We start from the raw sequence: 72,089 nt of genomic DNA, 5'->3' as shown, positions 1-72,089 counted from the left end.
AGACAACAATATATGCTATATAAGTAAATATTCGGTGAAATTTGAAGCTTCTAGCTGTTAAAATGGGGCTAAAATTTGCGAAAATATATATATATATACTATATATATATACTATATATACCACCATATATATACTATATATACCACCGATCTTTATGATTTTTTCAGACAACAATATATGCTATATACGTAAGCATTCGCTGAAATTTGAAGCCTCTAGCTCTTAAAATAGGGCAGTAATTACGAAAAGTTCCTTATCTGAACAATCGGTTGTGGGGGATATATACTATATATACGACCGATCTCATAAATTTTTTCAGGCAACAATATGTTCAATATACGAAAGTATATGGTGAAGTTTGAAGCTTCAATCTGTTAAATTGGGTAAGATATTACAAAAATCCTCTTTTTCTGAAAAATCGGTTGTATGGAGGATATATGCTATAGTGGTCCGATCCGGTCGGTTCCGACAAATGTCTAATCGGACACCCAAATACACCTGCTCACCAAATTTTATCAAGATATCTCAAAAATTGAGGGACTAGTTTGCATACAAACAGACAGACGGACAGACGGACATGGCTAAAACAACTCAGCTCTTCAACCTGATTATTTCGGTATACTTAATGGTGGGTCTATCTATTTTCCTTTAAGGACTTACAATTTTCGGTTTCGTGACGAAATTAATATACCATTTCATTTTCATGAAAGGTATAAAAATAGGTAGGTAATCTGTGTGAGGATGCAAAGCTTCACGTTTTTTGTGGTCTGCATGTAAAAACTATGACTACGAATCACGTATTTCAAAAATATATGACGTAAACGTAACTATTTGATGAAATTTGATGAATTTTGAAGCTTCTAGCCGTAAAAAAGGGGCAAAAATGACAGTTTATATGAAGTATATAATATATATACCACCGATCTCTATGATTTTTTCAGACAACAATATATGCTATATACGTAAACATATGGTGAAATTTGAAGCATCTAGCTGTTAAAAAGGGGCAGAAATTTCGCAAAGTTTCTTATCTGAACAATCGGTTGTATGAGATATATACTATATATACAACCGATCTCTATGATTTTTTCAGACAACAATATATGCTATACACGTAAGCATTTGGTGAAAGTTGAAGCTTCTAGCTGTTAAAATGGGGAAGAAATTGCGCAAAGTTTCTTATCTGAACAATCGGTTGTATGGGATATATACTATATATACCACCGGTATCTATGATTTTCTCAGACAACAATATATGCTATACACGTAAGCATTTAGTGAAATTTGAACATATCTAAACGATTTTTAAGATAAATATAAAATAAAAAATAGGTAGGTAATCTGTGTGAGGATGCAAAGCTTCACGTTTTTTGTGGTCTGCATGTAAAAACTATGACTATGAATCACGTATTTCAAAAATATATGACGTATACGTAACTATTTGATGAAATTTGATGAATTTTGAAGCTTCTAGCCGTAAAAAAGGGGCAAAAATGAGAGTTTATATGAAGTATATAATATATATACCACCGATCTCTATGATTTTTTCAGACAACAATATATGCTATATACGTAAGCATTTTGTGAAATTTGAAGATTCTAGCTGTTAAAACGGGGCAGAAATTGCGCAAAGTTTCTTATCTGAACAATCGGTTGTATGAGATATATACTATATATACAACCGATCTCTATGATTTTTTCAGACAACAATATATGCTATATACTTAAGCATTTGGTGAAAGTTGAAGCTTCTAGCTGTTAAAATGGGGTAGAAATCGGTAGGTAATAGGTAATCTGTGTGAGGATGCAAAGCTTCACGTTTTTTGTGGTCTGCATGTAAAACCTATGACTACGAATCACGTATTTCAAAAATATATGACGTAAACGTAACTATTTGATGAAATTTGATAAATTTTGAAGCTTCTAGCCGTAAAAAAGGGGCAAAAATGAGAGTTTATATGAAGTATATAATATATATACCACCGATCTCTATGATTTTTTCAGACAACAATATATGCTATATACGTAAGCATTTTGTGAAATTTGAAGATTCTAGCTGTTAAAACGGGGCAGAAATTGCGCAAAGTTTCTTATCTGAACAATCGGTTGTATGAGATATATACTATATATACAACCGATCTCTATGATTTTTTCAGACAACAATATATGCTATACACGTAAGCATTTAGTGAAATTTGAACATATCTAAACGATTTTTAAGATAAATATAAAATAAAAAATAGGTAGGTAATCTGTGTGAGGATGCAAAGCTTCACGTTTTTTGTGGTCTGCATGTAAAAACTATGGCTACGAATCACGTATTTCAAAAATATATGACGTAAACGTAACTATTTGATGAAATTTGATGAATCTTGAAGCTTCTAGCCGTAAAAAAGGGGTCAATATGACAGTTTGTATGAAGTATATAATATATATACCACCGATCTCTATGATTTTTTCAGACAACAATATATGCTATATACGAAAGCATTTTGTGAAATTTGAAGCTTCTAACTGTTAAAACGGGGCAGAAATTGCGCAAAGTTTCTTATCTGAACAATCGGTTGTATGAGATATATACTATGTATATCACCGATCTCAATGATTTTTTCAGACATCAATATATGCTATACACGTAAGCAGTTGGTGAAATTTGAAGCTTCTAGCTGTTAAAATGGGGTAGAAATTGCGAAAAGTTTCTTATCTGAACAATCGGTTGTATGAGATATATACTATATATAGAACCGATCTCTATGATTTTTTCAGACAACAATATATGCTATATACGTAAGCAATCAGTGAAATTTGAAGCTTATAGCTGTTAAAATGGGGTAGAAATTGCGAAAAGTTTCTTATCTGAACAATCGGTTGTATGAGATATATACTATATATACAACCGATCTCTATGATTTTTTCAGACAACAATATATGCTATATACGTAAGCAATCGGTGAAATTTGGAGCTTATAGCTGTTAAAATGGGGTAGAAATTGCGAAAAGTTTCTTATCTGAACAATCGGTTGTATGAGATATATACTATATATACAACCGATCTCTATGATTTTTTCAGACAACAATATATGCTATATAAGTAAATATTCGGTGAAATTTGAAGCTTCTAGCTGTTAAAATGGGGATAAAATTTGCGAAAATATATATATATATACTATATATATATACTATATATACCACCATATATATACTATATATACCACCGATCTTTATGATTTTTTCAGACAACAATATATGCTATATATATAGGTAGGTAATCTGTGTGAGGATGCAAAGCTTCACGTTTTTTGTGGTCTGCATGTAAAAACTATGGCTACGAATCACGTATTTCAAAAATATATGACGTAAACGTAACTATTTGATGAAATTTGATGAATCTTGAAGCTTCTAGCCGTAAAAAAGGGGTCAATATGACAGTTTGTATGAAGTATATAATATATATACCACCGATCTCTATGATTTTTTCAGACAACAATATATGCTATATACGAAAGCATTTTGTGAAATTTGAAGCTTCTAACTGTTAAAACGGGGCAGAAATTGCGCAAAGTTTCTTATCTGAACAATCGGTTGTATGAGATATATACTATGTATATCACCGATCTCAATGATTTTTTCAGACATCAATATATGCTATACACGTAAGCAGTTGGTGAAATTTGAAGCTTCTAGCTGTTAAAATGGGGTAGAAATTGCGAAAAGTTTCTTATCTGAACAATCGGTTGTATGAGATATATACTATATATAGAACCGATCTCTATGATTTTTTCAGACAACAATATATGCTATATACGTAAGCAATCAGTGAAATTTGAAGCTTATAGCTGTTAAAATGGGGTAGAAATTGCGAAAAGTTTCTTATCTGAACAATCGGTTGTATGAGATATATACTATATATACAACCGATCTCTATGATTTTTTCAGACAACAATATATGCTATATACGTAAGCAATCGGTGAAATTTGGAGCTTATAGCTGTTAAAATGGGGTAGAAATTGCGAAAAGTTTCTTATCTGAACAATCGGTTGTATGAGATATATACTATATATACAACCGATCTCTATGATTTTTTCAGACAACAATATATGCTATATAAGTAAATATTCGGTGAAATTTGAAGCTTCTAGCTGTTAAAATGGGGATAAAATTTGCGAAAATATATATATATATACTATATATACCACCATATATATACTATATATACCACCGATCTTTATGATTTTTTCAGACAACAATATATGCTATATACGTAAGCATTCGCTGAAATTTGAAGCCTCTAGCTCTTAAAATAGGGCAGTAATTACGAAAAGTTCCTTATCTGAACAATCGGTTGTGGGGGATATATACTATATATACGACCGATCTCATAAATTTTTTCAGGCAACAATATGTTCAATATACGAAAGTATATGGTGAAGTTTGAAGCTTCAATCTGTTAAATTGGGTAAGATATTACAAAAATCCCCTTTTTCTGAAAAATCGGTTGTATGGAGGATATATGCTATAGTGGTCCGATCCGGTCGGTTCCGACAAATGTCTAATCGGACACCCAAGTACACCTGCTCACCAAATTTATCAAGATATCTCAAAAATTGAGGGACTAGTTTGCATACAAACAGACAGACGGACAGACGGACAGACGGACAGACGGACATGGCTAAAACAACTCAGCTCTTCAACCTGATTATTTCGGTATACTTAATGGTGGGTCTATCTATTTTCCTTTAAGGACTTACAATTTTCGGTTTCGTGACGAAATTAATATACCATTTCATTTTCATGAAAGGTATAAAAATAGGTAGGTAATCTGTGTGAGGATGCAAAGCTTCACGTTTTTTGTGGTCTGCATGTAAAAACTATGGCTACGAATCACGTATTTCAAAAATATATGACGTAAACGTAACTATTTGATGAAATTTGATGAATCTTGAAGCTTCTAGCCGTAAAAAAGGGGTCAATATGACAGTTTATATGAAGTATATAATATATATACCACCGATCTCTATGATTTTTTCAGACAACAATATATGCTATATACGAAAGCATTTTGTGAAATTTGAAGCTTCTAACTGTTAAAACGGGGCAGAAATTGCGCAAAGTTTCTTATCTGAACAATCGGTTGTATGAGATATATACTATGTATATCACCGATCTCAATGATTTTTTCAGACATCAATATATGCTATACACGTAAGCAGTTGGTGAAATTTGAAGCTTCTAGCTGTTAAAGTGGGGTAGAAATTGCGAAAAGTTTCTTATCTGAACAATCGGTTGTATGAGATATATACTATATATAGAACCGATCTCTATGATTTTTTCAGACAACAATATATGCTATATACGTAAGCAATCAGTGAAATTTGAAGCTTATAGCTGTTAAAATGGGGTAGAAATTGCGAAAAGTTTCTTATCTGAACAATCGGTTGTATGAGATATATACTATATATACAACCGATCTCTATGATTTTTTCAGACAACAATATATGCTATATACGTAAGCAATCGGTGAAATTTGAAGCTTATAGCTGTTAAAATGGGGTAGAAATTGCGAAAAGTTTCTTATCTGAACAATCGGTTGTATGAGATATATACTATATATACAACCGATCTCTATGATTTTTTCAGACAACAATATATGCTATATAAGTAAATATTCGGTGAAATTTGAAGCTTCTAGCTGTTAAAATGGGGCTAAAATTTGCGAAAATATATATATATATACTATATATATATACTATATATACCACCATATATATACTATATATACCACCGATCTTTATGATTTTTTCAGACAACAATATATGCTATATACGTAAGCATTCGCTGAAATTTGAAGCCTCTAGCTCTTAAAATAGGGCAGTAATTACGAAAAGTTCCTTATCTGAACAATCGGTTGTGGGGGATATATACTATATATACGACCGATCTCATAAATTTTTTCAGGCAACAATATGTTCAATATACGAAAGTATATGGTGAAGTTTGAAGCTTCAATCTGTTAAATTGGGTAAGATATTACAAAAATCCTCTTTTTCTGAAAAATCGGTTGTATGGAGGATATATGCTATAGTGGTCCGATCCGGTCGGTTCCGACAAATGTCTAATCGGACACCCAAATACACCTGCTCACCAAATTTTATCAAGATATCTCAAAAATTGAGGGACTAGTTTGCATACAAACAGACAGACGGACAGACGGACAGACGGACATGGCTAAAACAACTCAGCTCTTCAACCTGATTATTTCGGTATACTTAATGGTGGGTCTATCTATTTTCCTTTAAGGACTTACAATTTTCGGTTTCGTGACGAAATTAATATACCATTTCATTTTCATGAAAGGTATAAAAATAGGTAGGTAATCTGTGTGAGGATGCAAAGCTTCACGTTTTTTGTGGTCTGCATGTAAAAACTATGACTACGAATCACGTATTTCAAAAATATATGACGTAAACGTAACTATTTGATGAAATTTGATGAATTTTGAAGCTTCTAGCCGTAAAAAAGAGGCAAAAATGACAGTTTATATGAAGTATATAATATATATACCACCGATCTCTATGATTTTTTCAGACAACAATATATGCTATATACGTAAGCATATGGTGAAATTTGAAGCATCTAGCTGTTAAAAAGGGGCAGAAATTTCGCAAAGTTTCTTATCTGAACAATCGGTTGTATGAGATATATACTATATATACAACCGATCTCTATGATTTTTTCAGACAACAATATATGCTATACACGTAAGCATTTGGTGAAAGTTGAAGCTTCTAGCTGTTAAAATGGGGAAGAAATTGCGCAAAGTTTCTTATCTGAACAATCGGTTGTATGGGATATATACTATATATACCACCGGTATCTATGATTTTCTCAGACAACAATATATGCTATACACGTAAGCATTTAGTGAAATTTGAACATATCTAAACGATTTTTAAGATAAATATAAAATAAAAAATAGGTAGGTAATCTGTGTGAGGATGCAAAGCTTCACGTTTTTTGTGGTCTGCATGTAAAAACTATGACTATGAATCACGTATTTCAAAAATATATGACGTATACGTAACTATTTGATGAAATTTGATGAATTTTGAAGCTTCTAGCCGTAAAAAAGGGGCAAAAATGAGAGTTTATATGAAGTATATAATATATATACCACCGATCTCTATGATTTTTTCAGACAACAATATATGCTATATACGTAAGCATTTTGTGAAATTTGAAGATTCTAGCTGTTAAAACGGGGCAGAAATTGCGCAAAGTTTCTTATCTGAACAATCGGTTGTATGAGATATATACTATATATACAACCGATCTCTATGATTTTTTCAGACAACAATATATGCTATATACTTAAGCATTTGGTGAAAGTTGAAGCTTCTAGCTGTTAAAATGGGGTAGAAATTGAGAAAAGTTTCTTATCTGAACAATCGGTTGTATGAGATATATACTATATATACAACCGATCTCTATGATTTTTTCAGACAACAATATATGCTATATACGTAAGCAATCGGTGAAATTTGAAGCTTGTAGCTGTTAAAATGGGGTAGAAATTGCGAAAAGTTTCTTATCTGAACAATCGGTTGTATGAGATATATACTATATATACAACCGATCTCTATGATTTTTTCAGACAACAATATATCCTATATGCGTAAGTATTCGGTGAAATTTGAAGCTTCTAGCTGTTAAAATGGGGCCAAAATTTGCGAAAATATATATATATATATATATACTATATATATATATACTATATATACCACCATATATATACTATATATACCACCGATCTTTATGATTTTTTCAGACAACAATATATGCTATATACCTAAGCATTCGTTGAAATTTGAAGCCTCTAGCTCTTAAAATGGGGCAGTAATTACGAAAAGTTCCTTATCTGAACAATCGGTTGTGGGTGATATATACTATATATACGACCGATCTCATCAATTTTTTCAGGCAACAATATGTGCAATATACGAAAGTATATGGTGAAGTTTGAAGCTTCAGTCTGTTAAATTGGGTAAGATATTACAAAAATCCTCTTTTTCTGAAAAATCGGTTGTATGGAGGATATATGCTATAGTGGTCCGATCCGGTCGGTTCCGACAAATGTCTAATCGGACACCCAAATACACCCGCTCACCAAATTTTATCAAGATATCTCAAAAATTGAGGGACTAGTTTGCATACAAACAGACAGACGGACAGACGGACAGACGGACATGGCTAAATCAACTCAGCTCTTCAACCTGATTATTTCGGTATACTTAATGGTGGGTCTATCTATTTTCCTTTAAGGACTTACAATTTTCGGTTTCGTGACGAAATTAATATACCATTTCATTTTCATGAAAGGTATAAAAATAGGTAGGTAATCTGTGTGAGGATGCAAAGCTTCACGTTTTTTGTGGTCTGCATGTAAAACCTATGACTACGAATCACGTATTTCAAAAATATATGACGTAAACGTAACTATTTGATGAAATTTGATAAATTTTGAAGCTTCTAGCCGTAAAAAAGGGGCAAAAATGAGAGTTTATATGAAGTATATAATATATATACCACCGATCTCTATGATTTTTTCAGACAACAATATATGCTATATACGTAAGCATTTTGTGAAATTTGAAGATTCTAGCTGTTAAAACGGGGCAGAAATTGCGCAAAGTTTCTTATCTGAACAATCGGTTGTATGAGATATATACTATATATACAACCGATCTCTATGATTTTTTCAGACAACAATATATGCTATATACTTAAGCATTTGGTGAAAGTTGAAGCTTCTAGCTGTTAAAATGGGGTAGAAATTGCGAAAAGTTTCTTATCTGAACAATCGGTTGTATGAGATATATACTATATATACAACCGATCTCTATGAGTTTTTCAGACAACAATATATGCTATATACGTAAGCAATCGGTGAAATTTGAAGCTTATAGCTGTTAAAATGGGGTAGAAATTTCGAAAAGTTTCTTATCTGAACAATCGGTTGTATGATATATATACTATATATACAACCGATCTCTATGATTTTTTCAGACAACAATATATGCTATATACGTAAGCAATCGGTGAAATTTGAAGCTTATAGCTGTTAAAATGGGGTAGAAATTGCGAAAAGTTTCTTATCTGAACAATCGGTTGTATGAGATATATACTATATATACAACCGATCTCTATGATTTTTTCAGACAACAATATATGCTATATGCGTAAGTATTCGGTGAAATTTGAAGCTTCTAGCTGTTAAAATGGGGCCAAAATTTGCGAAAATATATATATATATATATATAGTATATATATATACTATATATACCACCATATATATACTATATATACCACCGATCTTTATGATTTTTTCAGACAACAATATATGCTATATACCTAAGCATTCGTTGAAATTTGAAGCCTCTAGCTCTTAAAATGGGGCAGTAATTACGAAAAGTTCCTTATCTGAACAATCGGTTGTGGGTGATATATACTATATATACGACCGATCTCATCAATTTTTTCAGGCAACAATATGTGCAATATACGAAAGTATATGGTGAAGTTTGAAGCTTCAGTCTGTTAAATTGGGTAAGATATTACAAAAATCCTCTTTTTCTGAAAAATCGGTTGTATGGAGGATATATGCTATAGTGGTCCGATCCGGTCGGTTCCGACAAATGTCTAATCGGACACCCAAATACACCCGCTCACCAAATTTTATCAAGATATCTCAAAAATTGAGGGACTAGTTTGCATACAAACAGACAGACGGACAGACGGACAGACGGACATGGCTAAATCAACTCAGCTCTTCAACCTGATTATTTCGGTATACTTAATGGTGGGTCTATCTATTTTCCTTTAAGGACTTACAATTTTCGGTTTCGTGACGAAATTAATATACCATTTCATTTTCATGAAAGGTATAAAAATAGGTAGGTAATCTGTGTGAGGATGCAAAGCTTCACGTTTTTTGTGGTCTGCATGTAAAAACTATGACTACGAATCACGTATTTCAAAAATATATGACGTAAACGTAACTATTTGATGAAATTTGATGAATTTTGAAGCTTCTAGCCGTAAAAAAGGGGCAAAAATGACAGTTTATATGAAGTATATAATATATATACCACCGATCTCTATGATTTTTTCAGACAACAATATATGCTATATACGTAAGCATTTTGTGAAATTTGAAGATTCTAGCTGTTAAAACGTGGCAGAAATTGCGCAAAGTTTCTTATCTGAACAATCGGTTGTATGAGATATATACTATATATACAACCGATCTCTATGATTTTTTCAGACAACAATATATGCTATATACTTAAGCATTTGGTGAAAGTTGAAGCTTCTAGCTGTTAAAATGGGGTAGAAATTGCGAAAAGTTTCTTATCTGAACAATCGGTTGTATGAGATATATACTATATATACAACCGAACTCTATGATTTTTTCAGACAACATTATATGCTATATACGTAAGCAATCGGTGAAATTAGAAGCTTATAGCTGTTAAAATGGGGTAGAAATTGCGAACAGTTTCTTATCTGAACAATCGGTTGTATGATATATATACTATATATACAACCGATCTCTATGATTTTTTCAGACAACAATATATGCTATATACGTAAGCAATCGGTGAAATTTGAAGCTTATAGCTGCTAAAATGGGGTAGAAATTGCGAAAAGTTTCTTATCTGAACAATCGGTTGTATGAGATATATACTATATATACAACCGATCTCTATGATTTTTTTAGATAACAATATATGCTATATGCGTAAGTATTCGGTGAAATTTGAAGCTTCTATCTGTTAAAATGGGGCCAAAATTTGCGAAAATATATATATATATATATATACTATATATATATACTATATATACCACCATATATATACTATATATACCACCGATCTTTATGATTTTTTCAGACAACAATATATGCTATATACCTAAGCATTCGTTGAAATTTGAAGCCTCTAGCTCTTAAAATGGGGCAGTAATTACGAAAAGTTCCTTATCTGAACAATCGGTTGTGGGTGATATATACTATATATACGACCGATCTCATCAATTTTTTCAGGCAACAATATGTGCAATATACGAAAGTATATGGTGAAGTTTGAAGCTTCAGTCTGTTAAATTGGGTAAGATATTACAAAAATCCTCTTTTTCTGAAAAATCGGTTGTATGGAGGATATATGCTATAGTGGTCCGATCCGGTCGGTTCCGACAAATGTCTAATCGGACACCCAAATACACCCGCTCACCAAATTTTATCAAGATATCTCAAAAATTGAGGGACTAGTTTGCATACAAACAGACAGACGGACAGACGGACAGACGGACATGGCTAAATCAACTCAGCTCTTCAACCTGATTATTTCGGTATACTTAATGGTGGGTCTATCTATTTTCCTTTAAGGACTTACAATTTTCGGTTTCGTGACGAAATTAATATACCATTTCATTTTCATGAAAGGTATAAAAATAGGTAGGTAATCTGTGTGAGGATGCAAAGCTTCACGTTTTTTGTGGTCTGCATGTAAAAACTATGAATACGAATCACGTATTTCAAAAATATATGACGTAAACGTAACTATTTGATGAATTTTGAAGCTTCTAGCCGTAAAAAAGGGGCAAAAATGAGAGTTTATATGAAGTATATAATATATATACCACCGATCTCTATGATTTTTTCAGACAACAATATATGCTATATACGTAAGCATTTTGTGAAATTTGAAGATTCTAGCTGTTAAAACGGGGCAGAAATTGCGCAAAGTTTCTTATCTGAACAATCGGTTGTATGAGATATATACTATATATACAACCGATCTCTATGATTTTTTCAGACAACAATATATGCTATATACGTAAGCAATCGGTGAAATTTGAAGCTTATAGCTGTTAAAATGGGGTAGAAATTGCGAAAAGTTTCTTATCTGAACAATCGGTTGTATGAGATATATACTATATATACAACCGATCTCTATGATTTTTTCAGACAACAATATATGCTATATGCGTAATTATTCGGTGAAATTTGAAGCTTCTAGCTGTTAAAATGGGGCCAAAATTTGCGAAAATATATATATATATATATACTATATATATATACTATATATACCACCATATATATACTATATATACCACCGATCTTTATGATTTTTTCAGACAACAATATATGCTATATACCTAAGCATTCATTGAAATTTGAAGCCTCTAGCTCTTAAAATGGGGCAGTAATTACGAAAAGTTCCTTATCTGAACAATCGGTTGTGGGTGATATATACTATATATACGACCGATCTCATCAATTTTTTCAGGCAACAATATGTGCAATATACGAAAGTATATGGTGAAGTTTGAAGCTTCAGTCTGTTAAATTGGGTAAGATATTACAAAAATCCTCTTTTTCTGAAAAATCGGTTGTATGGAGGATATATGCTATAGTGGTCCGATCCGGTCGGTTCCGACAAATGTCTAATCGGACACCCAAATACACCCGCTCACCAAATTTTATCAAGATATCTCAAAAATTGAGGGACTAGTTTGCATACAAACAGACAGACGGACAGACGGACAGACGGACATGGCTAAATCAACTCAGCTCTTCAACCTGATTATTTCGGTATACTTAATGGTGGGTCTATCAATTTTCCTTTAAGGACTTACAATTTTCGGTTTCGTGACGAAATTAATATACCATTTCATTTTCATGAAAGGTATAAAAATAGGTAGGTAATCTGTGTGAGGATGCAAAGCTTCACGTTTTTTGTGGTCTGCATGTAAAAACTATGACTACGAATCACGTATTTCAAAAATATATGACGTAAACGTAACTATTTGATGAAATTTGATGAATTTTGAAGCTTCTAGCCGTAAAAAAGGGGCAAAAATGAGAGTTTATATGAAGTATATAATATATATACCACCGATCTCTATGATTTTTTCAGACAACAATATATGCTATATACGTAAGCATTTTGTGAAATTTGAAGATTCTAGCTGTTAAAACGGGGCAGAAATTGCGCAAAGTTTCTTATCTGAACAATCGGTTGTATGAGATATATACTATATATACAACCGATCTCTATGATTTTTTCAGACAACAATATATGCTATATACTTAAGCATTTGGTGAAAGTTGAAGCTGCTAGCTGTTAAAATGGGGTAGAAATTGCGAAAAGTTTCTTATCTGAACAATCGGTTGTATGAGATATATACTATATATACAACCGATCTCTATGATTTTTTCCGACAACAATATATGCTATATACGTAAGCAATCGGTGAAATTTGAAGCTTATAGCTGTTAAAATGGGGTAGAAATTGCGAAAAGTTTCTTATCTGAACAATCGGTTGTATGATATATATACTATATATACAACCGATCTCTATGATTTTTTCAGACAACAATATATGCTATATACGTAAGCAATCGGTGAAATTTGAAGCTTATAGCTGTTAAAATGGGGTAGAAATTGCGAAAAGTTTCTTATCTGAACAATCGGTTGTATGAGATATATACTATATATACAACCGATCTCTATGATTTTTTCAGACAACAATATATGCTATATGCGTAAGTATTCCGTGAAATTTGAAGCTTCTAGCTGTTAAAATGGGGCCAAAATTTGCGAAAATATATATATATATACACTATATATATATACTATATATACCACCATATATATACTATATATACCACCGATCTTTATGATTTTTTCAGACAACAATATATGCTATATACCTAAGCATTCGTTGAAATTTGAAGCCTCTAGCTCTTAAAATGGGGCAGTAATTACGAAAAGTTCCTTATCTGAACAATCGGTTGTGGGTGATATATACTATATATACGACCGATCTCATCAATTTTTTCAGGCAACAATATGTGCAATATACGAAAGTATATGGTGAAGTTTGAAGCTTCAGTCTGTTAAATTGGGTAAGATATTACAAAAATCCTCTTTTTCTGAAAAATCGGTTGTATGGAGGATATATGCTATAGTGGTCCGATCCGGTCGGTTCCGACAAATGTCTAATCGGACACCCAAATACACCCGCTCACCAAATTTTATCAAGATATCTCAAAAATTGAGGGACTAGTTTGCATACAAACAGACAGACGGACAGACGGACAGACGGACATGGCTAAATCAACTCAGCTCTTCAACCTGATTATTTCGGTATACTTAATGGTGGGTCTATCTATTTTCCTTTAAGGACTTACAATTTTCGGTTTCGTGACGAAATTAATATACCATTTCATTTTCATGAAAGGTATAAAAATAGGTAGGTAATCTGTGTGAGGATGCAAAGCTTCACGTTTTTTGTGGTCTGCATGTAAAAACTATGACTACGAATCACGTATTTCAAAAATATATGACGTAAACGTAACTATTTGATGAAATTTGATGAATTTTGAAGCTTCTAGCCGTAAAAAAGGGGCAAAAATGAGAGTTTATATGAAGTATATAATATATATACCACCGATCTCTATGATTTTTTCAGACAACAATATATGCTATATACGTAAGCATTTTGTGAAATTTGAAGATTCTAGCTGTTAAAACGGGGCAGAAATTGCGCAAAGTTTCTTATCTGAACAATCGGTTGTATGAGATATATACTATATATACAACCGATCTCTATGATTTTTTCAGACAACAATATATGCTATATACTTAAGCATTTGGTGAAAGTTGAAGCTTCTAGCTGTTAAAATGGGGTAGAAATTGCGAAAAGTTTCTTATCTGAACAATCGGTTGTATGAGATATATACTATATATACAACCGATCTCTATGATTTTTCAGACAACAATATATGCTATATACGTAAGCAATCGGTGAAATTTGAAGCTTATAGCTGTTAAAATGGGGTAGAAATTGCGAAAAGTTTCTTATCTGAACAATCGGTTGTATGATATATATACTATATATACAACCGATCTCTATGATTTTTTCAGACAACAATATATGCTATATACGTAAGCAATCGGTGGAATTTGAAGCTTATAGCTGTTAAAATGGGGTAGAAATTGCGAAAAGTTTCTTATCTGAACAATCGGTTGTATGAGATATATACTATATATACAACCGATCTCTATGATTTTTTCAGACAACAATATATGCTATATGCGTAAGTATTCGGTGAAATTTGAAGCTTCTAGCTGTTAAAATGGGGCCAAAATTTGCGAAAATATATATATATATATATATACTATATATATATACTATATATATATACTATATATACCACCGATCTTTATGATTTTTTCAGACAACAATATATGCTATATACCTAAGCATTCGTTGAAATTTGAAGCCTCTAGCTCTTAAAATGGGGCAGTAATTACGAAAAGTTCCTTATCTGAACAATCGGTTGTGGGTGATATATACTATATATACGACCGATCTCATCAATTTTTTCAGGCAACAATATGTGCAATATACGAAAGTATATGGTGAAGTTTGAAGCTTCAGTCTGTTAAATTGGGTAAGATATTACAAAAATCCTCTTTTTCTGAAAAATCGGTTGTATGGAGGATATATGCTATAGTGGTCCGATCCGGTCGGTTCCGACAAATGTCTAATCGGACACCCAAATACACCCGCTCACCAAATTTTATCAAGATATCTCAAAAATTGAGGGACTAGTTTGCATACAAACAGACAGACGGACAGACGGACAGACGGACATGGCTAAATCAACTCAGCTCTTCAACCTGATTATTTCGGTATACTTAATGGTGGGTCTATCTATTTTCCTTTAAGGACTTACAATTTTCGGTTTCGTGACGAAATTAATATACCATTTCATTTTCATGAAAGGTATAAAAACGTACATTTTACTATGAACTTTGTTAAGCGCCAAATACACGACACGAACATTTCCGCGAACATTTCCGTTATGTCATGTTTCTGCGACCTTTTCTGTCGTGTATGGTGGTGTTTGCCAGTTCGCGCAAATGTTCGCTAAAAATCAAAATATTTTAATTTTTGGCGAACATTTGCGCGAACTGTTCGTGCGTGTATGGCGAAATAGCTCATAATCGTAGTAATTTCTGAACCGAACAGACGTGCGCGGAAAAGTAAAATGGACAATAAAAAATTTCTGAGTGAATTTATTGAAATGTATAAATCTTTGCCATCATTGTGGCAAGTAAAAAGCAAAGATTATTGTAACAGAATTAAAAAGAATAATGATTATGCGACTTTAATCGAAAAATTAAAAGAAGTAGATCCTGATGCCACAAAGGATACAGTTATAAAAAAAATAAGTAGTTTGCGGGCGCAATACCGGCGTGAATAAAAAAAAAGGGAGATAATTTGAAGTCTGGTGCTGGTGCTGAGGATGAATATGTTCCTACTCTTTGGCGCTATGATTTGCTATGCTTTTTGAAAGATCAAGAAGAACCTTTGGCAGGCATTACAACAATGCAGGATGAAAATACAAACACATTTGAGGTAAGAAAAAAAGTCAAGATTTTATTGTTTCTTTTTTTTGTGAACACAAACATTCATTTTGTTTTTATTCCGTAAGTGATTCACTTTATTATATTTAATATATTGTTCTGCCACGGAACTGCTCCCACTGTATTAAAATAATTACAATATTTTTCTCGAGTAGTTTTTGCTAAATTGGATGCATTCTTTGCACTTGAAGCTTGAAGAGCTGTAAGTCCATGGTCATTATGCCAATCCTCATTTTGCCTCCGTAAAAAGTTATGCAAGTAGCAACAGGTTAACACAACTTTCGTGACTTTTTCTGGTGATAAATTTATAGTTTGTAGGAGAATTCTAAATCTTGATGCTAAAATGCCACAACAGTTTTCAACAATTCTTCTCGCCCGAGAAAGCCTGTAGTTAAAAATTATTTCTTCTTCCTTGAGTGTGTTGTGGCTAAACGGCTTTATGATATTTTCTAACAGGGGAAAAGCATCGTCAGCTACGAATACAAATGGTAGTTTTTCTTCGCAGTTTGGAAGCGGCTGAGGGTCAGGAATTTTCAATGTTTTATTTTTTAGAGATGAAAAAAATTTTGTTTCGCTAAAAAGACCGGCATCAGACGCTCTTCCATTTGTGCTAACATCCACCATCAAAAATTCGTAATTAGCATTAACCACTGCCATTAAAATGATGGAAAATTTTTTTTTATAATTATAATAAAAAGATCCAGATCCAGGTGGCTTTGTTATATTGACGTGTTTTCCATCAATTGCGCCTATACAATTTGGGAAGTTCCAGCGTGCGTCAAAATTTTTCGCTTCTACCTTCCAATCTTTTTCTGTTTGTGGAAGCTGAAAAGTAATGAAAAACTTATAAATCTTTCTTTTTAGGAATTCACTTTTCGACCAAGCAAAAGAAAAGTTTCTGAAGAAGATACACTTATTAAAATTGCATGCGAGAGACTTGCCAACAGCCGCGAACCCACAGAAGGTGACTCCTTGGCTCAATAGTGGGCTTCGCAATATAGTGAAATGGAGGCCTCCCAGAAAACGGTTGCGCGAAAAATCATATCAGATGTTTTATTTCAAGGTTGCTTGGGAGCATTCGAATTTAGACACGCGATTCAAATCCAAAATGTTTTTAACCCAAGTCAAATATTAACACCGCAATACCCAATGCGCACGTCTACGCAACTTAACTACGCGGTGCCCCAACACATGCAGCATTATACAATAGCAGTTCCGACTCCTTTAAGTAGCGGCTCGTCCATAAACAGTAGTAGAATGTTACCTCAAGTCACACAAAACGTACGAATCGTTGAAGATACATCATCCAATAATTCGAGCTAGGTAGAAAACTTACAAAATTTCTTTGCATCGCTTGAAACGGACGAATAATTTATTTTTATTTTTACTTCAAAAAAACAATAATTTTCAGACACACATATGTACACATGAAACTTTTCTTGTTTAGTCGTCAACAAATAATTTAATCAATAAATAATTACCTTAATAAAATCTTTCAATTGACTTATTATGGCATCACAAGTCTCTGTAACTATTTTCTCAATCGTTTGGGGCGCAATTGCTGTCAAAAAATTTAAGTCTTCAAAGCTATTGCCACTAGCTAGAAAGCGCAAAGTTAAAGCAAGGCGGTGATGAGGGGGAATCGCTTCTCTCATTATTGTATCCCGTTTCGTTATGAGTGACAAAATTTTTTGTAAAAGTTGGTCAAATGTTGCCTTGCTCATACGAACGTAATTTTTAAAATCATTTTGTGACGTGAATTCCAGTTCTTTAATAAGCTCACATTGTCCAAGAAGTGCTCGTTTTTTAAACCATTCTTTGCACCAAATTCTTTTTTTGCGATCTTCTCTCTTTTTTACGCTTAATTGCCACAGCGAGCAATATTGCTGCAGCACACTTGTTGTCCGTATTCATCGCTGTCTGAAAGAGAACTAATGTTCGGCCAAAAGTTCGTATGGTGTATGGCCAAAGCTGCGAACAAGATTGCGGAATGTTCGCGGAAATTTTCGTGTCGTGTATTTGGCGCTTAAGAATTTTTCAATATTCAGAGCCACCAACTTGTTAGGAATTCATCTAAAATAAACACAAATCTGACATAATATATGTAATTTTATTTATTCAGGTGTTATTTGTGTTACCGCTGGTAATTCTGACGCTAGAAAAAGGAATAAGAAATGGGAATACAGTACTCGATATTTAGAAAAAAAATATCGATAATCGCACCGTGAACCTAGTACCTAGAACCTAGTAAAGTATTTATATCGATAATTTTGGAGCTCTATGAAGCATACCGCATACGGTGAACAGTAGAGCTTGTAAATTGCCTATTTATTTTTACAACGAAGTACAGATAATTATTTAACTTATACAAGTTTTTTGAATCTCAAGTGCACGTTGGCTTATTAGGAACATGTTTATAGTTTTTTTTGGTAACAGACGCTACATAAAGATAAGGGTAGGATCAATTTTTCAAAGTTTCTTATAATTTTTTTCAATGTTAAAGTAAAGTCTATAAAAATTTTATATAAAAGCAAATATGCAGATCTGAGTTGAACAGTGCAACTATTTAAAGAAAGGACGTTTGAGATGCTGAATTATGAATATATATCTGCTCAAACAATAATTTTCGAGAAAGGTTCAACAAAATCTGAGCCATCATGTTAGGTGTACCTTGCATTACTTAGAATTTCGAGTTAACTTGTAAAAAGCTAATATAATATGTACTAAAAACTTATCAATGACACGATAGTGACCGTTGAAGTAAAAGGTTTGGTTGTAATCTACAATTTTGTTTACAGAAACCCAAAATCTATATTAATAATTAATTTTCAAGAAAAAAAGCTTTCAGTTTATCAAATTTATTTCACTAAAAAACTCAAAATCCTTTTTTCAAAAACGTTATTCAGTATTAAACTATGCAACTTGCAATTGACCTTAACCGTTGCTGAGAAATTTGATTTTCTAGCAGCCTTTTCCAATTTACACCATGGTGCGGCAACGGGCTCTTCTTGAACAATGTGCTCTTGCAATTTGCGTGCCTCCTAATAGTTTCTCGGTTCGGATAGAACTGGGTTCGCTGCAGTCGTTCCAATAACGCTTGTGCATTTTGGCAGCATTAAAGATAAAATTTTTCTTTGATTCTCTAACATAGCAAAGAAAATGTTAATTCCAAAATGGCAGTCAATCGAGACACCGTGGAATATGTCGACCATATTGAACATCCACGTCGATGGCACCACGCTACCGACTGTCTTACACCCCAAAATCTTGGGCGTGACGTTCGATCAGGATCTACATTTTGGAGAGCATGCAGACGCAATTGTACCGATAATCCAGAGCCGTAATAAAATCCTCAAATCTCTTGCTGGCAATACTTCGGGCAAAGATAAAGAAACGCTCATTACCACTTACAAAGCAATTGGCCAGCCGATTGCGTGCTACGCGTCCCCGATATGGTCGCCAAACCTAAACACTACTCACTGGAAGAACGGCTGTCTTCTTATGTCCCCAGAATACCATAATAATACCCTAATGACGCGAGAATAGCCCCTCAGGGAGAGAAATGAAATGCTAAATAAACAGTTTCCGTTGAATACCCAGAAACCTGGGCATCCCAACAGACATATGATTGATGAGGTTATACCGCCCAGGGGCTTAAGGGGTCATCTCCGTAAGCATTATGAGGAAATACAGCACCTGAGAACGCAGCCGTATGAAGCTAAAAAGCACAAGCTGGTCCTCAGTGAAATCCACAAATAGGCGTCGGATCTCTATGCCAGGAATTGCCCCGGTGAATCCAGTACTTAAAGAACAATACCCAAAACTAGCAGAGGAGGAACGCAGTCTCCCTAGGGAAACGCCCTTCATACTAGCTTAACTTCGATCTGGATACTGTAATAGGTTAAACTCTTACCTATCCCCGACATACAAAATGTGTCCCACACGACACCAACCATCTTTTCCACTGTATGGTGGAACCAACGCTTCTAACACCCCTCTCATTATGGTCCACCCCTGTTGAAACAGCAAGTTTCCTTGGACTCCCGTTAGAGGACATTGATGACAATTTGTGATTGGTCGCAACTATTGCATGGGGCGAAGCACTGCTAAAACAACAACAACAACATCATTGAAATTTTTAACTTGTCATTAGAAGGCCGTGTTCGGAATGTCGTCCATAAAAATTTATGAGCTCGAGAAAAATCGTTCAATGTATCCTTAAGCCGACGAATTCTTGATTCTTACATATGTATGTCAGTGCGGCTTTTCTCCTAAAATAGAAATTTTAATTTTATTTCGTTAGCGATTCTCTCAGGTACTTCGAAAATTTTATTAATTATTTGTGTTTCTTGCATGAGTGTCAAGAATATTTAAGGTTGCTTCAGACTTTTTATATCTAGATTTAGTAGTTTTGTTTCATGTTTTTCCTGCGAGTTTCAGTACAAAACTTGGAATCTTGCAAGAGATTTTTGAGTAGCTTTCGCTGAAGACAGGGTCGTGAGACTTTGAAGGAAAAAAATTAATCTGGACTTGGAAATCTTTGTGAGCAATTTTTAAGTAGCGTCCCGGTGTACTAGAGGGTTGAAACTTTGACTGAATGAGAGTGAAATGGCAGTCCTTGGTCGGGAAAAATCCCGAGTCGCTCCGACACATAGAACCGGCGGCCTTGGGAAGCGACAATTTCTGATCGGTTGCACCTATTGGATGGGGCGAAGCACTGCTAATGCTTCAAAATCCTTGCCGTGCAAACTTTGCCATATTTGTTACAATACACTAAAGTCTCGTTTTCATTACATATTACATATTACAGCTCACTGTCAAACAAAATTGCATCCAAGTGAAAACGACCAAGTTTCAGTTTGCCAGCGCAGTTGGCAACGTTTGACACACAAAAGAGATTTTCCAACATGCTGGCAAATCACAAGAATCACATTATTATACAAGAATTGAATGGGCTACAAAACTTCATATTCGAAAAAATTCTGAAAATTGTTATGCAAATTTTGAAAAAAGAAATTTAGTTGCATCTAAGTAGACTTTTGTGGAACACTGTATACAGTGAACTGAAGTAAACTGGGACAAAACTTAAAATGGTTTCATTCGTAACATATGTACCTACATTTTTGTATATTTTCATTTAAAATATAGTGAAATTTTTTTTCGTCGAGGGTGTTAAGCAATTTCTTTCATACAACACAAAAAAATAAATAAAGTTTTTACTAAAATTATTAAATACACATAAATTACTATGTTAACATTTTCCATTTTGTCCAAATGAAATGTGTGTTTTTATTTTTATTTATTTCAAGCCAAATGAAATGTATCTTATTTATCTTAATATATACATACCTATTTACCACCCCTGTGAATAGCGTAAATGTAAAAAGCAAAGACTTAAACAGTACAAAATGTTATTTAAAAAAATGTATATTAAACTGACACCTTTATTGATGTTAATGACAAGCAAAGACTGAATTTAAAAAAAATGTTAGTACGCAAGCCATTTTTTGTTTGTTCAAAGACTTAAAAACTACATTAAAAAATGTATATTAAACTGAACAGCTTTATTGAATTTAATAATAAGCAAAGACTGAATCAAAAAAAAAAATTGAATACGCAAGCCACTTTTTATTTGAACATATCGCTCGCTTCATAAAAAATTGATGTAATCCAAAATTTAAATTTTTTGAGATTTTATGATACCCCGAAATAGCCTGCTGGTGCGATTATACTCAGAGATTAGAATACTCCAAAGTTCAAAAATGGCGGTCATAGCTATCTTTGAATCTCATTTTTATAATGGAGCTTTATGAAAAAATAAAACATTGTTTGCGTTTTCCCAAAAAATATAATTACAAATAATTTCTATCCTATTTTTTCAACCGTCAATAACTTTTGACCGATTCTCATGATTTTTCTTTGAAATTTTCGTTATTACCTTTACTTTTATATAAATTTATAAACAATTGCATAGTTTAAAAAAAAAATTTTAGTATTTAGTAAAAAAGTATGACTTTTTTTCAAGAATTAATTTCTCAAAAAGGGTTATTTCTTTTTGTTTAAACTTTTTCTGTATCGAGTGAGTAGTTTATATTTCAACTTGGGTAAATATCCATTGGCCAAAGCTCGTTGTTTTCGAAATATGAATTTTTGAATATTAATCTTTTTTCCCATATATTAATGCATTACATATCAGCATACAAGGCGATCAATGCCAAATGCTTAGAATTAATTAAAATATCATATTTATTATTGAAAACAATCATTTGTTGTTATTTTTCAGAATTAAAGTGATTTTGTAACACGACATGGCAAAAGCTCTTGTGACGGTATTGGAGGTTTAGTGAAATATTTTGTCTCATACATACAATCTCCGTAGTAGAGTCGGGAGCAATGCCGAGCTTCAGCCCCTGCCCCCGTCTTCTTCCCCCTCTTTGCCGCCGGCAATTGTGTAGGCCAGGGAAACAGACTCTTAGTCCCTGCCTCCCTTTGCACCGTTTGCCAGCATAGAATATATACGTTTGCGACATCCGCCCAATGCAGCTGCTGCCATGGACGGTGCCACTTTCCTAGATGTTCGGGTCTCCGCGACGGCAACCCCCCGACGGGTTTCATTGCGCCATGTTGCCAGGTCGCAAACCCCAATCTACCGGGAACCCCAATGCTTGCCCAAGGACCCCAGTCCCAGGGCCACAACAGCAGTTGCGTCCTGGCCTTCCTCAATCCAGGCGTAGTCATCCGTCACTTACTCCCAGAGTGGCGACGTCTCCCCCTATGCACTTTAGAATTCTGCAGTTAAACTATAATGGATTAACTGGGAAGATCACGGAGATAGTCGATTTCATGAAGCGGCACAACATCCGCATTGCTGAGATTCAAGAGACTAAACTCACAGCAAGATCTGCACTGCAAACCTGTTCTGGATATAATGTCCACAGAAAAGATCGCATGAGCGGAAATGGAGGCGGCCTCGCGTTTATCATACATCACTTTGTGCAATATCATATATTTGATCCTGGTATCGACCGCAGGGACAATGTCTTAGAACGTCAAGGCCTATCTGTCCGGTCAGGCGATGCAAAATTAGAAATCACCAACATCTACATCCCTCTCGTCACCTGTTGCCCCAGTGGATACCGCCCTGATATCAGCGCCGTACTCACTGGCAACAATCGCATTATCTTAGGCGATTTCAATGCCCATCACGATCTATAGCACTCAAACTTGCGGGCGGACAGTAGGATATGTTGGCGGATCAAATAGAAGAAACGACGTTCTGCACAATAAACGGAGACGCCCCCACACGTATGGTAGGAAGCTGTCACAGTTCGCCGAATATTTCAATCGTGAGCGGAGAACTCGCAAACTGCGTAAACTGGCAGCCGATGGTAACATTTGCATCCGACCACCTGCCTATACTTATTTCGCTCGAGCGTTCCGCCGACTTCATCGTCGCAGAAAAACGCACTTTCATAAACTTCAAAAAAGGAAAGTGGGAAGAATATAAATCTTTTACAGACAACCGCTCTGCTGCCTTCCCTATCCCGACTGATGCCCGCCAAGGGGAGCGTGCCTTCCGTAAGGTCATTAAATCCGCCTCGGCACGTTTCATTCCCGCCGGGAGAATTCCCGAAATCCGGCCCACTTCCCGGCGGAGGCCGCAAACTTAGCGAGAGGACGTGACCTTATAAGGCAGCTTGATCCAGGCGACCCCCAAATAAGGGATATAAACCAACGCATCAGATTGCTTGTGGATGAACACAAGCGGGCGAAATGGGAGGAGCACCTAAGAGGTTGTAACCTCTCTACCGGTGTGGGTAAACTTTGGTCCACCGTAAAGTCCCTATCGAATCCGTCTAAGCACAATGACAAAATTACCATCGCCTTTGGCGATAAAGTGCTATCGGATGCGAAAAATTGCGCGAGCGCTTTCTGCCGACAATATATAATGCATTCTACGGTCGGCAAAGATAGACGGAGGGCCAACAGATGCGCACATAAACATATATTCAGCGCGTCTCCAATTACCATCACCGCCAGGGAGGTTGAGGACGCCATCGGTCATGCTAAACCATCCAAAGCAGTGGGCCCAGACGGCATAGCCATGCTTAAGGATGCTTAAAAGACTGGGGAAAGAGGATTTCAAATATTTAGCACATGCCTTCAACCTGTCTCTTTCCACCTTTGTCATTCCCGAAAAATGGAAAATGGCCATGGTGTTGCAGCTACTAAAGCCTGGGAGACCAGCTAACATAGGAGAGTAATATCGCCTGATATCTCTCCTATCGCCAGTAGCCAAGACGCTTGAAACCATTTTGCTCCCCTACTTCAAAGCAAATTTGCAGCTAGCCTGTCATCAGCATGGATTCATGAAACTCCATAGCACCACCACCGCGCTAAATGCCATCAGCACCAGACAAATTGCGGTTTAAATCAAAACCCCCACCATAGAACAGTACTCGTTGCGCTAGATCTATCAAAAGCTTTTGATACGGCACGTTACTGCAAGACCTGGAAGGGTCTACCCTTCCTCCATGTCTTAAAAGGTGGGCCGCAAATTATCTGGGTGGTCGGCAGGCATCGGTTCAATTTAGAAATCAAACATCAAAACCAAAAAGAATTAAACAAGGGATGCCACAGGGTGATGTTCTATACGCCGATGACTGCACAATAATGGCCACAGGCCCAGGCCCACAGATCGATGAGCTTTGCAATAGAATAAACGACTACCTCCCTGATCTCTCCAGTTTTTTCGCCTCGCGAAACCTGGCATTATCACCGACTAAATCCTCCGCGACCTTATTTACAACATGGACATCCCAAATGTCGACCATTTCGAACATCAACGTCGATGGCACTACGCTACCGACTGTCCTACATTTTGGTGAGCATGCAGCCGCAATTGTGCCGAAAATCTAGATCCGTAATAAAATCCTCAAATCCCTTGCTTGCAGTACTTGGGGAAAAGACAAAGAAACGCTCATTACCACCTACAAAGCAATTGGCCAGCCGATTGCATGCTACGCGCCCCCTATACGATCGCCAAGCCTAAAAATTACCCACTGGAAGAAGCTACATGCCTGCCAAAATTCTGCTCTCAGAACCGCCAAATTAAAAAAAAAATCACAGTTTCTGTATTGGGTCATGAAGGATATTTTCATAAAAATTAGTTAACATAATAAATAAACTGGAAGCTCGTGTTGAGAGGGTTTCGGAAGATTTACTTGTTTTTTTTATCCTTACAAAAACAAATTGTTTTTTTAGTGTAACTTTTTTATTTGACATCCGATTGATATGGCAAAATGTTTACCTTATGAGCCAATTTCGGTAATAGTCTAGTTGAGGGGCCGACTGCTAATACGCAACCAAAAATATCGAGAGAGGTGTTAATCGACGCGTCTTGATATCAGTATTAATAATCCGAATGGGGAAAATAAAAATATTAACTCGTTCAAAAGATATTAACGAAAAACCGAAAAAAGACCCTCGGGTACCTCCGAAACCGGGGGTCGGATCCATAGTATTTTTGCGCAGAACACCTTTCTGCGTTGGCGGCCTTCGGCCGCGCTTATAATAAATAACCCTGGGCTACGCCATACCAAGTCCGGGTGTGTGGTATAACCGTGGCTACCGCCACGTTGATGCACAATTTTTTTTGGTGGGTACACACAACAACAACCTCATGAAAATCGCCAACTTCAACTGCAAATATCTCCGGACAGAGATAACATTTTGCTTTTCCGTCTTCGGATTATTGTTCCCGAGATTAATACGCGTCTTTTGTCACCTCTTCCGCTATTTTTGGTAGCGTATTAGCAGTCGACCCCTCAACTAGACTATTACCCCAATTTCTTCTAATGTCCGTTTGAGCTCGGAGGTCGTTTTCACATTGTTGTGTCAGCTACCGAGTTGTAGGCCCTTAAAATATTATTTTTCTTTCATCAAACAGAGGTATAAAAATATTCGCCAAACATAAAAAATATTGGAACTACTTTGTTTAAAAACTTTGTCAAATAATTCAAAAATAACATTGCCATGAATTTCACAGCACTTTAATTTGACGAACAAAAAGAATATTTTAAGGAACAACCCGGTCTATTGCACACTTGCTTCTAAACTACCAAAATGAGTCATGTAGTATTGTTCTGTTGTATTGCCAGGCAACTTCACCATGAGGTGTCAAAGTTAGACAGGGATGTTGTTGTTGGTGTATTAACGATAAAGACACTCCCGAAGGCTTTGGAGAGTGTTATCGATGTTGATGGTCATTTGCCGGATATAGATCCGGTAAGTTCCGGTAAAAAAGCACTATTGAGGTACTAGCTCGACCATCTCGTGAACGATTAATTATGGCCACAGTAAACCTTCTAGGCCATCCCGTCCCCATTCCCTAGTTCCATGAGGGGGGTTGCCAGAACTCCGTCTGCTAAATATGTGAATGATACATTCGTACTTATAACAGGATTCCCCTCGCGTAGGTGAGGTTGACATGTATTGCGCTTATCAACCCCTTAAATCCCATTGTACAGGGATCGAGATCTTCAGCGAAGCCATTTCTCTCATATTAGGAAACAATTGGCCTTCCGAGCATTTTTTTTTTTTTTTTGATATTTCTAGCCTTAACAGTTGCAGAGAAATCGAAACCGGGAGAATTCCTTTATTTCTTTCATTTATTCGAATTATTGTCGACGATCTTCATCATTACGACAAGAGCTGAACTTAATAGTGAAAATATTATAATTCCGCATGTTAATATGTCTAGACCAGACTCATCGGCAATTAAATCTCAAAACATAGATAAGAAAACGAACAGAACTGGATAGATGTGGATTGTTAAATAAATCCTACTATCATGCATACCATAATGTGAGATTCATTAACTCGCGATAAAAGTATACATTTTTTTGTTATAAACACCGGCACACAATAATTGGATAGACTTACATATCGAATTTCTAACACCACCAAAGTTTCAACTAATTTTCTAAAAAAATGGCCGAGAAGATTAGTTCTGCATGTCACTCTTGTTGAAAAGTCTAGAAATTTACAAACACTTAACACATATTTTTGGTAAACAGTTATTGGCATTGAATTTCCGGTATTCCTGCATCTAAAATTTTGATTTTGGAATATAATAACCAGCCTAGTGTAGATACATAGATATGTATGTGGTTTATGGGCACACATGTCTGTAAATCTTAACATCTTTTTGTTCGATTTAAGTTCGCCCCTATTATTTTAATCGTTAATTTTTGTCTTTTCGCCGGCGTCATAGCATAACGCCGCCGGAAATGCCGTGTCCATTTTGAGCGTAGCAAATTTTTTATTGAATATAAACAGAGTGCCACATACGGCAGTTGTGTTGGGGGCATTTTAGTTCGATTGTCATTGAACGTAATAGGGGGAAATACAAAAAATATTTGGTAAGTAAAGCAGATGGAGATGACAATATATTTGCTACGATGCACACTTTCATGTATTTATGTATACATAAATGTAGTATGAGTTTTTCCTTTTTCTGATATTGGCTTACATTGGGAGTGAAAAACTGCTCCAAATATCATACTTTGCCTTGCAAACATGAGAGGCATAAAAAAACTCCTAACTGTTTTAGCCAATATTAGAAATCACCATTTGGAGATTAAGGATGGAGATTAAGAGAAATTTATTGCAAAAATATTTATAGACTGAAGTAAGTAATGGGTAATTTGATGCACCACATCCTTTAATGCACATAAAACTTAAACAATCCCAGTTATTGGCAAACATACAATTGAAATAAAGTACTCGTTTCTTCGAAGTTTCAAATATTAAAGCAACCATATGATTTGGTAACCGTATTAGTTATAAATCAAAACTTTATTTTATTGGCAAGGAAAAAAATGTGCGGGACAAAATAATAACGTAAACTCAGCAGTGGGAATATATAAAGAACCAAACGAAAACGTTTCAGATGTTGAAATGGAAGTTTAGCGATGGGACATCACTGGGGGATTAAGCTTTCTGAATTTGTTAAGAATTTTTATATAAGCGTGGACATAATTTTTTTCTTTTTTGCAATCTGGAATCCCGGAGTTTTGGTATTCATCGTCATTTATTCTTCAAAGTGCTTAGTGAAGAAACCCTTGAAATAAATAACAAATAAATTGAATTTTAAAATGAGTTTTTATTAAAAAGGATAATTACTTCATTGCCAATTAAAATCAAAACGGTGCACTAGGAAATCTTATTTAAATATTTCTTCTGTACATGTGTTTGCCACTCCTCCTAAGCGGCTGGATCGATTTTTTTTTTTGTGTGTGTTCAAGGGGGTTTCAGGATGCTTTAGATTCATATTTTGGTCCGGGAAGTGGACCAGGGGCTGACCTATTCCTATAATCTAATTTATGGCGCGATTCCCTTGAAACTCGGTGCTGGGGCACCTCTTTGACAAAGATAATATTTGAGAAACTTTCCATTCCTTGAAGTGGACCCGGGTCCAACCTATTATATATAGAACTATTTATAGCACAATTTGCTCGAAATTTGGCATAGGCGTACTTCCACGACTGGCTTATTATTTGAGAAACTTCTTTCCGGGAAGTGGACCAGAGACCGATCGATTCCAAAAATCTTATTTATGGGGAGAGTCACTTGAAATTCTGTTTGAGAAACTTTTCGTTCTGGGAAGCGGACCACGGGCCGAACTTTTCTAAATAAAAGAGTGTGTTGTGTCATTTGCTTGAAATTCGGTATATTGGTACTTCCGTGACTAGCTTATTATTTGAGAAACTTTTTTTCCGGAAAAATAGACCAGGGCCTGATCTATTGTAACAAATCGTATTTATTGTGCAGTTTTTTGGAAACTTAGTACAAACTTTTCTTTTCGGAAAATGGACGAGAGCTCGACCTATTGTAATAATTCGTATTCATGTTGTGATTTGCTTAAGATTTGGTATAGGTGTACTTCCGTGACTAGCTTTTTCTTTGAAAGACTTTTTTTCCGAGGAGTGGACCAGTGACCGACCAATTTGAAAAAACCTTAATTGTGGGCGACTTAGGTTAGGTTAGGTTGAGGTGGCTGCCCGAGGGCACACTTAGACCAGTGATATTATACTCGTTGTGATACCACGAAAATACACAATTAGCTTTCTTTTTCGAACCATTTTGAGGACCTGATAAAAGCTACGTCATGCTCCACAACCTGGCTCAGATTATCTAGAAACTGAGTACCAAGAAAGTGCTGCATGCTCCGAGCAGTTGCAGATGAGGTGAACCACAGTTTCCTTCTCCTCATCCTCTATACAACTCCTGCAACATCGACGATAAGGCGCCTCTAACCTTTCTGCATGCCTACCTATAAGGCAATGACCAGTTAGTACCCCCAAAGTGTGGAAATTGTATCCCTACTTAGGTTGTACACGTGACGGAATCTTTTAGGATCCCATTTTGGCCAGGTTCCCTTCGATAATGGACACCCCGGTGTTTGTAGCCATCTTTCGTCGGCTTGACGGTGGATGTGTTTTTTAGCATTAGCCTGCATGTGGCCAGAGACATACCTAAGCGCTCTTGGTCGGAAATAATCTGCCTGGTTGTACCCAGCCTGGCGAGTTCATCTGCAATGGAGTCTCCCTCGATGTCCCTATGTCTACGGACACATTCGAGGTGTACACGGTTCTGTTGGGCCATCTCGTGAAGAGATCGGCGACAGCTTAGTGCTAGTTCAGAATTGAATGTGTAGGAGCCAAGAGATGTTATGTCAGCCTGGCTGTCGTTGGAAATAAAGATTTCTTTGCCGACGTTGTATGTCCCAACCTAGCTGCGGCTTCCATGATGGAATGTTTATCTTAAAGTTAGTTTCCGCAACTGTTGTGGTCGCACAGCGATTCGTGCTAGGAGGAAGAAAACTGTATTGTTTAGTATACTAGGGTTGTTCCAACACAACAACTCCCTTAGACGCAGGGCTGAAGCTGCCGCCGCTCGATAACCAGCTAGATCCAATTGAAGGATGTCAAGAATGACCTGAGGAGCTCCGATAGGCGTTGTTCTAAGAGCACTGCTTATGCTGATCATGCTGGATCTATGGACTTTACCTAATAAGTTTAGGTTTTGCCCCTTCCTCAATTCTGGCCACCATACGACTATCCCATACAGCAGTATGGGTCGGATAATTGCGGTATAAATCCATCTTCATATGTTGGGGATGAGGCCCATTTGTGCAAATGGCTCTTTACCACATATATAATGCAATGTAAGCTTTCTTTTGTCGCTGAATAACGTTGCACTTTCAGTTCAGCTTTTTGTCTAAAACTATGCCAAGAAATTGGGCCTTATCTGCCAGGCTTAAGCGAACCCCATTTTGTTCTGGTAGGTTTAACGATGGTATATTTTATCGTTTGGTATATAAGACAAGCTCAACTTTGTCGGAATTGACGCTGAGTCCACATCGGGAGGCTCATAGGGAAACCTTTTGCAATGCTACCTGCGTCAAGTCGCATAAAGTTTGAGGGAACTTGCCTCTGTACCCTGCACCCTGGGGTGTGCCCTTTGCGACAAAGCTGGTTATATCAATCTTCCCCAGTGAAGAAAGTACTTTCCTTCCTTTGAGCATGATCGATCAGTCCCAGTAAGGCGCTATTTACATCCAGACTTGTTAAAGTATTGTTGACGGCGTCTGGAACTACATTGTTGAATACTCCTAAAATGTCTAGGAAGGCCACAAGACAACAATCCTTTTCGAACAAGGATGTTTCGATAGTAGAGATTAGGCTGTGTAGCGCAGTCTCCGCAGATTTTCCTTTGGTGGACGCGTGTTGATAGCCAGAAATGAGGTTCCCATTAATATTGGTAGTGAGGAATCACTAACTATTCTCTTTAGGGCCTCTAGTACGAAGGATTAAAGGCTGATAGGTCTGTAATCCTTCGCCTCGTAGTGAGAGGCTTTGCCTGCCTTAGGAATCAATTTGACCGCGGCGCTCCTCCATGCATACGGAATATAGTTTCGAGCAAAGCAAGCGGTATATATGTGCCGCAGCCAGTTGGCTGATACCACCAAAGAGTAGATAAATTTGAGCAGGGGCAATCCCGTCTCATCCAGCAGCCTTAAAAGGTTTAAAACTTTTAACTGCCCACCTAACCCTTTCGTCATTGATGGGTATATTTACAGCTTGGTTTGCTGCAGGTACTTCAGGTGCGTTGGACATGTTTCTCGGGAAGCGTGTTCCCAAGAACAGCTGTTGTTATAGCGATAAGGTTACTCCCCGAAGGCTTTGGGGAGTGTTATCGATGTGATGGTCCTTTGCTGGATACAGATCCGGTACGCTCCGGTAACACAGCACCATTAAGGTGCTAGCCCGTCGATTTATATGGCCACATTAAACCTTCAGGCCATCCCTCCCTCCCCACCTCCAAGTTCCATGAGGAGCTTGGGGTCGCCAGAGCCTCGTCTGTTAGTGAAACAAGATTCGCCGCGGATAGGTGAGGTTGACAATTGGGTTTGGAGAAGCTATATATTGCGCTGGCAACCTGAAGGGTTGCGCTACACAGCCCCTTGAATCTAGTATTTTAGTCGCCTCTTACGACAGGCATACCTACCGCGGGTATATTCTGACCCCCTAACCCGATGGGGAATCCAAGAACAGCTCTAGGTTTTCCCTTTGTGTGCTGGTCGAGGTAATTTTTGGTCTCCGCAGAAAGTTAATAGCTGTTTGCGTCTTTGAAGGCACGCACCCTAGCCTTGATGTGTGGGAGACACTTTCGACACCAGTGCAGGCATTTCTCCATGAAGTCGTCTTCGCTTGTCTCAGGACTTTTTTAGGTCCTTAGTTTTCCCTTGGTTTCCACCTGGCTTTGTTAAACTGTATTCTACAGGATTTACAAATAATTCCAAATCATGGAACCGCCAGTGAGTTTTACGCTTACCGCGTGGTTTTGGCATTAAACAAGTCTGTTCTAGGGTATTTTTAGGGTATATTACGTGGGTTACGCCTCGCAATGGGCTGGTCAACGAAAAAATATAACATTACTTTAATATACCGGTGGTCTGAGAAGGAATGTTCCTCAAGAACACGCCATTTTTTAACCCACCCATAAACGCTTTCGCTATAAATAGTGAGGTCAATAACCTCTTTACGATTTTTAGTAATAAAAGTTGGTTCATTACCTAGATTGCAAACTGCCAGGTTAGTTGTTGAAAGGTAATAGAAAAGTGACTGACCACGAGTGTTTATATCGTATCTGTCCCACTGGACGTGGTGGGCGTTTGCGTCCGTCCAGATGAGCAAATATCCCCTACTTAGGTCGGCCACCAGATCCTTTACCGTCTTTTGGGGCGCAGGTTCCTCTGCGTCGTAGGGCATATAATTGGAGGCTAGCGTTGGTTGTGTGCCTCCGTTTCCCAAGCTGGCCGCTGGCGCCATTGCAATAGTTAATTAAAAGAAAGATGTTTAGCTCAGACTTTACCAAAGTCCAGGTTCTAACTTTACCTTCATCTGCAGCTCGGATGAGCTTAAACCCACTGGCCTCCAATCCGCAAATCCATGAGTTATTCACTCAGGGTTCTTGGATAAGGACCACGTCGACGTCGCCTTTAGAAAGACGACTGATGAGCGCAGCCGAGATTGACTAACATTTACTCCTCTGCCTCCATCTCCGTGACGTCGTGGTCCTCCCCGTCACTATAGAGCAGAGCATCCTCCATCGACAAGTATCACAGAGCCCCTGCGCAATTTGACGTAGCGGAAACCAGGCTTTCTGCGTCGGAAAGCTCCGCTTCCACTTCGGGTGTTTCGATCTCCATGTCCAAAGAGGCCACCGAGAGGGATGCGCGCAGCACGTCGCAGCGGTATACTTGAATTACGACCTCGCCGATGCGGTAAAACATGCGTCCTTTACACTGATTAAGGGGATCGAGAGCTTCCTTATTCAGAGCAAAAACGACCTGCCTTCTTTCTCCTACAGCGTCCTCGACCTGAATGACAGTGGCGTAGTTAGGTTTTCTTACGCCCGCACAGTGTTTCGTGTAGAACAAGCTAGCTGGACAAAATTATTTTATGAGATTTTCCATTTCATATGCAGTCATTTATTACAACTACGTCATTTTTTCAGCCGTATGTTCTTTTTTTTATTTTTTTCCAAAATTTTACTTCATATGCATACATTTGCTTATTTCATATACAGTAACTCATGTGAATAAGTGACATAGATCCAAAAAAATTTAAAGGACTTAAGAATATTACTTTATTGTACTTAAATTGATTGGACCACAAATCTCAATACTCTAAAAAATTCTAAATATACGAAAAAAAAATTAAAATTTTTTATGAAAATTCGTCGAATTTTTCAAACATTTTTTAAATATAATTTAGTTTTTGTTATAGATCGTGACAAATTTTTTAATGGGAAATTAGTTAAAATATGAAAATTCGCCGAATTTTTCAAACATTTTTTAAATATAATTTAGTTTTTCTTATAGATCGTGACAAATTTTCTTATGGGAAATTAGTTAAAATAAATTTGGGAAAGCGAAAATTGTAAGAATTGTCCAAAAAGGGGTGTCTAGTTATTTATGTGAGTGACTGTACATATGTACATACATATTGTAACAAATTTACTTGCAAATCCTCTTATTTGTCCGTTTGCTAAGTTCGTATCACTAAACTGTTGAATAAATAACTCCAGTATTGAATAATGGGAAAATGGCCTTTATTAAAGTACTTTACAATAACACTTATACTTTGCAACTAGCTAGCTTAATAACCAAAATGATAGCTTAAATGAAACAGACTTTCAAAATAATACTACTATGGCTCGCTAGATAGCGTCTTCATCGAAACTGCTTGATAGCTCAAATCAAACTGAATTCCAGCGCCTCTATATTTGCTGCCTTTTATACTCTTTGATTTCAACGTTCGCATCTTCCAAGCGCTTCCATTTTCAGAATCTACTAGTGGTCCATGAGCTTTCAAATTGCTCAGCTGTAACTACAATTTCACGATTTCATAGCTTCTCTCATTGCATACTTTCAGGAGTATCTCAGATATATGCATGTAGTTGTGCCTTACTTCTCAGCTACTCGTATACGTACATGGTACATATGTGTAAACGCAATTATTGTTTCGTTTATGTAGATACATAATGATTGATCTATGGATGTGCATGATATCACTGTTTAGCATCGGCTTAGAGATAGCAGTTTTCGTAGTTTTGCTAGTATTCGTAACAATATTTTGTATTTATTTGAGTATTTATCCTGGCACTACAAGGCACTACAATTTTTGCAAAATTGTTTTATAATACCAGTCAGGAATGTAAATGTGAATTACAATAATAATAATAACAATGTAAATAATTAAATTAATTATGTGAAAATTACTTATTACAAAAACTTAAAAGTAAAGTATCATACAAAGTAGAAAATACAATAGATTTAAATTAAATAAAACCTGATCCAACAAAAAGTTATAGGGTAGGTTATCTTTTATAATTATGTTATTATTCGCTATCATCACTTTCATTTGTTGAGTAAGTTGTGGAATAGTCATGAGCACCAGTAACACTACTGTGTAAGCTTGAAACAACTGTGGTATTTATTGGCTCCTCAACATTATCGGGGGACAGTAAATTTAAGACTTCTGAAGTCAGACTTTTAAATTTTTTCTTAGGTATCTCCCTAAAACTGTTAACTAAAGGATCCCATGTTATAAGCAACATATTCATAAGATCTCTCTTCGTGGCTTCACGCGACTGCTTTTGTGTGTTATCATCCCAGAATCGTCTCAAATCTTTGTTACGGGCTTCCTGTGCTTCCTCAGAAAGTTGACCGATAGGTAAAATTGCTGATTTTATAATATCAGTACTTTGCACTAAGATTTTATTAACTGTAACAGGCATATTTAACCATGGATAGAGATCTATGTATAGTTTTTTAATCTCGACCGCAAAATTTTTCAAATCTCTGGATGTTTATATTGTACCCAGATGCTAATGCGCGAAGGAGAGTGTCGAATCTTTTGATGAGCGTTACATCCAATCCCGTAATCTCAGCACTAGCCTCAGAATTTTCGAAAAACCTACGAGCAGTGTTGCCGTCATTGGTATTGCCGAAACCTGGTTTTGGTTTATCTACTATTAATCCAAGTAAACTTTTAAATTTATTCTGGATTTCGTTGGAACGTAGCTTTCACTCTCACTTCTTCACTTAGCACTCTCTTTATCTGCCTCATTCCTAAGCTGCCATTTTTTTACTTCGAGGCGATAACTTATGTGAAGCAAGCATTCAAAACACCTTATCCATGCATGGAGAGTAGACAAACCAAAACTAAGATTATCTCGGTTTGGCGTAAAGTCCCGTAACTCATTATTCATATCTTTTGGAGTGGCACCACAAATATAACACTTTTGTGCGGAAGAAGTTTCAGTCAAAGCATTGCAAACTTTTCCGTCAATCATTGTTAGAAGCATATTGTGATTTACGGAAACTTCGTATTCTTCGAGCATGTACTTTGTTGGCAACAACGCATTTATCTCCTCTAAAACTTTGTCCGTTTCAAAAACTATAAAATCTTTTGTATGATTTTAATAATCGGGGATTGCCCATATTGCTTTTTTTTAAATGTATGAAAACATTTCTTTCAAGCAATTTTTTTAATTTTATAATTTCTTTAATAATTTGGGAAAAATTTAAACAACGTGACATCAGGGCGGACAAGGTGACAGCTGCATTGTTTGGCAGAATCCTCGACCTTCTTCTACCATGTATTGTCGTCCAATTAAATTTATTTTTTTTAAAGAAACAAAAGATTTTATAATTTATTTAATAATTTGGGAAAAATTTAAACAACGTGACGTCAGGACGGACAAGGCGACAGCTGTTTCGATTATACCTTGTAAATCTCTTCAAAGCCTTTTCTCCCGGGAGTGGGAGTCGAACTCGCACTCCTACGATAGTTGAAATGGTTATAAACACATTCAGCTACGTCTATAAATAGAACAAAAACAGCAACAAAACCAAAGTTTCTTTGAAAACCGCCGTACCAAGCATAGCTTTAACACATAATTGCATACGAGGTATGCAATGTGTACAAGATTAAAATATGCAAAAAGAAGGCAATTGGCGAAAACTTTACAACAACTAAGGCATGACATAGCTGAATGCGTTTATAACCATTTCAACTATCGTAGGAGTGCGAGTTCGACTCCCACTCCCGGGACAAAAGGCTTTGAAGAGATTTACAAGGTATAATCGAAACAGCTGTCGCCTTGTCCGTCCTGATGTCACGTTGTTTAAATTTTTCCCAAATTATTAAATAAATTATAAAATCTTTTGTTTCTTTAAAAAAAATTAATTTAATTGGACGACAATACATGGTAGAAGAAGGTCGAGGATTCTGCCAAACAATGTTACCTTTTTCATCCTGTAATTTAAGAGGAACGAAAAAAATATAAACAAAAACTCATCAGTGTCAGAACTGCATGTAAACTTTTGCTTATATGTGCTATGGCCAAAGCTTCCATCGCAACCCCACTTGCTGATTAAAGTATACGTCAAATTTGTAGGTAATAAACTAACAAAAACTTCTTGATTTACTAAAACTAAACGCTCAACAGTTTTGGCGTAGATGCTACCAAAGGGGTTGTTTTGTGTAGCGTTCCTCTGTGGTTATACCTGCATTAGAATTGCTTTGTATGTACCTGTTTTTATGCCTTGGTGACTGGTGCGGTAGGTTGTGGTATGTTGAAGTCAGTGATCTTCGCCTTTTTGCTTTCGGTGTGCTCTTGTTGACCTTGCGCGTTTATTTTGGTGTGTTTTATGGCTACGTGTTTGTTCCCTGTAACTGGGAATTGGTTTTGCCGTTTGTAGATCAGCTTTAAAGGTTCAAATATCTCGTCGGAGCTGGTACGTACATACATCCTATTTTATATGTAGAGATAACTAAACCTACAAAAAAAAACTTAAAAATAGATGTGCAAAGAATTCGCAATGGTTTTTCGACTATTAGAGAATACTTGCGACTATAACATATGTAAAATTTAGCCCGGATGTCCGCGGATGTATGTAACTTTTTTGTCCCTAAAGTCAAAAATATAGAGAAAAAATACCTTTTGTTCCTAATAGCGGAATTTTTAATATATTGAAAATACTCTAATTGCGAAAGAATTACTATTAAAAAATTTCACTTACCTTCGAGCTTAGAATCCATCAAAAAAATTATATAAAAGTGTTCACTTAAAAGAAATATGAAGCTTAATATTCAACAAGAATTTTGCAAATTAATCAATGCATTTTACGACCACTGCTGCCTTCATACTTCAATTACTCAATATATATGAGCAAAATTATCAAAAAAAGCAAAAATCCCGTTATTTTGTTCGTTTTCTTTCATTTCTCATTACACTTTTCTTGGAATAAGAACTTTGTTTTTGTCCAGCTAGCTTGTTCTACACGAAACACTGCGGCCCGAGGCAAAATATTTTTTTGGCCCTCCAAACCTCACCCTCCTTCCCCTAATATTACCAAAACAATATAATTTTATATATTCACAAATTAATAAACCAATGAAATCGTAGGCTGTAGAATGATACAAATATTACAAGATAAAGCCGGTGAGAATCAGATTACGTTTAAACAAATTTTAAAATTCTCACGGCTCTCATATTTTCTTATTTTATTTTGATTTTGTTTTCATTACAAACAAATTTACATAAACAAAGACCGCCTTTTAATAATTGAATATTCAATTATTATGTTCTTCTAAGAGAAATTGAAACGAAAGAAAGAAACCTTTACTGGCATATTGCCATATTGGTACCATCATTTCGAAAACCGCCAAGTAATCATCATCAGGAAATTTCGTAATGTTATCAACGGTTTCACCGAGATTCGAACCGCGAATCACACGGTGAAACTGCAGTTGCCTTTACCACTAGGCTATCCTGCTTGCATTTGTTTCCTTGCTTAATTCAGTTAATCTCACTTCTACAGTAACAACACAATTGAAAAGTTTTGTCTCTATATTAAATTGTGTGCTGTGTGGATTTGTTTTTGCAAAGTTTCTTTTTCCTTGCGAATGGGAAGCTTTGTAAGCTCGGACTCAGTTTTACATATTCATGTTTGTTTGTTTAATGGTGTGTTCAATTTATACTTATTACTTAAGAATCTACGAGCTTAACACCGGCTTGTATTAATTGAATATTCAATTATTATAGTTTTCTAAGAGATACTGAAAAAAAGAAAGAAACATTTACTGGCATAATTCGATGGTACCATTTCGAAAACCGCCACGTAATCATCATCAGGCAATTTCGTAATGTTATCAAAGGTTTCACCGAACCGTGAATCACACGGTGAAACTGCAGTTGCCTTAAACACTAGGCTATCCTGCTTGTATTTGTTTCCTTGCTCAATTCAGTTTATCTCACTTCTACAGTAACAACACAATTGAAACGTTTTGTCTCTGTATTAATTTGCGTGTCGTGTGAATTTGTTTTTGTAAAGTTCCTTTTTCATTGCGAATGAGAAGCTTTGTAAACTCGGGCTCAGTTTTACATATTTATGTTTGTTTGTTTAATGGCGTGTTCAATTTATACTTATTATTTAAGAATTCATTAGCTTAACACCGGCTTATAATAATTGATATTCAATTATTTTGTTTTTCTAAGATTCCCAAAAAATTTATAAAAATGGTGTTACCATTCATCATCGGAGCCGTAACTCATATTGTGAATCACTGCATTACTTCGTCTTGCTTCCCTAATCAATCGAAGATTGCATCAGTTCGACGCATTGCAAATAAGAAGTATGCCGACACTCCTTCTTAGTTCCGTCCTATTAGCATACTATCTGCCCTGTCCAAAGCATTTAAGGCATTCATAGCCGAACAAATCTCAAACCACGTGCAGAGATATCAACTTCTGTCATCTTTGCAGTCTGGATTTAGGGCTAATCATGGATGTGCAACAGCTATGCTTAAGATCTTCGACGATATTCGTAGTCACTTCGATGAAAACTTACTAACGCTGCTGTGTCTGCTTGACTTTTCCAAGGCATTTGACTCAGTTGACCACGATTTGCTCTGCGCTAAGCTGAAGTCCTACTTTGGTTTTAGTTACAATTCATTAGCGTTATTTAAAAGTTATTGAGCCAACCGATACCAACGGGTAATTATTGGGTCCCAAATGTCACGACTTAGTGCAGTAGTCTGCGGTGTGCCTCAGGGGTCAATTCTTGGGACGTTGCTGTTTAGCTTATTTATCAACGACATTTTTACAGTCTGTAAATTTGTTACTATGCACGCTTATGCAGTCGATGTTCAGCTTTACCTTTCTAGCCGTATTGATGACGTCGATGATCTCTGTTCTAAACTTAACGCTGACATCTCAGAAATTTTCCATTGGGCTAATCACATCGGGCCTCGTCTTAACGCAAATATATATCTCACCTCTTACCTATATCAAAGAAAAAGTTGGCTGAGACGGGTATTCCACCGATTTGTATTGGTACCGACCAAATTAAACTGGTGAGTAAAATTACAAACTTTGGCTTTGTACTCAACTCCAGTTTGACTTGTGTTGACCACGTTAACCAGACTATAGGAAGGGTGTATGGCGCACTGCGAAATCTGAGGCTATCGGCGATGTTTACTCCTCGTAATATCCGCCATAAATTGGCTGTCCAATTAATTGTACCTTATTTGACATCTTCCGAGTTGATATATAATAAGATAGACTTGCACTCGGCTCATCGGTTAGACGTGGCCTTTAACCATATAATACGCTATGTGTATGGACTTTCGAAGTTCAACCACATATCCCGTTGGAAATCTAGCCTTCTGGGATGTCAAATATCCGACTATCTCAAAGCCAGGAGCTACATTTTCCTTTTCCGACTCATGCTCACTAAGACGCCCTTATATCTTTATAACAAGCTTTCTTTCACAAGATCCGCTCGTTCAAACGACCTTATAATACCCACATTTAAATCTGTTGCGTCAACTAGACTATACTTCGTGAACACTATACCTACCTGAAATTCTATTCCCAATGCTATAAGAAATAGTATAAGTAGGAGAAACTATAAGAATGTTATCTATAACTATTTTTCTGATAATAGTATATAGACTGGCCGTGTATTTGATCACGATACTAGAATAAATTACAAATTACAAATTAACTTTTATGGATAGGCTTACAATATATATATATATATATATATATATATCTGTTTATATTAGTATCATGTAACTGTTTATTTTCTTCTTATATTACTACTTATAACTATCTTTCCTTTCATGTTGTACTATAAAAGACCTCAAATCTTATTGTACTAATAATTTTGATCATTAAATAAATACATACATACATACATACATGCATGAATATTGCCAGGCAATATGCCACAAGTGTTTCTTTCTTTTCTAATAAATAAAAAAAATATCTCAATTGTGTTGTTGGTGTAGAAATGAGATAAACTGAATTAAGCAAGGAAACAAATACAAGCAGGATAGCCTAGTGGTTAAGGCTACTGCAGTTTCACCGAATGATTCGCGGTTCGAATCTCGGTGAAACCTTTGATAACATTACGAAATTGCCTGATGATGATTACGTGGCGGTTTTCGAAATGTACCATCGAAATATGCCAGTAAATGTTTCTTTCTTTCTTTTCAGTTTTTCTTAGAAAAACATTATAATTGAATATATATAATAGCCGGTGTTAAGCTCATTAATTCTTAAATAATAAGTATAAATTGAGCACACCATTAAACAAAGAATCATAAATATGTAAAACTGAGCCCGAGTTTACAAAGCTTCTCATTCGCAACGAAAAAAAAACTTTACAAAAACAAATCTACACAACACTCATGTTAATAATGACACAAAATATCTCAATTGTGTTGTTAGTGTAGAAATGAGATAAACTGAATTAAGCAAGGAAACAAATACAAGCAGGATAGCCTAGTGTTTAAGGCAACTGCAGTTTCACCGTGTGATTCACGGTTCGGTGAAACCTTTGATAACATAACGAAATTGCCTGATGATGATTACGTGGCGGTTTTCGAAATGGTACCATCGAATTATGCCAGTAAATGTTTCTTTCTTTTTTTCAGTATCTCTTAGAAAACTATAATAATTGAATATTCAATTAATACAAGCCGATGTTAAGCTCATGAATTCTTAAATAATAAGTATAAATTGAAAACACCATTAAACAAAGAATCATAAATTTGTAAAACTGAGCCCGAGTTTACAAAGCTTCTCATTCGCAACGAAAAAGAAACCTTAAAAAACAAATCTACAAAACACACAAATTAATATAGAGACAAAATGTCTCAATTGTGTTGTAAGTGTAGAAATGAGATAAAGTGTATTAAGCAAGGAAACAAATACAAGCAGGATAGCCTAGTGATTAAGGCAACTGCAGTTTCACCATGTGATTCGCGGTTCGAATCTCGGTGAAACCTTTGATAACATTACGTAATTGCCTGATGATGATTACGTGGCGGTTTTCGAAATGGCATTTACATAACTTTTCATTTGCAACGAAAAAGAAACTTTACAAAAACAAATCTACACAACACATAAATTAATATAGAGACAAAATGTCTCAATTGTGTTGTTAGTATAGAAATGAGATAAACTGAATTAAGAAGGAAAGAAATAAAAGCAGGGTAGCCTTAGTGGTTAAGGCAACTGCAGTTTCACCGTATGATTCGCGGTTCGAATCTCGGTGAAACCTTTCATAACATTACGAAATTTTCTGATGATGATTACGTGGCCGTTTTCGAAATGGTACCATCGAAATATGCCAGTAAATGTTACTTTCTTTCTTTCTTTTCAGTTTCTCTTAGAAAAACATAGTAATTGAATATTCAATTATTATAAGCCGGTGTTAAGCTCATGAATTCTTCAATAATAAGTATAAATTGAACACACCATTAACCCTCCGATGAGTGACAGTTCTGAACTTCACGGCCGTGTGAAAAGGTCCCTACGGACTTATTTTTGTAAATCATTTTTTTTTTTCATATAAAAAATATTTTTTTTGATTTTTTTTTTGTTTTTATTGTTTATAAAAAAATTCTACATACAAAAATAATTTTTTGAATTTTTTTTTGCTTGAATTTTCTTAAGGCTATTATAAAAAAAGTTTAAAAATTATTGTTGTTGAGCGTGTATTTTTGTCCCCCGCCCTGTGCGCAAGTGTTGCAGTGGAGCGATGTAAAAGTGTACTATGTTCTCCGCAAACAACGCTGCCGTAGCCGAAGCAGTATGCCCGCGTTTTCCGCTGCCGCCCGTACTCAGAACAGCAAAGGCGACATGACGATCTACTTGACCTAGCCGCAAACGACGATGCATTGCCTTCCATCGGTCTTGGTAATACCTGAAATGAAAAGAAAAATAAAAAACAAATAAATATATATTCTATTCTTGATTTTGAAGATGTTTTTCTTAGCTTGACATCGAATGCTTCCATCGCATTGCGTATCCTTTGATACGAAGTTATATGGTTGTTCAGGGTACGTTCTTCGATATTTGGTGTGGCCAATTGTTTCGTTAGCAGTAACAAGAACGACCGACATCTGTCACTCCTTTTTTTAGGCTTCATTTCGTTGTAAATCGTAAAAGCAGCCAATGCAGCGACGTCCAGCACATTATAAAACATGACCAACGGCTGTAAGTGCCTAGCATTTGATCCATGGTATCAACGCCGCATTTGTTGGCGTTGTACTCTAATATGCCATAGAGCTTCCGATTCTCGGTTTGCTCGTCAACGCGGCAGGTGTAGTGCAATGTGGAGAGCACGTTCACCACTTTATTTTTTTCGGCACGTATGAGTATAACGCTATATCCCCTTCGTTGAACCCAATTAATGTACTATTGATGGTGCGCTTCTGGTTCTTCTTGAACTCCTGTGGAATGAATGTATTGTTATAGCGCACTGTACCAACGTATGCGGTCTTCCTCCTCATCAAAATACGCGCCAAGTCAAGAGTGGTAAAGAAATTATCCGCGTATATAGTACGGCCAGCATCTAAATATTTTTCCACAAGATCCTGCACTACGTTCTGCCCTTGGTTTATCTCCCGTTGTTGGTTTGGCAGTTTTCCAGAATATATCATTCCCTTCACAGGATAATAACTCTGTGATTCGCATAACCACCATACTTTCAAACCATACTTAGCTGGCTTTGACGGAATATATTGTGTGAAGCGGGTGCGGCCTCTGTAAGGGAACAACTGCTCATCAACTGTTAGTGCTTCATGAGGAGTGTAAGCTGCTGCCAAGTTATGTTGCAACATTTGCCAAATATCGTCAATAGCCGCAGTTTTGCTGTTGATGACTCGCTGTTGTCGAGTATTTCCATTGTCGAATCGAATAAATTGCTTTATACACATGAAGCGATCGTACGACAACGCAGCTTTGTATATTGGGCAACGCGTCTCGCCCCATAATTCCATAGCTGGTTCATGGTTTGATCTTGTGAGTCCAGCATACAAAAGAATATCTACAAAGGCGTCAAACTCTTTCACTGTCACTGGCTTCCACTCCTTTTTCTTCGTGGGATTCGCCAAACTCCATGCAGCTGTAACCTCCCTGCCCTTACGATTTGTTTCACGTAGCACTAAGTGTATTATTTCCTGTGTCATGATTGAACGCATTATTGTATAGGGGTCGTGTATATTTCCTGTTGGTCCTGGTTTCTTTCTTGTGAAGTCGACCACGTTATGATTACGAGTGCGTGCTGTTGGTGGTGCTTTTTTACTCCATTGGGTGCCATCTTTACCAATATAGTAACTTTCATTCGTTTCCTGTCCATCATTTTCTTCCTCTTCATCATTGTCGTCATCAGTATCTTCATTTAGCTCGACGTATCCTTCAGTTTCGGCATCTGAAATTTCCCACTTACAACTGCCACGGAATATCTTCTTAATACGTCTGAGCACCGCGGCATCCCAAAAGACAATTGATTGATGTAGTTGCGTCTCCGAGGCATATAGGAATACATCTGCATAAGCCCTATGACCAGATCTGGTGTAGTACGATCCCGAGCAACAAAAACGAAGAGTCTGTGATTTCTTCAACGTCATGCTCCCGCCTTTGCAAACATCGCCGAAGAAGAATGCTCACTTCCGAAGGATATGCCCTAACTTCGATCTCTATGTATAGCCACATCCTGGTGTATAGCACAAGTTGTCTGTAATGTGGAACAAAAATCTGTAATAGCAACTTATTTTTAGTAAAACCATTATTATTGATGGATTACATAAAAAAAAAATTTTGTTACATCAACTTAATGATTTTTGCACTAAGAGCTGAAACTAAAATTAACACAGAATATTTACCCTTTATACTGTTTTATTGTAACGTAGAAATAAAATTCTCCTTTAACAGTCACATATTCTTTCAAATAATCTTTTCTAGTTATTTGGTAACATTTTAATACATTTCTGATAAATTTAATGATGACTAAAATTTTAATTATTCAATATAGAAGGTTCGGATATCAAAGAGTGGCTTTTATTGCTTTTTCGCTGCAAAATTTTTTATAATAAAATCAATATTTAACTGTCTTGCCAACACGGATTCAACACAAAGCGCGGCTAGTCCTAAAACTCGCTCTTGAGATGAACACGATTTATGAAAATTTTTGATTCTTGAAAGGACGCTGAAGGAACGTTCTGCACTTAGCTACAGTGACAGGCATAGTGCAAAAGATAAGTAAAGTAACAGAAATGTTGGGGAAAATTGTATACAGATTTTGAACATAGATGGCATTTAGCAATTACAATGGTGATAGAACTTTGTCAAAACTTGCTTCGTAAATGTGTTTCAAGTGAATTATTTCGCATTCTAAGCTTTGAGAAACGTCCGACTTTTATTTTTCGACAAATTTTGCAGCGCTCGCCCGTGTCGTAGTTTCATCCATGTTTTCAAATTGCCACAAAAAGGAAAACTTCTCGTTCAGATTTCCCATAGCTGCAAATTGCTCAGTAATGCCAGTGATTACCGAATCAATGATCACCAGGAATGTATTGTTTTTAAAATCAGACTCAGAATCATCCGTAATCATCTCATTTAAATTATCTTCAGACGTTCTTTTGGGGTTTCTCTTTCGAATGTCCGGAAACTTTTTGCGAGATGTTCAATTGAAAAGCAACTGTTTTGCATTCGCTTAAAATTGTTTCCCATTGGTTCCTGATCAATTTCAAATCAGCTCATAAGGCATCAAGATGTCGGACCTCAACATCTATGGTGGCGATTCTAGCTTGGAAGACCACGTTTCTTTCATTAATGGTAGTCAGTGTTTTGAGCCAAATTGAGGACAACAAGATACATTCGAAATTGTTGATGTACTTGAGAATGCCGGTAACATCTCCGTATGCTTGCGCTGTCAAATTTGGCTTTTGTCTGAAAGACTATGAAGAGAACTCGTTACTTTTTTTTTTAGGTTGTCCCATCGTTGTGGACTGCTGCTGGAAATAGTAAAACAACTCCGAAGAAAGTAATGCAGCCGTACAACATTCTGCAGTATCAACACAACATAAATTGAGACTGTGGGTTGCACAAGGCGAGTAATCAGCATTCGAGTTTTTCTCGAGAATGTCACGTAGTGCTCCGTTATAAGCTCCTTTCATATTGGCGCCGTTATCATACCCTTGTGCACGACAATCTTATTATGGGATTTCATGTTTACCTAGAGTATAGCAAATTAGATCATCGATTTTCTGACCAGTTCTTTGGTTACAATTCACGAAAGCCAAAAACCGGTCTTGAATTGTAAAATTTGTTGCTTTCGAATTGAAATGGAGTTAGCGCAAAATGAAGTCAACGTGACTAGCATCAGGCGTAGCATCAACGATAATAGCAAAATACTTGGCTTTCTTGCCTTGATCTAATATAGTTGCCCTCACGTGCGTTGCACAAATTTCTATAAACTCGTTCTGAATACCTGGGGAAAGATAGTGAACTTGTAAACGTTTGTGCTGCTGTTGTGAAATCCAAACTTTTTCCAAATGATCTCTAAGTATCGGATCATAATGGCTTATGAGAACTTAGATGCCCAAAAAATGTCCATTGCTTCGTTCACCAAGATATATACTTTCGCCTTTGAAAGCTAGGCCTCTTTCACCCAAAAATAAAATAGTGTCCAAAATTCGATATAAAATTTCTTTCCACTTTTGAGTTTCAGTGATTAGCTGTTCATTGATAAGTGTATCAGTTGTAGCCTCCTTTTGAATTAGATTTTGTAAAGATCTCCATTGAATATAACATTGAATGTGATCTGGAGTATTTTTTTTTGTTTTTTTGGCAAACACTCCGAGACTCGTCGCGACTGGACGTGTTTATTTTCGCTGCGCTTTTATTTAATTGTTGAAAGCTTTTGTCAGCATGAATAGTTGTATTAAATGCTCTACTTTATGTGGTGGTGATGACCATTTAATATGTGTAATTTGTTGTGCAAAAACTCATAATAAGTGTGCAGATTTAAGTTCAAGCACTTTGAATGATTTGGTTAATAATAAAAATTTGGTATACAGATGTGATAGCTGTGTTGTTGGTCTGCCATCTGTTATGCTGTCCAAAATTAATGAGACTCAGAGAAACCTTAGTGCTCTCAAATGTCCTTTTAAGTCGTTGAATCGTGACGTTTGTGTGAAGAAGAAGAAATCTCCTACTAAATCCGAAAAAGCGAAGAATGTTATTGTAACGCGCTCAAAAGGCAAAGTCGTTGAACCGAATCATACACAAATTTCAGTAAATAAAAAGCAGACTGATGCCGAGTCTCTCACTCTCCAACTTCCTAATTCGACTAATGTTGTTCCTGTAATTGAGTGCCTTGCTGCTGATGGTGAAGCCTCTGCCATGGCTATGAGTGCAAATCAATCAAATCAAAGTTTGAGCTTTGCTAATGTCGCTGCTACTGATTCCAATAATGCTGTTACTGTTCCTGACGTTGCTGAACCCGGCGCTCCGCTCAGTACTGCTAACTCAAGTAGTGCAAATACGAAAGCAAAACAAAACAACATGAAAAACAATCAAAATAAAAAAAATAAATGTAAGGCGCGATAACCTCCGAAGAGATCTAAGGCCGAGCTTCTCTTCCAATTTGCGTCGTGCTCCTCTTGCTTTTCCCTACAAATTGGCCGGACGGGACCTACATGTTTTATGCCGACCCCGAACGGCATCTGCAAGGCAGATGAGTTTTCACTGAGAGCTTTTCATGGCAGAAATACACCCGGAGCGCTTGCCAAACACTGCCGAGGGGCGACCCCGTTAGAAAAATTTTCTTCTAATTGAAAAACCTTATTTCTAAAATTTTGATGTTGCTTTGCCCGGGTAGGCGGAGCACGCTACCATCACACCACGGTGGCCGCCGTGCGCGTGCATTGTTTTTGGAAGTAACTATAATGCTGATTTGGATGTTAGGGTGCGCTATAAATGGCTACATTTATCATCGTTTAAACCTTCAGTGGATGCAGATGCAATTATTGATTATGTTTCAAAAGTTGCTAACATATTTCCTTCCCTTGTGCTGTGTCAACAGCTTGTTAAGAGAGATGCAAATAAACCAAAGCTAATTAATGACACTTACAAGTTTGGTATCGCCGCTTCTAATTACAATAAGATTATTGATGCATCAATTTGGCCATACGGAGTAAAAGTAAGGCCGTTCAGTTTTTTTCAAAGGGCTGTGATTCAGCATAGCACGTCGTGAGTGTTAATGCGACTTCCATTGTTTAAGCATCTACATCATGCTCAAATAATAATTTCCGCTTAAGTATTTATTTCCAAAATATGTCAGGCATGAGAACAAAAGCCTCGGATGTTTACGCGGATACTTTTAATTATGACTATGACTTAATAGTTCTGGTAGAAACGTGGTTAACTGCGGATTTTTCTGACAGTGAGTTTTTTGATAAAAACTTATATAATGTCTATCGCAAGGATCGTGGTAGTTTAAGTACTGGTCTATCCAGAGGAGGCGCAGTCCTAATAGCTGCTAAGAAGAAATTTATTACTGCCAAAGTTCCTCTTAATATTGATGATCTTGTTGTGGATGAATTAGTTATTTACATTAGAGGTAAAACTGGGTTTCTTAATGTTAGTGCTTCCTAGAGACCACCAAATAGTACTAATAAGCTATATGAAGATCATGTAAACAATATTATGTACGTATCGAAGACTAATTTGAATTCGCAATTTTGTGTATTAGGTGATTATAAATTAAATAGAATAATTTGAAGTTATCTTCCAGGTGAAAATACTCTTATTCCAACAAATGTTAATTACGCTAGTGAAATGCATATTGTTGATAATTTGTATTGTTTGCAATTAGATCAAATTAATAATTTTGAAAACTCGCTGGGTAAAATCCTAGATTTAATTTTTGTAAGCAATGATCTAAATTATAATTTGGCTCGCGCCTGCTGTCCGTTGTCGAATACAGATAAGCATCATGTTCCATTAATACTGGAGCTTGAATATTATGAGCTTGCTATTAATTTACATAATAATGAGTGCGGTTTCAACTGTAGTCGCTGCGATTTTGGCTTAATAAATAGTTTGATTTCCAATTTTGACTGGAAACACTTTTTTAATGGGCGTAATCTCAAGGATTGTTTTGCGTTATTTAAAAACAATGTGTCAGAAATAGTAAATAATAATATCGCGCATTTTCCCGAAAGAGTGTATAAGTTGCCTTGGTACACCAGGAATCTAAAGAGACTTAAAAACTTACGTAATAAATTTCATAAGCTCTTCAAAGAATCTGGTAGCCCACAGTACAAGCAACTATACTTAAGGTATGCCAAAGAGTTTAATTGCCTTGACAAATTTTTATATAAGCAATATATTCATAATTTTGAAACGAATATTAAATCGAACCCAAAATCGTTTTGGAATTTGATTCGCTCCAAGCGCTCATCTTCGGCAATTCCAGTGTCTGTGTCGTACCAAGGTAAGAATTCCACATCGTCTTTCCACAAAGTTAACTATTTTGCTGAATTTTTTAAGGCGAATTTCGTGATTAATGAACTAATGAATGACAATGGTGATATGTGCAATAATATACCGTCTTATCTCAACTTGTGCTCATTAGTTCTTGATATTGATGACATTACTTTGGATATTAAGGCTATCAAAAATTCAAAGCAATGCGATTATCAACAATTTTCATCTTTCTTTTTAAAGCAATGTGCGGTTTCTGTTGCGAAACCTCTAATTTATTTATTTAATTTATCACTAAAGTCTGGCATTTTTTTTGGATGAACGGAAAATTTCGTATATTCAACCAATTCACAAGGGTGGCAATAAAAATGAAGTTTCAAATTATCGTCCAATCTCTAAACTTCCTATTATATCTAAATTGTTTGAGAAAATTGTTATGGCTAAAATATCATTCATGGTTAATCGTTATCTAAGTTCTTGTCAACATGGTTTTGTTCCAGGACGTTCCACAGTGTCCAATCTCACTGTATTTTCTAATTATTGCATTTCATCATTCCCGGATGGCTGTCAAGTTGATTGTATTTATATTAGGGGGACTCATGATAGCATATAAACTTATAAGGTGTAAAATTATAACCATTTACACACGCGGTTATATGAACGCACCTAGTAATACTCTTGATAAACTTGATTGTTTTTCAGCTGTATTATTTCCAAAAAAATTTTTTTGATTGTTATACAAATTAAAAAATACGAATATTAAGTGAAAAATCAAAACTAAAACGCCTTTACTTGCTGATGTTGGATATTTTTGATGAAAATGCCGTCTGTAATGTCTGCAAGGTTGCATTCCTTTGAGTTTACCGCGTTTACACAATGAAATGTGCGCGTAAATTTATACAAATTGTGTAAATGATTTTTCATACAAAATTTGACAGCTCGTGCGTAAACTAGATAAATTTATACGTTTACACACTTTATAAGGCATTTATACGGTTACATGAGTCCCCCTTTTGATTTAGCCAAAGCTTTTGACAGAGTATCGCGCTGCGTACTATTGGGTAAGCTAGAAAGATGGGGATTTCATCCTCATTTCTACAATGGATAAGTTCATACTTATCCAATAGAGTCAATTTTGTCATTATTGACGGTGTGGAATCAGCACCTTATGTGGCTACATTGGGTGTACCTCAGGGAAACATCCTTGGTCCACTCTCTTTCATTATGTTTTTCAATGAAGTAAATGCTTGTTTTAAGCAATGTCGTCATCTCATAATATTCACAATTATGTTCCTTTATGATGTTGTTAATGGCATAATCGATTGTCCAATAATTCTTGAATCTTTGAACTTCCATGTTCCATAACGTAATTGGCGTCAACATTATATGTTTGCTCTTGAGAATTTTAAGTCTAATTATGAGCTAAACGGACCAATCACACGCGCTCTATTTGTAATCAACTCAATTAATCATAAACATTGTATTGATTTTTCTTTATCGCGGCAATGTTTTAAAAATATGTCCTTTTCTGTCTTAAGTTAAGTGGTTCTTTATTATATATCAGTATATGAATTCTTATGTAATCTAGTCTGTAGGATTCTCTGTATATCATAGTTTATTGTATAGCTTCTTCCATACCTGGAATTTCGAATACACGCCAAGACAACATATTTTAGGTCGATTTAAAGTATTGGTGCTTAACAGACGACATGGTAGGCAATAAAAAGCATTGCTACTGGCACTCCACACTAACCTGTCACGCTACATTTTCTCTCCATTTGGCAAGATTCTGTTTAACAACGAGGTTGGAAATGCCTCGTCATGACAATCACGTGGAAAAATAACAGGGCTCTTTTAATGACCTCGACGAATTATTTCGTTGACTTCATCAAATCGCAAAAACTCATTATTCGCGGTAACGATATCGAAGTCGTTTAAATAATCTGGACATTGATACAGAGTTGGTGGTATTGTTGGAAAACTTTTTTATACTCAGTTGAGCAGAGCTCACAGAGTATATTAAGTTTGATTGGATAACGGTTGGTTGTACATATATAAAGGAATCGAGATAGATATAGACTTCCATATATCAAAATAATCAGGATCGAAAAAAAATTTGATTGAGCCATGTCCGTCCGTCCGTCCGTCCGTCCGTCCGTCCGTTAACACGATAACTTGAGTAAATTTTGAGATATCTTGATTAAATTTGGTATGTAGGTTTCTGAGCACTCATCTCAGATCGCTATTTAAAATGAACGATATCGGACTATAACCACGCCCACTTTTTCGATATCGAAAATTTCGAAAAACGGAAAAAGTGCGATAATTCATTACAAAAGACAGCTAAAGCGACGAAACTTGGTAGATGAGTTGAACTTATGACGCAGAATAGAAAATTAGTAAAAGTTTGGACAATGGGCGTGGCACCGCCCACTTTTAAAAGAAGGTAATTTAAAAGTTTTGCAAGCTGTAATTTGGCAGTCGCTGAAGATATCATGATGAAAATTGGCAGGAACGTTACTCCTATTACTATATGTACGCTTAATAAAAATTAGCAAAATCGGAGAAGGATCACGCCCACTTTTAAAAAAAAAATTTTTTAAAGTAAAATTTTTACAAAAAATTTAATATCTTTACAGTATATAAGTAAATTATGTCAACATTCAACTCCAGTAATGATATGGTGCAACAAAATACAAAAATAAAAGAAAATTTCAAAATGGGCGTGGCTCCGCCCTTTTTCATTTAATTTGTCTAGGATACTTTTAACGCCATAAGTCGAACAAAAATTAACCAATCCTTTTGAAATTTGGTAGGGGTATAGATTTTATGACGTTAACTGTTTTCTGTGAAAATGGGCGATATCGGTTGATGCCAAGCCCAGTTTTTATACACAGTCGTCCGTCTGCCCTTCCGCATGGCCGTTAACACGATAACTTGAGCAAAAATCGACATATCTTTAATGAACTTAGTTCACGTGCTTACTTGAACTCACTTTATCTTGGTATGAAAAATGAACGAAATCCGACTATGACCACGCCCACTTTTTCGATATCGAAAATTACAAAAAAAGAAAAAAATGCCATAATTCTATACCAAATACGAAAAAAGGGATGAAACATGGTAAGGTAATTGGATTGTTTTATTGACGCGAAATATAACTTAAGAAAAAACTTTATAAAATGGTTGTGACACCTACCATATTAAGTAGAAGAAAATGAAAAAGTTCTGCAGGGCTAATAAAAAACCCTTAAAATCTTGGCAGGTATTACATATATAAATAAATTAGCGGTATCCATCAGATGATGTTCTGGGTTACCCTGGTCTACATTTTGGTCGATATCTGGAAAACGCCTTCACACCACTCCCTTTTAAAACTCTCATTAATACCTTTAATTTGATACCTATATCGTACAAACTCATTCTAGAGTCACCCCTGGTCCACCTTTATTGCGATATCTCGAAAAGGCGTCCACCTATAGAACTAAGCCCCACGCTCTTTTAAAATACTCATAAACACCTTTCATTTGATACCCATATCGTACAAACATATTCTAAAGTCACCCCTGGTCCACCTTTATGGCGATATCTCGAAAAGGCGAACACCTATAGAACGAAGGCTCACTCCCTTTTAAAAATACTCATTAGCACCTTTCATTTGATACCCATATCGTACAAACAAAGTCTAGAGTCCCCCTGGTCCACCTTTATTACGATACTTCGAAAAGGCGTCCACCTATAGAACTAAGGCGCACTCCCTTTTAAAATACTCATTAACTCCTTTCGTTTGATACCTATATTGCACAAACGAATTCTAGAGTCACCCCTGGCCCACCTTTATGGCGATATCTCGAAACGGCGTCCACGGATCCATGGAACTAAGGATTACTCCCTTTTAAAATACTCATTAACACCTTTATTTTGATACTCATATTGTACAAACAAATTCTAGGGCCACCCCTGCTCCACCTTTATGGCGATATCTCGAAACGGCGTCCACCTATGGAGCTAAGGATTACTCCCTTTTAAAATACTCATTAACACCTTTCTTTTGAGACCCATATTGTACAAACAAATTCTAGGGTCACCCCTGGTCCACCTTTATGGCGACATCTCGAAAATACGACCACCTATACAACAACCACCACTCCCTTTTAAAACTCTCATTAATACCTTTAATTTGATACCCATATCGTACAAATACATTCTAGAGTCACCCCTGGTCCACCTTTATGGCGATATTTCGAAACGGCGTTCACCTATAGAACTAAGGCCCACTCCCTTTTAAAATACTCATTAACACCTTTCGTTTGATGCCCATATTGTACAAACAAATTCTAGGGTCACGCCTGGTCCACCTTTATGGCGATATCTCGAAACGGCGTCCGCCTATGGAACTAAGGATTACTCACTTTTAAAATACTCATTAACACCTTTCTTTTGATACCCATATTGTACAAACAAATTCTAGGGTCACCCCTGGTCCACCTTTATGGCGATATCTCGAAATGGCGTCCACCTATACAACAACCACCACTCCCTTTCAAAACCCTCATTAATACCTTTAATTTGATACCCATATCGTACAAACACATTCTAGAGTCACCACTGGTCCACCTTTATGGCGATATTTCGAAACGGCGTCCACCTATAGAACTAAGGCCCACTCCCTTTTAAAATACTCATTAACACCTTTCGTTTGATACCCATATTGTACAAACAAATTCTAGGGTCACCCCTGGTCCACCTTTATGGCGATATCTCGAAAATACGACCACCTATACAACAACCACCACTCCCTTTTAAAACTCTCATTAACACCTTTCGTTTGATGCCCATATTGTACAAACAAATTCTAGGGTCACCCCTGGCCCACCTTTATGGCGATATCTCGAAACGGCTTCCACCTATGGAACTAAGGATTACTCCCTTTTAAAATACTCATTAACACCTTTCATTTGATACCCATATCGTACAAACGCATTCTAGAGTCACCCCTGGCCCACCTTTATGGCGATATCTCGAAAAGGCGACCACCTATACAACAACCACCACTCCCTTTCAAAACCCTCATTAATACCTTTAATTTGATACCCATATCGTACAAACACATTCTAGAGTCACCACTGGTCCACCTTTATGGCGATATTTCGAAACGGCATCCACCTATAGAACTAAGGCCCACTCCCTTTTAAAATACTCATTAACACCATTCGTTTGATGCCCATATTGTACAAACAAATTCTAGGGTCACCCCTGGTCCACCTTTGTGGCGACATCTCGAAACGGCGTCCACCTATGGAACTAAGGATTACTCCCTTTTAAAATTCTCATTAGCACCTTTCATTTGATACCCATAACGTACAAACGCATTCTAGAGTCAACCCTGATCCACCTTTATGTCTATATCCCTAAATGGCGTCCACCTATAGAACTATGGCCCACTCCCTCATAAAATAATCTTTAATGCCTTTCATTTTATACACATGTCATACAAACACATTCCAGGGTTACCCTCGGTTCATTTTCCTACATGGTTATTTTTCCTTATGTTGCCACCATAGCTCTCAACTGAGTATGTAATGTTCGGTTACACCCGAACTTAACCTTCCTTACTTGTTAAGATGAACTTTAATTGGTGTCACCACGATTTCGGATTCATGTAAACATACATTTTTGTTTGATGTTTTTATTGTCTCCTCACTGTTCGAAGGCGCAGGCAAAAAATCATTATCATATTCGTTGCTTTTGAAATTCGCCTTAAAATTTACTCATGGATCAACTCAAAACTCTCCTGAATTAAAAAAACTTGTTTAGTACCTCTAAATCTTGGGCCCCCTGAGAAACCCCAAGCCCGCGGGAATCCCCCCCCCCCCCCCCCCCCTTTCGACGGGCTTGAGTAAAACAATATTGAAACTGCTCGATTACTTGGACTTCCGTTAGAGGATTTAATTTAATTTTTTATTTACTAACGTTATGAAACTAAAATTTAGTATATTTTGCAACAGAGCTTTAACTTCGCTTCTGGTGTCACTTGTGGTGTTAGAGTCCTCTACTACATTCTCTAGCCCATCGACGATAATGCCAACCGCCTGTATTCTGGCGGTCCATTATGTTTCAGATTCACGTGTGACAGTTTGTGTTAAAGCATTTTTTAATAACTCCCATCGTAACGTTCAACGTGAAAAAAAAATATATGCTTTCAATTATACAATTATACGCTTGTTGCCAGGGAACGCCGAAAATTCGGCAGCAGAGTTCGCGCCGAATTCCTGGCGTTCTCCGACAGCGGAACGCCCTCATACCTTCATAGGACTTTTGCAGCCCTTCTTTTTTTCCTATGGAACGATCCCCTGTGGAACTCTTCTTGATAAGGGGTCCGACCCGTAGTTGCCCTTGTGGTCCGGATGATGGCTTGTTTAGGGCTCCTATATCCTTTGGCTCAGTGTGACCAGTTCGTGGGACCCCTGTCACAGCCGTGGGGAGACCAGTCGCCGTACCGGCGTCAGACGGGGCCCAGCATTAGCAGGCGCGTCAGTGTTCACCGTTGCCAGCGGAACTACCTTCGCCGCGATACTGGTGCTTGCCCCCGTCAGATCACCAAAATCCGAGTTTACCGAGGTTGCCATCTTGTTGTCCATGGGGAGCCGACCCGTCGTTTTCAGCGCAGTCATTCCCCCGGTAGAAATAATTATTGCGGCCACATTTTCCCTTGGTTCGGAGTGGCCAGGTCGCGGGACCCCTGCCACAGCCGTGGGAAAAATGGTTGCCTTTAAAATACAGCCAGATTAACCTCCCGGCTGCAAACATCCAATGGGTACGGTGCTGCATAACACCCTGTATTGGGTAGATCTGACCCCAGCGGGTTAGGGGGTCATAATTTACCCGCGGTAGGTATGCCTGTCGTAAGAGGCGGCTAAAATACCACATTCAAGGGGCTGTGTAGCGCAACCCTTCAAGTTGCCAGCGCAATATATAGCTTCTCCAAACCCAATTGTCAACCTCACCTATCCGCGGCGAATCCTGTTTCACTAACCGACGAGGCTCTGCCGAACCCAAGCTCCTAATGGAACTTGGGGGTGGGGAGGGAGGGATGGCCTGAAGGTTTAACGTTGCCATATAAATCGTGCCCGAGATGGTGGGGCTAGCACCTTAATGGTGCTGTGTTACCGGAGCGTACCGGATCTGTATCCGGCAAAGGACCATCACATCGATAACACTCCCCAAAGCCTTCGGGGAGCAACCATATCGCTACAATAACAACAACAACAGGGGGTAGATCTTGGTCATCGCTCACTCTGGGACTAGGCCACCACAGGCATGGAAATCCATACGAACCTGAATCTTACCGGGTGGCATAGTCCCGTGGTCAGCGACTAAGCCTTCGCATCGCGGCAAAATATCGGCCCTTCGCGAGGGTGTGGGCGACTTATTTGAAATTTAATACAGGAGTTCCTATTCGACAAGCTATATACTTTGAAAACCTTCTGCATTTGCAAGGAAGAAGATGAAGAATAATGAAGGATGGTTGAGGGAGGGGAAAGAAAGTGGGAGTAGAAAAGAGGAAAATCGAAAATGTAAAAGGGAAAAGATACGGAGGAGATGCAGGAACTTGAAATTAAATATATTTTTTGCAGAAGTTACAATTTCAGAAAGATTGGGTCAACAAATACAACCTTTATATTTTTATCTCACATAAATATTTTTACAATTTCAATGTCAAAATTTTAAAATCGGAGATCAACAAGAATATGGCTTTGTATAAAGACACACTTTTCGCTTATTTTTGTCCAATTATATAAAGAAGCGCTAAAATTTATTTATGTTCTACTTTTTAGTTCTAGGTGGAAAATAGTTGTGACTTATTTCATACAAGGTGAAAAACTTATTTTTTTAACTCAGAATGCATTCAATACAATAAAGTACATATCAGAGAAATACGTCAAGCAGTATTAATTTGTAATCTACTTGAAAATTGTTTATATGTATATACCAAGCTTGGATTGCTACAAGTGAGTATGTGGCTAGCTTACTCTAATTATTTCGATCCGTGCGTAACCTAACGGAATTTTTTCCCACCGAATGGAATTTTTCTCCTTTTTGTTGCGTTGACTCGGTGTCTTAACGACAGTTGCCACTTTGGTCCATTTGGACCAAAATTGTCCCTTCCAATCCCATTTGGTCCGTTGGTCCCTTTTCTTCAATTTTGGTCCTTTTAAGGAAGTAGCTACGATTTTGGTACTTTTCTTTCTTTTTGCTCAGGTAAAACATTACAATATTACCCAATAAATTTGCCCACATATAATTTTGAACTTACTTCAATGGAACTCTCACTACAAAAAATGGCTCAGTCAATAACACGACTCTAAAAAAAAATTGTTCTTTGTCCTAAAGTTTATTTCATGATTTTCTGTTTTATTATAAACAAAAACGAAAAGAAAATACCTTTCTTGGTATAAAGTTTGCTTTCGTAATAGTTATAGTAACAATACTCATGGCGCTAGAGGTGTTTTGTACAATTCTAGAATAACCTAAAATGTCGTCGCGAAAGTGTAAATATGAAGCTGATGCTTTTTTATATATGTGGGCAATTTACTAAAGTTTGAGATATAAAACATGAATTAAATACATATCTCATCCGCCGTGAAGCCTACGAAGCATATTTGGGCTGTCCTGTTTGGAATCAATACAAGACATAAGCTCCACATGTTGCTTGTAGTTATTGTAAAAGATGTTTGGAAGGTAAGCAAATTTTATTTAAATAGTAAATTAAGTAAAGTTGATATATTGATTTCTCTATCTATATTTTAGGCTGCTATCGAGGTGAGCAAAAATATATGAAATTTGCAACACCAAGAATCTGGCGAGTATAAAAGACCACGTTAAAGACTGCTACTTTTGCATTGTGGATCCGAGTAAAATACGTAGAGTTAAAAATGCAAAACCTATCGAATATCCTGATCTCGAATCTTCTTCTGCTCTAGTCGCACACTATCTGACACGACCCGTACCAGAGCCACCGAAAAAATTATAGCAGAGAAGTTCTTAGTTCTTATAATGAAAACATGATGGGAGACTATATTTGGGGTTTATTGAAGGATAGTACCTATGAACATAAAAGAAAAAGTAAAAGTGTACACTTTTAAATCATTTCTACTTTTTTGTAAGTTATTTCGATATTAAAACTTAATAAAAATCTTTATTTGAAATGTTTCATTTTCAAGTAAAGATTAAAACCACAGATTTTTAAAAAATTCGTTAAAGCAGTTTCCTAAATAGGAAAGCAAACTTTTTCATGACATATATTTTTTTTCGTCAAATTACAACCTAAAGAATTGAAATGTAATGCTTTGAAGTCAAAGTCAAATTTTGTGTTGACCCGTGTAATATGTATCAGAACAAGACATTTCACATAGGAGATAAATTATGCGAGGCATTAAAAGGAAATTGTTGCCAAACATATTGTCGTTGATTGTTGATGAAACATCCGACTCATCAAACAAAGCTCTTGTTTTATAATAATAATAGTAACAAAATGGCTAGATTTTTCGATCGGTTATCAAACACTGAGTGAAAGATTTTTGTCACAAGTAGAGCTAAAAGTATGTATTTAAAATGCACGTGTGCTTCTAAGAAATTTGACAGGGCATGCCACTGATGAAGCCATTACGATGGCCGTCAACTTAAACGAAATTAAAACTAAGTAGAAGAATGAAACTAATTGGTTTTATAGCGTTTTTTTTTCTGGCAAAAGTGTTACGCTTTTTGTACGCCGCGCAAGAGTTGTAAATATATTTTGTTCTATTCTAAAAAGCAGGTAACGCCTTTACGGGGTATTTTATTCTTTTGTGATGCTCGCAACGCAAAAGCGTTACACTTTTACCCTGCATAAAATAGCAGTGTGGCAGTGCAACTATGCTAAACTAGCTGATCGTGACAATTTATTCTCGTAAATTCACATATTTTTAGGCGAAGAAAATTGAAATTAAGGAAACAATTGCTAAAGAATTTGTATTATCATTCACAGCGCGTTTGTGAAAATCAGCTAATACACGGGGTAGCCATTTATATTCTTTGCATGCACAATAAAAGTTAAAAATTTTCTGGGGTAGGAGTAGCTCTATTAAGGCTTTGCTATTTACGTAGGCAACAACTTATTTCAGAAGAGAAAACGCTATTATATTAAGTGTACTTTCCACTCACTTAATTCAAGCATACCGAGAGATATTGAGAGTTTGTGAAGGAATAACTATATCAATGCATAAACAAATGAACCAAGATCACGCATTCCGGAATTGTTGTATTTGTAATTGAATTTGAAAAAAAAAGTTTGATCACACAGCGCTTTTGAAATTCTTGGATTTATTACATTTCTCCCATTTTTCGCTACTAGTGTTCGGAGTATTTAAAACTGTTACCTGAATAAACGACAACGCCGGAATAAAAATTTAATTTTCGGAGTATATTTTTTCTGGTGGCTTGCCGAACCCTACTATTATGTTTTTGCTATGAAATGTTTCTCAGCAAAAAATTTATCTGCCTTATCAGATGCACATGGAGTCGACCTAAAATGTGTAGGATGACCAATTTGTGTTCCACAAATCACATTCTGGAAGAAAAACTCTATCTCTCCAGATATTTATCGCGAAAAAAATTATTATTTTCGGTTTATCATACAACTTAACAAGGGGGCAGACACACTTACTTGTAAGAATGTGCTGACACCACACTTCAACAAACACGAGCAAAGCCAACGCAGGTAATTGATCCGATGTCTGTCATATTGCGTAAGCACCCAAAATGGAAATCATGGGAACTGCAGCGTAAGCGATATGATATGCGGACAAAATGCAAGTCGTGTCATTTGCCACGCAAGCGATAAAATATTATTTTGGCCAATCGTGGGAAGTGCAGTGTCAGCAATTAAGAAATCACTTAGACTAATGTAGAAGCTTAGAGTTAGTTTAAGTTAACAATAAAATTCAGTCTGTTTTGGAGAATCAACGACAATAAATGGTAAATATTCTTAAGCGGAAAATAAACTATTTTTTATTTGGATCTTTGCAGGTTGTAATGGGGCCGCGGGGTGGCCCCTAACTTTAATTTTTTGGAGACCTAGTCCTTGGGTTCCTTAACTGGCGCCCGAGCAGGCACCCACTAGCATGTGGGTCCTTGGAAAAGGACCTCCTTAAAAAAGAGGTCCTGAAAAAGTGGTAGTGCAAAAAAATAATGGATTGTGTAGTGTGGTGTGTAGTGAAGAATCTAAGTGAAACCTTTTTTGGAAAAAATTCCCCAAACGATAATAATTGCCCAAGAGGCGTATGAATGAAATATTGCTAAAACCGTAGTTAACCACCTTCGGGGTGACCCTCCGGTTTATAAAATAAAAACTAGAAACTAAACAAAATTAAAAAATAATTTAAGGCTTGTACAGCCGATAACAAATATTTGTGAAAGCGTGACCTTCCGGTTTATAATATGGCTTAATTCTGCGATTCCCTTCGGGACCCTCCAGCGTATAAAAGCTCCTCTCCCCAGGAGAGGTTAAACCTCATACAATAAATTTAATAATTTTACTACGTCCTATCCTGATAGCTAAAGCGCTAATACAGGAATAATACGAAAATTAAGGAAAAAACGCGTAAAGTGAAATTTTTTTTTTATAATTTTACTATGTCCTATCCTGATAGCCTGAACGCTAATACAGGATTAATACGATAATTAAAATAAACAGAAACACGCAAAAAAAAATTTAAAACAGTGATTCTTCCTACGACCAGCTATCGCATATCCGAATGTTAAAGCACAATCGCATTGGCGGAGTGTGTCCGTAGGCCTATACTCCTAAGACGGAGGTCACCACATCGAATGCCAAATCGTGGTTAACGAACCCGTGACCGTGCAATATAAACCGAAACATTTTGCATATTGCGTGCACCCTGCCGTTCTCTTACGGACACGGCAGAGCTTTACCCCTTGCGTCAAGTTATCTCCAGCGTACACATGGCAGCACACTGGGGACGAGTTCATATTTTTGGAGGCTTCCATGGTACACATAAGAACACACTAGAAGTGGCCACTACAATACTTCCAGTATAGCCATAAGAACATATTGCAGTTTCGTGTTTATCGGTACTTCTGGTGTATACATAAGAACACACTGGAGATAGCGTCAAGTCCAGGATTGCGTTGTGGAGAAACTGTGCCCAAGTAGGTTGCCTTCAATATGATTGAGGGCGATTAAAAAGGTAGAAACACAGCCTCCCCGGACCAAAACTTTACCTATAATGACTAATGTATGGTGAAACGCCCATTGGGTACATGTCGCCGTTTACATAAGAACACGGTAAAAGTTTCACCAGCCTAATCGGGGTTCCTTTTTTCTTTTCAGGAAATCTTAAAATTGTAAGGACCCGAATTCAAACTAAAAATTTGCAAAAAACGAAAAAAAAGTTTTGCCACAGAAAAAAAAGCAATTATAAAAATTCTAAAGACAAAGCTTGATTCAATCATATCAAATAATATTAATAAAAATAATAAATTCTAATATCCTGGTGTGAAGTATCCCTCCGTTTTATAAATACGGTCTACATACCCTATTAAATAACGGGAATTACAGAAAGGCCACTTTGCGCAAGGTTAAATTTATTCTAAAGAAAATTTTCGTTTTGATCAAAAACCGTTTAATATTTGAGACCTGGAGGCCCTAACCACTAAAGTTAAGAACTCACTGGCGGTATTAATGCTCTGCATGAGCAGATTAGGCGACTCGAGGGGCGGCTTAGTGGCATAGAAAACAACGGTGTAGCCCTCGACTCTAGGCTCATGATTTTGGAGCAGAACCTGGCCAAAGCCGACGAATGATTAGGTAGCATAGAAGAAACTAGAGGTAGGCCGCAGCCGCAGGCTGTACCCGTATCAGTGCGAACACCGCTGTCGGAACAGGATTTACAGGATATCGGCAGGCTTCCTGATTGCGTGAAGGAGCTCCAAGTTTTCGAAGGTAGTCCTTCCCAATATAGCACTTGGGTTCATTGCGTTGAGGGAATCCTTTCGGACTACGCTGTGGTGAAAGAAAAACCCTTATATCGTGCCATTCTGCAGCACATCAGGCAAAAAATTTGTGGCGCGGCCGATTCATCACTAGTAACACACAACGTCTTAGGGGGAGTTTGAGCAGAATTTAAAAGGGTACTTTCGTTACATTACGCAGATAAAAGGGACATAAGGACTCTGGAGCACCAGCTCAATCAGTTAGTCCAAAGAGGTGCAACTTTGGATGAATTCAGTTGTCGCTGATCGTCAACAAAATCATGTCGGACGAGTATAGCCGCGAGACTATGTCAGTGTTTGTGGAAACGTACCGCAATAGGGCACTTGACGTTTTCATTAGGGGCCTTAGCCCGGAAATGTCGCGTATGTTAATTATTCAGAAACCAAAAACCCTACCAGAAGCATATTCAGCATGCTTGGACATTTAAAATTTTACGCTCAGGAATACATTAGTGCACAATAACTCGACAAATAAAATTGTGGTTTCCTCCAATGTCCTAACAAGACAGTCACAAAGACCACCACTCCCTCCGAGAGCACTTGCCAGCTATAACTGGGCCAATAGGAACTCCAGTCAGAGATGTGAGATAAACCCTTTCAATAGACCCCAAATGAATAGCAGGGAAAATACTGGCCCTCCTAATAGGCCTACGGCTCCAAAACCGGCGGAGAAGATGGATGTGGATGAGAATGTCCAAACGAAGCAGGTGAGTTATTTGAACAGGACCAATAGCAACCGTAACGTGTTCAAACGCGGGCCTGAATCGTCCTTAGGAGCAATCCCAAAACAGCAGCGCGTTTACAACTTGGAGGCACAGGATTTGGAAGTAGAGGAAGAACAATTGTCGACCGAAGCAAATTTTATCACGGCTGGACTGCCGGCGTTTTTCATTTAAAGGAGGAAGCCCAACACTCAAGCATACCTTACTTGACATGTGTGTCCGAAAATAACGTCCCTTTAAAATTCCTGGTGGATACAGGTGCCAACAAAAACTATATTAAGCCCACACTAGCCCTAGAAGCTGACCTAGTGAAGTCACCATTTCAAGTCCACACTGTTGCAGGCCCTATCCTTATAAAAAAAATCAAATTAGAGGAAAGTTCTTTCAGAATGTAGGTAATGACGCCATAGTAACGTATTACGTGCTACCTGGCTTAGACTCATTCGATGGAATAATAGGAGATGACACCCTTAAAGCCCTAGGCGCCATCATAGACAGGAGAAATCATGTCCTAACCATAGATCCCAACATAAAAATCCCTTTAAAAAACAAAACCATTGGACACCTACATTTCTTCGAAACCAAGAATATACCCGGTGAAATTCTCCCGGACTTGAAGGCCATAGTAAAGAAGTACTCCCATTTGTTCGGTACACTAGATACTAAAACAAACATTAAAACTTCTGTTAGGGCGTAGATAAAGACTACCACTGATGAGCCCATACACACAAAAAGTTATCCCTATCCTGCAAACATGAGGGCAGAGGTAGAAAACCAAATAGCCGAATTGCTTGAAGAAGTTATCATACAACCATCTAAAAGTCCTTAAAATTCTCCCATTTGGGTGGTTCCAAAGAAGCCAAAGCCCTCCGGCGGAAAACAGTATAGAATGGTCGTAGATTTTATACGTTTAAATGCGATTACCGTGTCCGACGCAAATCCTATTCCGGATATCAATGCAACCCTGGCTAGTTTGGGCAACGCCAAATATTTCACAACGATCGATCTCACTTCAGGTTTTCACCAAATCGCAATGAAAGAGGCGGATATTCCCAAAACGACGTTTCCTACCATGAATGGGAAGTACGAATTTTACGCGGCTACACTTCGGATTGAAGAACGCACCTGCTATATTCCAACGCATGATCGATGACGTCCTTAAGGAATACATCGGAAGGATATGCTACGTGTATATAGACATCATTGTCTTTGGGAAAAATATAAATGAACATTCAAAGAATATGGAAACAATATTTGAAATGCTCGCAGACGCTATTTTGAGGGTGAATTTAGAGAAAACCAAATTTATGAGAACGGAAGTAGAATTCCTAGGATACATAATCACATCTAACGGAATAAAACCAGACCCCTCTAAGGTTCAGGCTATAGAGAACCTCTCGCCCTCGGTAACACTAAAAGAACTGAAAAGCTTTCTGGGAATGACGTCATATTACCGAAAGTTCATTCGGGACTACGCAAAGGTTGCCACCAATATAATTAGGGGTGAAAACGCACAGGCCAGGGCAAATCAGTCCAAGAAAATACGAATCTGTATGAACAACGAAGCCCTTCAGGCCTTCGATAACCTGAAACAATTGCTTGATATTCTTGCCTTTCCAGATTTTGAAAAACCTTTTAATCTTACTACCGACGCTTCAAATTATGCCATTGGTGGGGTGCTATCCCAAGGAGAACCAGGAAAGTATCGACCCATCGCCTATATCTCAAGATCTTTATCTAGAAGAGAGGAGAACTATGCCACAAACGAGAAAGAAATGCTGGCAATAGTTTGGGCCCTAGATAACCTTAGGTCGTACTTCTATGTGGCGAAAAAAAATCAGAATTTTCACTGACCACCAGCCTCTCACATTTGCGTTGGGAAGTAGAAACTACAACGCTAAGTTGAAGAGGTGGAAGGCTAGAATTGAAGAGTATAACCACGAATTGATTTACACTCCTGGTAAATCAAATGTTATGGCAGATGCTCTCTCCAGAATCCCATGTCAGGCAAACCATTCGACGAAATCAGCGACGTATTAGCGGAAGCCGGAAGCGAGGAAGGGATGGTTCATAGTGCGGACCAAGATTCGTCAGATCTTACACCACACTTGGAGGCTCCTTTAAACGTTTTCCGAAAGCAGATTATCTTTACAGAGGGGAGTGCAATGACTTGTTCGGAAATCCGCATCCGGGTTTCACTCGTCACTACGTCAGGTTGGCCGCCATTGAAAAACCCAGTTTAATCGAGGCCTTAAAAGAACGCCTGAATCCATCGCTGATAAATGGAATAAAGATTCCAGAAAACCGTTTATGTCTTCTACAAGAAGTATATTTAGAGCATTTCCTTTTGTACAAAATCGGTATAACATAAAGGGTAGTCGAAGATGTAGCCAACCAGGATAGAATTTGCGGAATAATAGAGTCCGAGCATAGGAGGGCTCATGGAAACCCTAAAGAAAATAAGGAGCAAGTCTTGGAGAGATAATATTTTCCGAAAATGGCGAGTTGAATAAAACAGTTCGCTGCCACTTGCGAAATTTGCGGGGCGAATAAATACGATAGGCATCCCGTGGTGCCGCCTATGAAGGACACACCTATCCCCAAATATCCATGTGAGATAGTACATGTAGATATCTTCGAAATCCAAGGCGAAAAGTTTTTATCTTGTATAGATAAATTTTCAAAGTTTGGAAAACTATTCCACATAAAAAATCGCTCAGCAGTTACTCTTCGGTCTAAATTGGCTAAGGCAATACACTATTTCACACCCTCCAAAATGATAGTGACGGACAATGAAAGGGGATTCATGACCCCCTTAGTTTGCAACTATATCAGGGGCTTGGGAATAAAATTGTACCAAAACCAATCCAAAGAGGTGAGGTAAACGGCCAGATTGAGAAATTTCTTTCAACCCTGATAGAAATTTTCCGATGCCTTAGAGGAGAAATTCGCAATACTAGACCAAAGGAGTTAGTTTACATAGCAGTAGACCGCTACAACACAACAGTACATTCGGTCACGAAGAGAAAGCCAAGCGATATTTTTTTTAACAGGACGGAAAGGATAAACTATAAAATGTTATCCGATTTCAAGACAAGGATTCATAAAGAAATTAGGGAACAGATAAGGAAAAATCAGGAATTGAGAAATTCACGGGCAAACAGGAAAAGGAAGGGACCTAGGAAGTTCCAGCCAGGAGATGAAATCTATATAAGGGACAAACAGATAAAGGGGAAACAAAAGGCGATCTATAAAAAGGAAGTCGTAGGGAAGGATAACCGGGTAACGGTTGTGACAAGCACTGGGAAAAAATTCACAAAGCACAAGTAAGAAATCCTTGAATCCCCTCATATAAAATCAATAATAGAAAGTAATCAATGGCCTTGGCAACAACATGAGATCATTTGGCAATAACCGAGCAATAAATAAAATACAGAGAACTGCAAACAAAAGAGGCAAGGAGTCTACGAGAATCCTCGAAGCAAACACAATGGCAATCACGCAAAGTCGCTTGGCAATATTCAATTAATTGATTGAACTGCGAAAGAAAAAAAATGTCTTTGCACGCAGAAAAACTTACTAATAAAGAGGCCAACAGAAAAAATTTATTTAAATAAATGGCCCAAAAATTGCTTGTCACAAGTAAAAAAGGCCCAAAAAAAAAGAAGAAAACAAAAAAAAAGACAATGATCTCTAAAGAAATGGCCCAAGAATTTTTTTTCCACCAGTAAATAGGACCAACAAAAAAATGAAAGAAATGGCCCAAAACTTGTTTTTTGATATACCCTTATGGGGCATCTGGGGAAGACTACATGACTAACCGCAAAATAAAATGTCCTGTGGCCTTTGTCAAAACACACAAAAATCAGGGACGGTAAAATTGTATAAAATGAAACGATTGAATTAATTTATATGGTTAAGAAACAAAAAATAAGAAATGAAGAAACAAAGGAAACATTTTTATACTTTTTGTACTTGTAATGGGTGGAACCATGTGTAGCTCTAATTAGAACAACCAATTTTTTTTCCTCTCCTTTCCTCTTCGGTGAAAAGTTCTAGTCGCATCATAGCCGGTTCTACCTTTAAATGCTTTTGCCATAATAAAAACAAAAAGTTTTTTTTTTTTTTAAATTTTTTGTTACTTAAATCGTAAAAAAAAAACACAGAAAAAAGGAAGAATAATTGTAGTCATGAAAAATTTAAGAATCCAAATTACCGTCCTCCGAAACTAAAAAGTCTTAGCACTTTAAAACAAATAATCTAAACCATTATATTTTTTTATGACAAGTTTGGTATTAATATCTGGCGTTTCTGGCCTGAACATTTACGGCTAATACTCCCCGTTGGTGACTACAGCATGGGCGTGGTTGGATCCTGAACGGACGTTTCAGTTTAGTCCATGTGGTCGACCTAAACTACTTCAACACGGCTTTGGTCAAATTGATGGGGTCAACAGAGCACGAAATTACAAGCAGGGCTGTGCGGACTGTGTTACAATTCCACCTAAATCAAACTAAGCTGCGTCTCGACGAACTTCAAATAAGCAAATCACGAAGGGTGCGTTCCATTGATTGGATTGGTTCTGCATGGAAGTGGATAGCTGGGTCTCCATATGCAGCGGATTGGGACTATATTCTTCGAAGCATGAATGACGTGGTAATAAACAACAATCACCAGTACCGGGTCAACGAAAAACTATTCAACGGTACCCGCGAGGCAATCGAGAAAGCAAACGAAGCGATGCTCCTTATTAACGCTATAAGCAAAAACATTAGCGAGGAGAATATGGAGCTTCTTGACCTGAGCAAAGTCCTTATCTTGAAGGAACAGGTGTCAGAAGTCGTCCAAGCGTGCGAAATGGCGAAATCTGGCGTAATTAACACAAATTTTTTGATCGAAACGAGATTGGAAGGCTCATAATGGAGGAAGATTCCCTACCATATCAGAACACCATTGAAGCCATAGAGTACGGGTCGGCCTCCGTGTATTCAAACGGTAGCACACTTTTATACGTACTATCAATGCCAATGGTAAAACCAGATGGCTACCGACTCCCAATAACTCGGGCCGCGGTTATAAAAGGACAACAAGTTGACGTCAACTACAAAAAATGCTAATAAACGAATTTGAAACGTTCGGATTGAACGAAGATTGCCCCTCGATCAGCAATACAACAATTTGTTCTCCCAAATCCCTGACCAAACTTCGGGAAGACGGGTGCCTAGCTAGGCTAGTTAAAGGTGGCGATGCCAAATGCCACTTTGAACCAGACAACACCAAAACCGTAGAGATCATCGCAGACTCAACAATATTTTTTACAAACTTTGAAGGTCTGTTACAAGGGAGGAACTACTCCACATCCCTAAATGGAACGTACGTCATTCTTTTCAACAAAGAAGCAGTAACGGTGGGAAATCAAACATTTACCAGCAGATCAGTTCGCAGCACAGCGCAGGCCCTGCCAGCGCCCTTGGTGAACATCACGAGCGAAGGACTAAAATTGAACCTTAACTACATTCATTCAGCATGGAAAATATTAATCAGCTTAAACAACTTGGCAATAATTTACTTAACAAGGGGCAGACACACTTACTTGTAAGAATGTGCTGACACCACACTTCAACAAACACGAGCAAAGCCAACGCAGGTAATTGATCCGATATCATATTGCGTAAGCACCCAAAATACAATACATGGGAACTGCAGCGTAAGCGATATGATATGCGGACAAAATGCAAGTCGTGTGATTTGCCACGCAAGCGATAAATATTATTTTGGCCAATCGTGGGAAGTGGAGTGTCAGCAATTAAGAAATCACTTAGACTAATGTAGAAGCTTAGAGTTAATTTAAGTTAACAATAAAATTCAGTCTGTTTTGGAGAATCAACGACAATAAATGGTAAATATTTTTAAGCGGAAAATAAACTATTTTTTATTTGGATCTTTGCAGGTTGTAATGGGGCCGCGGGCGGCCCCCAACTTTAATTTTTTGGAGTCCTAGTCCTTGGGCTCCTTAACTTACACATGCCATGTTCTTTTAATGACTGAGGGCTTCAAGACCGGGCATATTCCTACAGGAACGATAATGGCGACTTGGTAACTGACGTACAGATTGTGGGGGACGACGAACCCCATACCCCGATAGCTGACGATGAAAAACACGCTCCGGCATCCAACTATGGCGAAGAGAGAATGGCAATATCCCGGCAAAAAAAAGTGCCAAGTAATGACGGGATACCCGCCGGGCCGTTTAAACATGGAGACGAAAAGTTGGTATAAGATGAAGAAGCAAAAAGTGGGTCTTACGGTAAATGAGGACAAGACGAAGAACTTGCTGTCATCGTGACCTCTGTTGCCACGTCATTGTTGACGGATATAAATTCGAGACTGTGAAGCATTTTGTCTATTTGGGAAGCAGCATTAAAAGCAAAAACAATGTCAGCCTAGAAATCAAACGGAGAATAACTCATGAGAAACAAGTACTTCTTTAGGTAATTGAAAAGTAAAATCCTCTCTCGGTGAACAAATATCGCGCTCTACAAGTCACTCATCACATCTGTCCTGTTGTATGGCTCGGAATCATGGATGGTGTAGAGAGAAGATGACATGGCTCTAGGAGTATTCGAGATAAAAGTTCTCCGGAATATTTATAGTCCTGTCCGTGATGTCGACGGCGAGTATCGAAGGAGGTATAATGATGAGCTATATAAGATTTTTGCAGACATGGCGATAGTATAAAATATAATAACAGGAAACTTCGCTAGCTAGGTCATGCTATGCGAGTGAACGATCACGCTCCCGCCAAGAAAGAAAGTAACCACGGCTTGTAAGCAGAGGAAAGAGAATACCTTTACTGACTTGGGAGAGACAGTTGGAGGAAGATTTTACTAAGCTTGGTGCCCCCAATTGGCGACTGTTAACGCAAAACAGGGTTAGCTGACCTCACTGACTCAACGTACTTAGGTTACGTTAGGTTGAACTGGCCGGTCCATGAGGACGTCAAATATACTGAATAAGGATGCCAGGATAAATATTTGCTTATTCCTTTGCAGAACGGCCAAAACTACGAGGTCCTCAGTAGTGTAATTAGGCAGCGCATATGAATGCAGCTGTTTCCTTACCATTACTACAGCTCGCTCCTGTCCTTCCGTTTGCGCTTATGTAGTAAATGCCAAATCCGCGCACGCTAAGTCCAGAAACCTTTCCTTCCAGGTCAAACGAATCCTCCTCAAAGGTTAGGAGGAGTTCTCTCGACGCCACCTTACTGTGTTGGAAGTTTATCTGTAGGACTCGCATTACTATTGGGCTGTTTGTCCCCCTCCAGCACCTTCGTCGTAACGTCGTCGGCCTCCCCATGCCCTTTTGGTTTAGAGTATTCGAGGCCTCCATCAGCTTCTCGTAACTGTTGTGCCGGGTGTACCACTGTGCTAGTCGTAGTACCATTTGGCTGTTGGTCCTCTTCTAACACCTTCGTAGTGACGTCGGCTTCCTCGAGACTTTCTTTACTGAGTAGCATGTAAATTTTGCCAGTGCCAAAGGACATTTTGCCAAGCTGCATGTACAATATATGCTCCGCCTGCTTGTTTATTTGGAAGATGTTGAACTGACCTTCCTCCGTAGGCCGAGATACAGTAAGTACCTTCCAATCCTGTGTCGGTATGTCCGGATTCTGATTCTACAGAAGTCGCGGTGTATCCTCCGACTTCATCACGCATGGTATCCATACCTTAACTTTTGGTACCGTGGGGATTTGCGCTTTATCCACCACCTCAAATCGCGCGTTCGTGCCTTGCCTTTGGAGGTTTGGAAACACTTCCTCCAGCCACCGCAACTTCGCGATGTTGTCGCACGCTATCATCTTCACTCCATTATACCACCCGCCCGAATCAAAGGTTGGAAGGGACTTACTTGGTTGTTCCCGCATCATCTTAAGCATTAAGCAAATAAGCTCCCTTTCTACACATATCCACCTTTCAGTAGTCATCTGTCCGAAAGGACTGCTACGATCAACCAGCGCCACAGTCAGTGACTGCTTTGCCACATCACTCATCTTCTCCCTTTCGCACCTAAGAGAAAGCCAGAGTCTTAGCTTTAACTCCCTTTAGCACCTCCGAGAAAGCCGGAGTCTTAGCGTTATCTCCCTTTGGCTTATCTCCGTAGTTATAACTTCCCTGCGACTAGCAGCTTTCGAGGTAGTTGCTACCTCGCTATTGGGGCCCATCTGTCTTAGAGCTTTGGGCCTACTTGTCTTGTCTATGCGATTGTCCTGACTCGCGTCTCTTGGACTGGGTCCACTGCTCCCATGCATTGGAAAATTCTTAGTCTTCTCCGTTTTCATTTGTGTGCTTTTCTAACACGTAGTTCATTGAATCAGCACTACTCTCGTTCCCCGAGTCCGACGCAACGCTTAATGCATATTTGTCGTCCTTGGCTTGCGACGCAGTCCCATCTTATCAGCTTTACCTTGTTACATTTAGGTAATGATTCGTTCATCTTGGCCATACGACCACCTGCCGGACAAGGCGGGCTCAGCGGTCCAGTATTATATACGGGGAAAAAACCGTCCGCCACAGCAGCGCCCCTTACTGTGGTAAGACCAGCAATACGGAGCAATCCTGTGTCGGTATGTCCGGATTCTGATTCTACAGAAGTCGCAGTGTATCCTCCGACTTCATCACGCATGGTATCCATACTTTAACTTTTGGTACCGTGGGGATTTGCGCTTTATCCACCACCTCAAATCGCGCGTTCGTGCCTTGCCTTTGGAGGTTTGGAAACACTTCCTCCAGCCACCGCAACCTCGCGATGTTGTCGCACGCTATCATCTTCACTCCATTATACCACCCGCCCGAATCAAAGGTTGGAAGGGACTTACTTGGTTGTTCCCG

Source organism: Eurosta solidaginis, chromosome 2 (assembly GCF_040869045.1).
Source record: "Eurosta solidaginis isolate ZX-2024a chromosome 2, ASM4086904v1, whole genome shotgun sequence".
In the NCBI taxonomy this organism is placed as follows: domain Eukaryota; kingdom Metazoa; phylum Arthropoda; class Insecta; order Diptera; family Tephritidae; genus Eurosta; species Eurosta solidaginis.
The sequence above is the reverse complement of the archived record's forward strand: the minus strand, read 5'-3'. Positions refer to the sequence as shown.